This window comes from Heterodontus francisci, unplaced genomic scaffold (assembly GCF_036365525.1).
Source record: "Heterodontus francisci isolate sHetFra1 unplaced genomic scaffold, sHetFra1.hap1 HAP1_SCAFFOLD_716, whole genome shotgun sequence".
Taxonomy (NCBI): domain Eukaryota; kingdom Metazoa; phylum Chordata; class Chondrichthyes; order Heterodontiformes; family Heterodontidae; genus Heterodontus; species Heterodontus francisci.
The window spans coordinates 399476-471564 of record NW_027141790.1 but is presented as its reverse complement, the minus strand read 5'-3'; the positions used below and the strand labels follow the sequence as shown (position 1 = coordinate 471564).

The window sequence follows — 72089 nt, the reverse complement described above, 5'->3', positions numbered from 1 at the left end:
CTCTCTGTCTGTGTGTTTGTATATCTGTCTGGCTCAGAACCTGGGGTCTGGTCGGTGTGTGTGTGTTGCTCCCTTTGTCAGTCTGTGTATGTGGTTATATATCTGCCTCGCTCAGTGCCTGGGGTCTGATCGGTGTGTGTGTGCCTGTGTGTGTGTTTTATCAACCTCTTTGCTGGTAGATTTGCTAGTGCTGTTGGGGTTGGGGGGGGAGTTGCTGTTGGGGGTTAAACTAATTTGGCAGCGCAATGATATAAGGCTGGAGGTACAGTCGGGATGTTGCAGTCAAATAAAGAAGAAAATCTAAGTGAGTTTGGAAGGCAGAGCAAATACAGACCTGTTAAGGCACGAGCGAATAATGCAAGGAAGGATTGCATCTATTTTTTTAATGCGAGGAGTCTTACTAGCAAGGCAAATGATTTGATGGCATTAATTAACACATGGGATTTTGATATTAATGCTATCACAGAAACATATTTGTGGGAATGGCAGGACTGGCAGCTCAGTATTCAAGGGTATGGAATCTTCAGGCGAGACAGACGAGGGGGTAAAAGAGGAGGTGGCATTGCACTGTTGATCAAGGAGTCAATTACTGCAGTAAGGAGGGATGATATCTTAGAGGGATCCTCAAATGAGGGCATATGGGTAGAACTTCAAAACAAAAAAAGGGGCAAACACTTGGCTGGGAGTGTACGACGGGCCTCCAAACAGTCAGGGAGAGGTAGAGGAGCAGATACGTAGGCAAATCTCAGGCAGGTATAACACTGATAGGGCTATAGTAGGGGAGTTCATGTTCCAGCAATATTAACTGGGATATTCTTTGTGGAAATGGCTGAATGGGGGCGGAGTTCTTAAAATTCATAGAGGAGAGTTTTTTGAGCCAGTACGCAGAACGTCCGACAAGACAAAGGGCAGTACTGGACCTAATCCTGGGGAATGAAGCTGGACAAGTAATAGAAGTACCAGTGGGGGAGCATTTCGGGCTTAGTGGTCATAAATCTGTAAGATTCAAGGTAGCTATGGAAAAGGACCAGGAGGGACCGGAAATAAAAGTACTGAATTGGGAGAAGGCCAATATCAATATGAAAAACAGGATCTGGCTAAAGTGGACTGGGAGCACCTAATAGAAGGAATGTCTACATCAGGCCATTGGGAGTCATTTAAGGAGGAAATAGTGAGAGTTCAGAGCCAGCACGTACCCGTAAAGATGAAGGGTAGGTCTAACAAGCCCAGGGAACTCTGCATGTCAAAGGATCTCGAGGCTTGGATCAGCAAAGAAGGGGGCTTGTGGCATATTTCGAGCGCTAAAAACAGTGGAGGCCATAGAGGAGAATAGAAACATAGAAAATAGGAGCAGGAGCAGGCTATTCTGCCCCTCAAGCTCGGTAGAATGTGTAGGGAAATGAAAGGCCCAAGGCGTTTTATAAGTATATTAAGGGCGAGAGGATAACTAGGGAAAGAGTCGGGCCCATTAGGGTCCAAAGTGTCAATCTGTGTGGAGAGCCGGAGGATATAGGTACGGTTTTAAGTGATTAGTTTTCATCTGCTTTGACGATGGAGGAGGAGGATGTAGGCATAGATATCAGGCAGGGGGATTGTGATATACTTGTACAAATTAGCATTGAAACGGAGGAAGTATTAGCTGTTTTAGTGGGATTTAACGTGGATAAATCCCCAGGCCCAGACGAGATGCATCCCAGGCTGTTATATAAGGCAAGAGAGGAGATAGCAGGGGCCCTGACACAAATTTTAAAATCCTCTCTGGAAACAGGAGAGTTTCCAGAGGACTAGAGGCCACTGAATGTGGGAAGGGGAGCAGGGATCTTAAAGATAATTACATCAGTGGTTTGGAAACTATTGGGAAAAACATTCTGAGGGTCAGGATTAATCTTCACTTGGAGAGGCAGTGATTAATCAGCGGTAATCGGCATTGCTTTGTCAGGGGAAGATCCTGTCTAACAAACTTGATTGCAATTTTTCGAGGAGGTGAATAGATGTGTCGATGAGGGTAAAGTGGATTCTGTAGTCTACATGAACTTCAGTAAGGCTTTTGCTAAGGCCACGCATGGGAGATTGGTTAAGAAGGCAAGAGCCCATGGGATCCAGGGTAATTTGGCAAATTGGATCCAAATTTGGCTGAGTGGCAGGAGGTAGAGGCTGATGGCTGAGGGTTGTTTTTGGGAGTGCAGACGTGTGACCAGTGTTGTACCGCAGGGATCGGTGCTGGGACCCTTGCTGTTTGTAGTGTACATTAAAGATTCAGATGTGAATATAGGAAGTATGATTAGTAAGCTTGCAAATGGCACTAAAATTGATGGTATTGTAAATAGAGAAGAAGGAAAGCCTTAGATTACAGGACGATATAGATGTGCTGGTGAGATGGGCGGAGCAGTGGCAAATGGAGTTTAATCCTGAAAAGGTGATGCATAGGAGGGCTAACAAGGCAAGTAAATATAAAATGGATGGTAGGACCCTAGGAAATAAAGGGTCAGAGGGACCTTGGTGTACTTGTCCATAGATCATTGAAGGCAGCAGCAAAGGTAGATAAGGTGGTTAGGAAGGCGCATGGGATACTTGCCTTTTTTAGCCAACGCATAGAATATAAGAGCAGGGAGGTTATGACGGAGCTGTATAAAATATAAGTTAGGCCACAGTTAGGGTGCTGTGTACAGTTCTAGCCTTCACCTTATATGAAGGATGTAATAGTACTGGAGCGATTGCAGAGGGGATTCACCAGGATGTTGCCTGTGCTGGAATATTTCAGATATGAAGAGAGACTGAAAAGGCTCGGGTTGTTTTCCATAGAGCAGAGAAGGCTGAGGGGGGACGTGATTGAGGTATACAATATTCTGCGGGCATTTATAGGTTAGATAGGAAGAAACGTATTCCTTCAGCTGAGGGATCAATAACCAGGGGGCATAGATTTAAAGTAAGGGGCAGGGAGTTTAGAGGGGATTTGAGGAAAAGAATTTTAACCCAGAGGGTCGTTGGTGTCTGGAACGAACTGCCTGAAGATGTGGTAGAGGCAGGAACCCTCACGACATTTAAGAATTATGTAGATGAGCATTTGAAACGCCATAGCATACAATGGTCCGGGCCAAGTACTGGAAAGTGGGATTAGAATAGTTAGGTGCTTGATGGTCAGCACAGACACGTTGGGCCAAAGGGCCTGTTTCTGTGCTGTATTACTCTATGGCTCTCTGATTGACCACCGCACAGTCCCTCTGGAGCCAAGGTCCTGTCTTTACATTGAGGTATACTCACCATTGTAGTGCGTGGCACTGCCACCTTGCTATATGGCAGAGATTGCAAACAGATCTAGCAACTCTAAGCTGGGTATCCACGAGACGCTTTGTGCCATAGGCAACAGAAGCAACAGCAGAATTATATTCAGCCACAATGTGTAACTTCATGGCACGGCATATCCCCCACTCTACCATGACCATCAAGTCGTGGGATCAACCCTGGTACAATAAGAATGTAGGAGGGCTTCCGAGGAGCAGCACTAAGCATACCTAAAAATGAGGTGTCAGCCTGGTGATGCTACAACACAGAACTACTTGCATGCCCAGCAGAGGAAGCAACATGTGATAGACAGAGTTAAACAATTCCACAACACACAGATCAGCTCCCAACCCGATGCCTTCCCCACCCGTATTGCCAACCATCCTGACTCCCAGGCCATCTCCAAAAGGATTGAAAAATCCAGCCTGTTGAATCAGGCAAGGCGTCCAGCCACAGAACACACCAGATAAATTAACTTGTAGAGAAAACAGGTAAGTCCTTTGGTCGATGAACTCCATTTTTCCCACAGTTCATATAAAACTCCTCACCACCCGCCACCCCCACCCACCCCCCCCACCCCGCCCTCCCACAAGCTTTGTGGACGCTCTTCAACCTACAAGCTAACAGTTAAAAAATCATTCTTGATACTGTCCCCACTCACTTGCCTGGAGGAGTGCAGGTCCAATAACACTGAAACAGATCTGCAGTCCTGCCGCATCCAGTCACGAATGGTGGTGGACAGATGATCAACTAACAGGAGGAAGAGGTTCCACAAATATCCACATCCTCACTAATAGTGGAGCCCAGCACTTCAGTGCAAAAGACAAGGCTGCAATATTTACATCCATCTTCAGCCAGAAGTGCAGAGTGGATGATCCATCTCTGCCTCATGCTGAGGTCGCCAGCATCACAGATGTCAGTCTTCAGCCAATCTTATTTACTCCACCTGATATCAAGAAATAGCCGAAGGCACCGGATACTGCAAATGTTCTGGGCCCTGACAATATTCTGGCAATAGTACTGATAACTTGTGTTCCAGAGCTGGCCATACGCCGAACCAGGCTGTTGCATTACGGTTACAACATTGACATCTACCTGGCGATGTGGAAAGTTGCCCTGGTATGTCCTGTCCACAAAAAGCAGGACAAATCCAACCTGGCCAATTGCCGCCTTATCGGTCTACTCTTGATCATCAGCAAAGAGATGGGAGGGGTGATCAATCGTGCTTTCAAGCAGCACTTGCTCAGCAACAATATGCTCACTGACGCTCAGTTTAGTTTCCGCCAGGGCCACTCAGCTCCTAATCTCATTACAGCCTTGGTCCAAACATGGGCAAAAGAGCTGAATGCTAGATGTGAGGGGAGCGTGACTGCTCTTGACATCACGGCAACATTTGACTGAGCATGGCATTAAGAAGCCAAAGCAAAACTGGAACCAAAGGACATCAGAGGGAACGCTCTCCACTGGTTAGAGTAGTATCTAGCACAAAGGAAGTTGGTTGTGGTTGTTGGACGACAATTATCTCAGCACCAGGACATCAGTGCAGGAGTTCCTCAGGGCAGTGTGCTCGGCTCAACCATCTTCAGCTGCTTCATCAATGACCTTCCCTCCATTATAAGGCCAGAAGTGGGGATATTTTCTGATGATTGTCCAATGTTCAACCCCATTTGTGACTCATAATATCCTAAAGCAGCCTGTGTTCATATGCAGCAAGACATGGACAACTTCAAGCCTTGTGCTAATGAGTTGCAAGTGACATTCGCACCAGACAAGTGCTAGTCAGTGACCATCTCAAACAAGAGGTAATCTAACCATTTCCCCTTGATGTTCACTGGTATTAGAATTGTTGAATCCCCCACTATAAATACCCAGTGGATAACCGTTGACCAGAAACTGAACTGGACCAGCCAGGTAAACACTGTGGCTACAGACACAAGTCAGATGTTAGGAATTCTGCCGCAAGTAACTCATGTCCTGTCTCCCCAGTGCCTGTCCACCATCTACAAGGCACATGTCAGGAGTATGATGGAATACTCTACACTTGCCTGAATGGGTGCTGTTCAAACAACACACAAGAATCTCGACACCATCCAGGAAAGCAGTCCGCTTGATTGTCACCCTATTCACAACCTCCAGCATTCATTCCCTCCACCACAGACACACAGTGGAAGCAGCGTGTATCAAGAACAATGTACACTGTGGCAACACACCAAGCACCTACCAAAGCCGCTACCCATATTACCTAGAAGAACAAGGGCAGCAGATGCAGATGAACACCACCACCTTAATATTCCCCTCCAAGCCATTCACCATCCTGACTAAGAACAAGACCGTCGTTCCTTCACTGTCGCTGGATTAAAGTTCTGGCACTCCCTTCCTTACAGCACTGTAGGTGTACCTACACCCCAAGGACTGCAGCAATTAAAGAAGGCAACTCACACCATCGCAAAGACAATCAAGTATGGTCAATAAATGCTGGTCTCGCCAAGGATGCCCACTCCCCATGAATGAATAATAACAACAAGAACAAAAAATCTCTCCTGCTCTCCGTCCGATCACACATCTTAATTTTATTTCTGCTTGCCGCCTCCTTTTCACTTTGGAAAAAAAACTATTACATGTCTAACCTTTTCCAGTTCTGATGAAAGGTCACAGACCTGAAATGCTAACTCTGTCTCCACAGATGCAGTCAGATCTGCTGAGTATTTCCATCACTTTCTAATTTAAGGTCAGTGTTTATTAGGTTGCCTGAGTGTCACATTATTAACAGGGATCCCAGAAAATGACAGTGTTGGCAGAGAGATCCTCAGATCTCTACTTTCATACTGCATTCTCTTAAGTATTTGAAAAAGTCTGAGGAGATCTTGCATGTGGAACATAATTTATCCAGGTTCATTGCTGAGTATCAGTGCTTACTGCAATTTCCTTGGTTAGTGCTACCATTTCTCAGTATGTTCATGTATAAGTGCCACTGTTTTCAGGATCGATTAGCTCCTCACAGATACGAGAGATTGACCCAAATATCTTCAATCACCACCATTCTGTGCGTGTGTTTCAACTTTCTCTGACAACCAGTTGCTGTCAACACCCTTGGCTCATGCTGAAATTGTCAGTCTGTGATATCTGCAAAACACACCTCAGGGGGACAAGTCTATCATATTGGGAAAGGACCGGACATATCCTCAGAAACCAAAGAGTGGGTGGCAGTATTGTGGGGGCTTTACCTTGTTTCAAATCATTTTTGTCTAGATTGACAATGCGGTATGTGGAATTATTTTATTAAATGTCCATTTCTGGGGAGTTTTTGTTTCATTCCATGTGAGATCCGGAGGAATTAATCATTTGAACATTTTCTACCTGTGATAACTTTACAGTGGCTGCTCAGCTGTGTTCATTTATTGATCTGTTTTAGTTCTTCAGACTCTTTTCATTACCCAGATTTACTTTCATTCCCAGAGAAATCAGGCTGACATTAAATGTTATTTATTGAGGTACAGTGGACAATTTATTGAAGCAACTGTCTACCTTCAGATCCCCTCTTTGAATTGAATCACAGCAAGTTAACTACTGACATTGACACAGGCTGCATTTCCAGTGATCGGATCGCAGCGAGTTAACACTTTACATTAACACAGGCTCAATCCTCCTGATTGTATTTGATTGTTAACAGTATTCCTGCTTCATTCACCTATGCAGGAAACAGCCTCAACATCTCATGGGTTCTTCTATTTTAAATTAAACCCACAGCGAGAATTGATGCATTGGTGTATCTGACTTTGCTGATTGATTTGGACTCAGAGTGATTTATCATGGCCCGTTGATTTTGTGTGTTATACATTTGGAAATTGTACACAGATTACAGATATTCTGTGCTGTGATTCAGTTTTTGTGATAAGAGGTACGTTTACTTGCAGACACTAAGCTGTCAAATATTTCCAATGAATTAATGATATTGCCCAGAAATGCTTCCCCCGATACTTTGGCCTTCTGGATTTTAAACAACGTAATTTCAAATTCCGAGTTTTAATATGCTGCTGCAGTTTCTTGACATTGCAGAGCAGCAGGCAAGAAAAACGGAAGCAGAGAAATCACCACAACGCCAGGTGCTTCCTCTCATTTCAACAGAACAGAAAAACACGCAGTGGCTGTTCTGAGGCTCTGCAGACTGTGAGCTGCTTTTCTCATATTTCGGCAAAGGAAAGCCGTTCCTGATTCCAAGTGATCACCTTCCAGAAAACAGATTCCTTTGTTTTAGAGGAAACACATCACATCCCTCCCTGTATAGTTCAACGATGGTGAACATTCACAACTTATGATGACCACTCAGTGTCTCAGTGTGTTCTGCGTCTCTCGACAGTCTCAATTAGAGATCACATTTCCTCAATTATTTGGCAGTTTTCTCAATAAAGCTGCAAAGTCCTTATATGGAGTGCAGCAGTTTTGAGAGGAATGGCTCAGATACACTCTGCTGTTCTACAGTGGGCAAATACAGCAAAACTGAACAGGAAAGCAGTGATTGCTGTATTGCTGGTAATGGTCGTCATGGCAATCGAGGTGACTACCCTGGGCAACAAGTCAACATTTGACCAAGTGTGTGCCGAAGAAGATTACTTTCCTGATCCCATCATATTCCCATGTGCCACTCTCTCCGAAGTTATTTATCTATTGTGTGTATGTATTTATATTCAATTGCAACCTCACCACATTTCTCTATGACATCAACTTCTTTAAAAAGTCAAAATACTGCAGATGCTGGAAATCTAAATCATGAACTGAAAATGTTGGAACTTCTTAGTAGGTGAGGCAGCATTTTGAGAAAGAGAATTTTCTTCACAACAGGAAAGGTTTGTGCTGTAACAGTGTTTCAGTAAGGACAGAGGCTGGGAAAATGGGAACAGAGGAAGGAGATAAAGAGAGAAACTGTGATGGGGTGGAAGGCAGTAGTGATTAAATGAAGAACAGAATCATTACCAGAACCTGCTGACAAAAACAAATGGGGGGCAGTAGTTCCCACGTGTTTATTTTTGAAGTTGATGCTGAGTCAGAAAAGTTGAAACAATGTAGGAGGCTGAATACAGAGAGGTCAGCTGTGAGTGGGACAGCGAATTATAATGGCATGTGAATGGAAGCTAAGGGACTTAAAGGAAGTACTCAGCAAAGTAATTGAGGTATTGCTTCGTCAGTGCAGTGCGGAGGACAATTGTCAATAGTGAATACAATGGATTAGATACAAAAAGTACAAGTAAATCACTGTTTGTGGGCAGACGGTTGGAAGAGAGGAGGTGAAATGGCAGGTAATGCATCTGGAACACTTGAATTGGAAGATGTCACTGGAAGAGAAATGGGCGTTTTGAGTGAAGGGAGAGTCGTTCAATTAGTACCTTCAGAATGCTGAAAATAGAGAGGAGGATGTCTGGTGGTAGCATTGTACTGAAATTGGCAGAAGTGATGGAGGAAAGTTCGTTGAATGGAGAGGCGGGTGGAGTCAAAGTTGAGGGTAAGGGCAACTTCATTATGGTTAAGGAAGGATGGAAAGAATGATCATGGATCTGAAATGGAGAGGTTCAAAGGCCCTTTCAGCCCCAATGGCAATGAGCTAAATACACTTCATTCCAAAACACACTTATAAATGGAGAAGAATAATCCCGTTTGCTTTGCAATGTTTGTTACACTTCAATTAAGATGTCCTTCTGATACAGGCCTGGGCTGATAAGTGGTCATTAACATTCGCACCACACACATGCCAATCAATTACCTTGTCCAACAGGAGAGAGTCCAACCCCCTCTTCTCGAAATCAAACGACAATACCATCGCCGAATACGACAATATTAACATCCTGGGGCTTACCATTGACCAGATACTTTACTGGACCAGGTATTTAAATACTTTGGCTACTGTAGTCGGTCAAATGCTAGGTACACTAAAGCCAACAACTCATCTTCTGGCTCCACAAAGACATTTCACCATCTACTAAGCACAACTCAGGAGCTGGAAGGATATTTCCCACTTGTCTGCAGAGTGCAGCTTCAACTATTTATAACAATTCGTTGCAATTTCCATGGAAAGCATGTGGTGACAGCACTGCTCTCGGTCCACTCAATAATATAAAGCTGCATCTTTCAATCGCAACAGAAACGGATAGAATTCTGCTCATTGAATATCAATCCCAGTATTTATGAGGAATGAAGGACTATTTCATTGTGAAGTGTAACATATAGTTACCACGGTAATATATATTTTAAATAAACTGCTGTTCTAACGTGTGAACTGACAAGTTGCCACTCCAGATCTATCCAAATGTAATAGTCCATCCAGCTGAAGCCCGGCTGGAATAGATCACTAGGGGGATGGTGACGGACTCGCGAATCGACTGTCCGGAGTAGTTAAGCATCTCACATTCGCCTCTCTGACTGGGAGAAGTCAATTTAAAATGTAATCGTCACTCCACGATGAACCATTACTGGGAAAGGCTTTAACGAGGATTAACTGCTGTCAATGGGAATCAGAGGGAAAATTCTCCACTGGTGGAAATCATACCGAGGACAAAGCAAGAGGGTTGTGGGTGTTGGAGGTCAATCATCTCAGTGTCAAGGCATCAGTGCAGGAGTTCCTCAGGGTAGTGTCCTCGGCCCAACCATCTTCAGCTGTTTCATCAATAACCTTCCCTCCATAAGGACAGAAGTGGGTATGTTTGCAACAGAAGAACAATATACTGGGGGATTCAACAAGTGAATCTATTCACTAATCCATTCAGAAAATGAGTGTTAAATAGTTTAGTGTTTATTATGGGCGGCACAGTGGCGCAGTGGTTAGCACTGCAGCCTCACAGCTCCAGGGACCCGGGTTCGATTCTGGGCACTGCCTGTGTGGAGTTTGCAAGTTCTCCCTGTGTCTGCGTGGGTTTTCTCCGGGTGCTCCGGTTTCCTCCCACAAGCCAAAAGACTTGCAGGTTGGTAGGTAAATTGGCCATTATAAATTGTCACTAGTATAGGTAGGTGGTAGGGAAATATAGGGACAGATGGGGATGTTTGGTTGGAATATGGGATTAGTGTAGGATTAGTATAAATGGGTGGTTGATGGTCGGCGCAGACTCGGTGGGCCGAAGGGCCTGTTTCAGTGCTGTATCTCTAATCTAATCTAATTATACACCCCCTGAAAGTGAGCACCAGATTATGGAGATATTCTATCAGAGAACTGCCTAAAAGCATAAAAACGGTTTCACCTTCAATTGCACTAATATAGTCTGGGACAGACAATAGGAAAGGAGAAGGTGGAAAACAAGATCAGCAACTACTTATTTATATAGTGTCCTTACATAGATAAAATATCCAAGTCGTATTATCAAAGACAATTTGACAACGAGCAGCGTTAACAGATATAATGGCAGATGACCAAAGGCTTCGTCAAGGAGGTAAGTTTTAAGCAGCATCTTAAAGGAGGAAAAGATGTAGAGAGGCAGAGGTTTAAGGATGGAATTCCAAAATTTAGGATCTTGGCAGATGAAAACAAGACAACTAGCGGTGGAGCGATTAGATTTGGGAATGATCAATATTCCTGAATTTGAGGAGCACAAATATCTGATAGGGCTGAAAGAGATTACAGAGATAGGGAGGGAAGAGGTCATGGAGGGATTATAAAATAAGCGTGAGAATTTCAATATTGTTAAGGTGCATGACCAGAAGTTAATGCCAGTGCAGCGGTGATGGATGAACAGGACCTGGTGTATGTTGTACATAGGCTGAAAAGGTTTGGATGTCCTCAGGTTAACCGAGGATGCAAAGAAGGAGGCTGGCCAGGACTGCATTGGAATAGTCAAGTCTAGATGTGAAGATGGGGCAGCAAATGCTGCACTTTCTGGATGATAATTGAATTGCCAGTTCAAGGAAAAGAGAAAGAATAGATTAATTACAAATTCCAATTCAAGAATATGATTTAAAACCAAATAGTAAGCAGAGTGTACAGGGAGAAATAGAAAAAGAATAGAAAAAGGGCAAAGAGAGAGCATAGAAAAGATTAGCAGCTAACAGTAAAGGGGATCACAAATCTTGTTAAACTGAGAAAAGTAAAAGGGATAGTTAAAGGATTGGTGGGGCTGATTTTGGAGAAAGAAGTAAATACTCCTATCGAGGCAGAGGGCGTGACTGAGTTACTGAATGAGTTATTTGCAACTGCCTTCACAAAAGAAGAGGCTGAAATTAATCTTGCATTCAAGGAGAGGGAAGCTGAGATCTTGCATACGATAAGATAGAAGGCATGGGGGTGCTAAATATTTTAACATCACTAAATGTCGACAACTCCCCTGGTCCAGATGTGAAGCATCCTAGATTGCGAAAGAAATCTGGGTTGGAGATAACAAGAGCTCTGACCATAATGTTTCAATCCTCCTTTTATATCGTACTGGGGCCAGAGGACTGGAATTGGCAAATGGTAGACTCCTTTTCAAAAAAAGAGAGGGTAAGCCTTGTGACTATAGGCTAATCTATCTAATGTCGGAAAGTTGAGAAGCATGGGGTAAGATGAGAAAACCATATCGGATTTCTTAAAGGTCAATTGTGTGTAACTAACCTGATTGAGTTCTTCAATCAAGTAAGAGACTGAAGTAGGCCTTGTGTATGCGGGCATCCAATGTTGACGAAGTGCCTCATAACAGACTTATTCAGAAACTAGGAATACATATTATTAAAGGGACGATGTCAGCTCGAGTAGTCGATTGGCTAAGAGATAGGAGGCAGGGATAAGTTGTGAATGGATGTTCTTCTGAAAGGAGAGAGTGGGGGTTGCTTGGGAGATGGTTTTAAGACTACTGTTTTTTCCTCCACATACAAATTACATTGACTTGGTTTTAGAATGCATAATTTTGACATTTGTGGATGGTGAAGAACATGGATCTGTAGTAAATTGTGAATATTATAATAGCAGACTTCAGGGTAGACAGTCTGCTGAAATGGCCAGATCCATGGTAGATGCAATTTACTGTGGTCAAGTCAGAAGTGATGCTCATTGGGAAAGTATCACGTCAGTATAATATAAATGCTACCATTTTCATGGGATGCAAGAACAGAGGGATCCGGGGAATGCATGTTCATAAATCTTTGAGGATTGCAGGACAAGTCGGGAAGCTGCTTGAGAAATTGTTTGGGCTACTTGTTTTGAAATTGGGGTTATTGGATACAAATATAAAGGAAATCAAGTTAATCCTTTACAAATCAATTTTTATGACTCAGCTGGTGTCTTGTGTGAAATTCCAGGCACGAATACCTTGGAAGAATGTTCAGGCCCTGGAAAGGGTACAGAAGAGGATCAGCAAGAAGACACCACGGGTGAGGGAATTCATTTACTTGGAGAGAATGCAGGAGCTTGGATTTTTCTCCTTAGAGCAGAGAAGGTTCAGTTGGATAGAAAATAGAAACACAGAAAATAGGAGCAGGAGCAGGGCATTCGGCCCTTCGAGCCTGCTCCGCCATTCATTATGATCATGCGTTGATCAGCCAACTCAGTAACCTGTTCCCACTTTCGTCCATACCCTATGATCCCTTTAGACCCCAGAGTTATATCTAACTCCTTCTTGAAAACGTACAATGTTTTGTCCGCAACTGCTTTCTGTGGTAGCGAATTCCAAGGCCTGACCACTCTCTGGGTGAAGACATTTCTCCTCATCTCAGTCCTGAAAGGTTTACCTGGTATGCTAAGACTATGACCCCTTGGTTCTGGACTGTCCCAGCATCGGGAACATCCTTCCTGCATCTACCATGTCAAGTCCTGTTAGAATTTTATCGGATACTGTGAGATTTTCCCACACTCTTCCGAAGTCCAACGAATCTAATCCTAACTGACTCAGTCTCTCCTCATACGTCAGCCCCGCCATCTCAGATCTGACAAAGCTCAAAATATTGAGGTGTTGTAATAGAGTAAGAATGAGGAAATTATTTCCTCTCATGAATACGTTTGCCATCAGAGATCACAGCCAGGATTTTACTGCCGCCCAGAGGCGTGATTGGAAGCCAGGAGTGGTGGGGAGGGGTGACAGAGAAAAGCAGCGGGTGGCAGGGGATGTGGCAGGATGGAGATCCCATCGCCTTTCCACCGTCCAGTGATCCCTGGGTGGGATAGACCAACAACAGCATTCTCTCCCAGTGGCAGTCTGAGGATCTTAAGTGGCCTATTAAAGGACAATGAGGGGATCATTCTACCGCCGCTGGGATCTTAACAGCTGCGAGGTCCTCCACCACGTGGAGAGGACAACTTGTAGAATGAAGCACTCTCTCTGTGGCCTTGTGGGTGGGGAGGGACGTTGCCTCCTTCGTGGCTAATATGTGAGCTACAGAGCACCCCCACCAGGAACCAGTTCAATCGCCGGGACCTCCCTCCCCCTACACCACAAGAACAGCGCCCAGGCCTTTTCACCGGGGCCTTACGAAGTGACTTTAGTACCCCCGCCTCACTTCCGGCTCTTCGCCTGTGTCCCAGACCTTCTATAGAACCGGCCGAATAACTAGAGGGGGAATGAAGAGACAGTTCTTCACACAGAGGCTTGTTAATATCTGGAAAGCACGACCTGAAAGAATGATGACATCAGATTTCAGAGGAATTTCTATAGACAATTAAAGACAATTAAAGTGCTTGCAGAGGAATGATTTGCAGGATTGTGAGAAAAAGCCACATATTTGACAATAAATTAGACAGCTCTTTAAAAGGGACTACTCTGACTAAAGAAGCTGAACAGCCTTTCCTGTGCATCCATTATTCGATGATCTGGACGCCAGATCAATGATTCATTTACTTTTCACACTGTCACACGTCATTGTCATCGCAAGATAGGCTGGTACTTGGAACCTGGGTTGACTTTATCCATTAATGGTCACATTTCTTCTTATTGGTGTATTTTACCTGACTGTAATTCACAGTTCAAACAAATCAAAATCTATTGGTTATTTGGAAGGAAACATTGGTCTGTGTTGAAACTTGTGTCAAAGAATTAATTTCCACAGCATCCAGAGTTTTGGAAGCTGCTGGAAGGAGGTCTCAGTGTCTGAGGACAGCGTTCAGTTAATGTTCTGTTCACATCGCTGTACCCGGCGCCAGAACGATGCTGCGGTTCTTCCTGACCCTGTCTCTACTGCAGCTTTTGAACTGTGAGTTACAGACTATTGAATGCATTATGTTATTTACTGATACACTGATTATTATTACAAGATGGGTATTATGAATATAATTATCGTCGTTACTAAAGAATACATTCAGGAGATGTCGAAAGTAAATAATGCTTTATACATTTTCGTTTTCTGTGTAGAGTTTAATGAAATATCGAAACTTATTTATTGCCTTCTACCTGCCGCTCGTACAGACAGAGCGGACTGGAGTTGAAAATCTAATGGGTCTATTTAAGCAGGGTCTGTTGGAAAAAGAGCCATTTCGCTGCTAGAATAGAATCGGTCAGTGTCTGGGATCAGTTTACCGAAAACGGATCTATTTTATTTACAGTTGTCATTCATTGGGATGGCATGAAATGGATACTGAAATGGTTTATATGATTTGTCGAGGTTTCATTTGATACAAATTTTGGATTGATTGTTTCCATTTTAAGTTCCTTTAACTACAAATAGGAATAAACCTCCATTTATATATAAATGTCTTGCGTTTACATAGCACATTTCACGACGTCAGGACGTCCCAAAGGGCTTTACTGTCAGTTAGGTACTGTTTTGTGGTGTTGACCATACTGTAATGGAAGAAACGTGGCAGCCAATTTACACACAGCAAGTTCCTGCAAACAGCAATGTGATAATGACCAGAGTACTTCTTTTGTGTGTGTGATATTGATTGAGGGATGAACATTCGCCAGAGCACTAGGGATAATTCCCCTGCCCTTTCTCCAAATAGTTCACCTGAAAAGGCCGACGGGACCTCGGTTTAAATTCTCCTCCGATTGAAAGCACTTTGGACAATGCAGCACACCCTCAATACTGCACTGGAGTGGCAGCCCAGAATGTGTGCTAATGTCTCTGAAATTAGACTTGAACCCACCATCTCTAGACTCAGAGGCCGGAGTGCTAGCAATTGAGCTATTGCTGATAGTAATATTGTTTTGGAGACAGTAAACGAGTTTGGAATATTCTACATCTAATTAACGGGTATTTTAAATTCCCAGTTGAATTTGTGTTGAACACAAAGACCGCGGGAGATTGTTTTATTCCCCGCAACCCCCCCCCCCCCACCCCACCACCCCTACGTTTCTGACACTCACACAGCCAGCTGGATTTGAAATTTAATCTGATTATTTAAAGCGAGTCTGATAGAAGTAGAGCGACGTCTTTGTTTGAATAGAGTGTATCAGAGTCTGGGTGTAAGTTATCTCACTGAGTGCAGAACTCCAGTCAAAAGTACATCTACTGCCGACATGAATCGCCACACACATTTCTGTCACAGATATTTCTCAAACTAAGTGTTGCGTGCTCTCCAAGTGATACAGTTCACGAAAATAAATATTTTAAAGTAATTTGTTCAGTGTTGAAGTGTTATATTCACACTAATAACCACTCAACTGGAGATGGAACCAATATTTTTCAATTCGTTTTCATTATTTGTATAAATATCAAGTGCACTCTGCAAAAAAATGATGTTCCTGAAAGTTCCTAAATCGTTGGGGAATTTGCTCTGTATTATTGATCAGTTAGTGATGATCTTCAAAATACTGCCTGTGTGGAGTTTGCAAGTTCTCCCTGTGTCTGCGTGGCATTCCTCCGGGTGCTCCAGTTTCCTCCCACATGCCAAAGACTTGCAGGTTCATAGGTAAATTGGCCATTATAAATTGCCCCTAGTATAGGTAGGTGGTAGGGAAATATAGGGACAGGTGGGGATGTGGTAAAGATATGGAATTAGTATAGGATTAGTATAAATGGGTGGTTGATGGTCGGCACCGACACTGTGGGCCGAAGGGCCTGTTTCAGTACTGTATCTCTAAACTAAGCTAAAAACTAAACTTAGTATCTTTTATATTAAATTAATTATTCTATTTCCTCCATTTGTATGTACAGTGCCTAAAGATAGCTCAGTTTTCCCAATCACATATTTTAACACAGTGCCATGTAGTGTGTAATGAGATAGGGATATTGTTCTTTATTATTGTTCCAACGGCTCGATGTTTGTTGTTTTATTCCATTGATGATTCCATTGTGTTTCTCACTATTTCGCCTGTGTGTTTGGTTACATTTATAAATCTCAGTCCATTAAAACCTTTATTGGTTTACTGACAGGACAACTTAGTCCCAGTGTTATCCGATTCTTTATGTATTTAGCGAATTATATTTCCGTGAATATCAACTAATTAGACGTTAAAATCCTGTTTTGTGGATTACTTAAAGAACATTTTATTCAAGCCACAGAAAAGATAAACAATGAGGTGCACATGAATCCTTGTATCCGTTTTTCCAATCGCTAGTTGCTGAGAATAATTTTTAAAAAGCAGGAATACATTATGACAAAAAACAATGTTATTGCTATCAAATGAGCGAATATTGAAATAGTTTATCTCATTTGTAGAATTCACATTGAATCTTGGGCTGTTGCTTTGATTTTACATTCCATCAATCTTAAATAGGGAAGAATTATCCATTTTTTCTCCATCAGAAAACATTGTTTTTTATAATATCTTAATTCTGATTAACACGGTCCTCTAAATTCCCAGGTGGGACATGTGTGAAACTTTGATTTAAATGCAACATTGAAAACAAGTACCGTGGCAATTTGTTTTATTTGGTCCTCTGCAGCTCTGGTACTGACACAACTGACTGGAGTTGAAATTCTAAGCAGATTCTTTAAACACAGCAATCTAGCAGTAAAGCGTGATCACAGCGAGAATATAGGTTCTTGGGCAAGAAATGCTGGAATCACTCAGCAGGTTCCAGCATTTCTTGTTTTTGTTTCAGATTTCCAGCATCCGCAGTATTTTGATTTTATATAAGTTCTTGGGGTTTTGGGTCTGGGGTCGATGGTAACACAGGGATTTTAGAACAGCAGTCAAAGCTAAATCTACTGCTGACTGAACCCACACGGGCATTTCACAGTTATTTCACAGTAGAAGTGCTGTCTGACCCTGTGTGATATACTGAATGGAACTGAAATAATTTAAATAGTTTGCTCCACGTTAGAGTGTTGCACATGATCTCTAAATATTGTATAATACATTAACTAGAGGGAGAACCAATAATATTTCAATTCGCATTAATTATTACTGTAATTGCGAAGTGCCTTTCCAAAAGATAACGTTCCTGAATATTCCAAAATTTCCGGAGGATTTTCCAATTATTATTATTTACTTAATGATGACCTTGAAAATTTAGAACTTTGTATTGTAAATTAATCACCTTATTTTGCACATTCATATGTACATCATCAAGTAATAATTAATATGACAAAGTCTACTTCCACATACTCCTTTTATGTAAAGCATCGTGAAGTGTTTAATGAGATATCATGAATAGTCTCCTTCCACCTGCTCGGTATTTTTGCGGAGTTTTTCGGTCGATCATTCCATTCAGTTTCTCACTGTTTCCAGTGCGGGTTTGGTTACATTTGTTAATGTCTATCGACAGCAAATGCTGGTTTGTGTCAGGGAAACACTCCCTAAATGTTATTGCATACTTCCATGATGAATTTTCTTTTCCTTTTGTAAAATGGATTGCATTGTAAAATCCTGATTTTGAAGGTAATTTAAGAATATTTTCTGCAAACCAAAGAACGGAGAGAAAGTATGAAATGTAGCTCATTCCCTGAATCTTGGTGAGATCAATGAAAGCGCCTGGTTTGTGAAGCAGCGCCTGGAGTGGCTATAAAAGCCAATTCTGGAGTGACAGGCCCTTCCACATGTGCTGCAGAGAAATTTGTTTGTCGGGGCTGTTACACAGTTGCCTCTCCCCTTGCGCCTCTGTCTTTTTCTTGCCAACTACTAAGTTTCTTCGACCCCCCACACTTTAGCCCCGTCTTTATGGCTGCCCGCCAGTTCTGGCGAACGCTGGCAACTGACTCCCATGACTTGTGATCAATGTCACAGGATTCCATGTCGCGTTTGCAGACGTCTTTGAAGCGGAGACATGGACGGCTGGTGGGTCTGATACCAGTGGCGAGATCGCTGTACAATGTGTCTTTGGGAATCTTGCCAGCTTCCATGCCATCTCAAGTGCCGCTGACTCAGTAGTTTGTATAAGCTGGGGATGTTGGCCACGTCGAGGAATTCTGTGTTGGAGAAACGGTCCTGCCACCTGATGGCAAGTGTTCTCCAGAGGCATTGAAGATGGAATGAATTGAGACGTCGCTCTTGGCTAGCAAACGTTGTCCAGGCCTCGCTGCCATCGAACAAGGTACTGAGGACACAGGCCTGATACACTCGGACTTTTGTGTTCCGTGTCAGTGCGCCATTTACCCACAGTCTCTTGGCCAGTCTGGACACAGCAGTGGAAGCCTTTCCCATGCGCCTGTTGATTTCTGCATCTAGAGACAGGTTACTGGTGATAGTTGAGCCTAGGTAGGTGAACTCTTGAACCACTTCCAGAGCGTGGTCGCCAATATTGATGGATGGAACATTTCTGATGTACTGCCCATGATGTTCGTTTTCTTGAGGCTGATGGTTATGCCAAATTCATTGCAATCAGCCGCAAACCTGTCTACGAGACTCTGCAGGCACTCTTCAGGGTGAGATGTAAAAGCAGCATCATCAGCAAAGAAGAGTTCCCTGATGAGGACTTTCCGTACTTTGGACTTCGCTGTTCGACGGGCAAGGTTGAACAACCTGCCACCTGATCTTGTGTGCAGGAAAATTCCTTCCTCAGAGGACTTGAACGCATGTGAAAGCAGCAGGGAGGAGAAAATCCCAAAAAATGTGGGTGAAGAACACAGCCCTGTTTCATGCCACTCAGGCTAGGAAAGGGTTCTGATGAGGAGCCACCATGTTGAATTGTTCCTTTCATATTGTCATGGAATGAGGTGATGATACTTAGTAGCTTTGGTGGGCATCCAATATTTTCTAGTAGTCTGAAGAGACCACGTCTGCTGACGAGGTCAAAGGCTTTGGTGAGATCAATGAAAGCAATGTAGAGTGGCATCTGTTGTTCACGTCATTTCTCCTGTGTCTGACGAAGGGAGAACAGCATGTCAACGGTCGATCGCCCTGCACGAAAGCCACACTGTGCCTCAGGGTAGACGCGCTCGGCCAGCTTCTGGAGCCTGTTCAGAGCGACTCGAGCAAAGACTTTCCCCACTATGCTGAGCAGGGAGATTCCATGGTAGTTGTTGCAGTCACGGCGGTCACCTTTGCTTTTATGGAGGGTGATGATATTTGCATCGCGCATGTCCTGGGGTACTGCTCCCTCGCCCCAGCACAGGCGTAGCAGTTCATGTAGTGCTGAGAGTATAGCAGGCTTGGCACTCTTGATTATTTCAGGGGTAATGCTGTCCTTCCCAGGGGATTTTCCACTGGCTAGAGAATCAATGGCATCACTGAGTTCTAATTTGGTTGGCTGTATGTCCAGCTCATCCATAACTGGTAGAGACTGGGCTGCATTGAGGGCTTTCTCAGTGACAACATTCTCCCTTTAGTAACGTCTAGGTAGTGCTCAACCCAGGGGTCCATTTGTTTGCGTTGGTCAGTGATCATCTCCCCTGATTTAGATTTGAGTGGGGCGATCTTCTTGATGTTTGGCCCAAGAGCTCTTTTAATGCCAGCATACATTCCTCTGATTTTTCCGGTGTCTGAGGCCAGCTGAATATGACTGCATAGGTGTTGCCAGTAGTCGTTTGCGCAGCGCCTGGCTGTTCTTTGTGCAGTGCTTCTGGCTGCTTTCAGTGCTGCGGATGTTAAACCGCTGGGGGCTTTCTTGTAGTTCAACAGTGCAATACGCTTAGCGGCTATGACAGGTTCCAGCTCTTCATTATGAGATTGAAACCAGTCTGCATTTCTCTTCGCACTTTTACCGTAGGTGGTCAAAGCTGACTCATAGATGGCGTCTCTGATGTGGGCCCATTTGGTCTCAGAATCCCTTGTTGGAGTGTTTTGAAGGGCTGTTACAAGTGAATTTAGAAATTTTTGTAACAGCTGTGGGTGAGAAATTCTGCTTGTGTTGATGCGCGGGTGGCCCTTCTGCTTGGAATGATGCAACTTCTTTGGTCTGAGTCTAACCTTGCTGCACACCAGGGAGTGCATCAAAACTGAGACTACTGGGAGTAGAAAGTACTCAGTGTTGCAATCAAGTGTATGCGAGTCAGAACTGCAGAATACCGGGATCTGCATCTAGCCAACTCATCCCACATTGAGATTTCTGTCCCCGGAATTTGTCGGTGAAGTGCCGTTTGATACAGAGAATTAGATTAAATAGTTGTTACAGCATTTTAAATGTTCAGAAAGGACAATAAATATTGTATAATGTATTAACTGGGGGTGGAATCAAAATTGCTTGGTTTGTACTGATTCTTAAATAGTTTTCAATTACACCCTCCAGAAATGATGAGACTGATTTTAGGGGATTTGGTGTATGAACAGTTTTATTTAGTCACTCACAATCTTCAAAACTATACCTTTTTACATTAAATCATTCTTTCTATTTCATACATCTATGTGCACGATGTTGTGTAAGAAGCAGTGTTTCTCAGTATCTTTCAACATGATTCATACATTTGATGTAGTATTTAATATCCTGACGTATTTCTGAATCTCTTCCCACATGTCCCATATGTTTTAATATGGTGCGATGCAGTGTTTAATGTAAGATCCGGAGACGTTTCCCAATCTCTGGAGATTGGTGGGAAAGTGGATCTGGGGCAGTAGATCAGCCATGATCTTATTGTACGGCGACGTAAGCTGGGTTAGCAGTATGGCCTAATCCTACTCCTATTAAATTCTTTAATGTCCTTCCACATGTCCCATACTCTGATCGCCAAGTGGAACAAGTCCAGAATTCTTTTCCATATTCAATTTTAACAGACAGTGCCAAGAACAATTTGTCTCAATACTGTAAATGTTCGGTGCGTGTTTGGTTATTTCCAACTGTGGTAACGTTTCTTCAGGCACTAACACATGTGCTGTCGAGATAGATTGTTAAAAGTTACTGAGAATGCCATGGGCGCACAGAATCCGATTGTTTGATCTGAGATGCTTCTGTCAGGCGCTTTGCTTGTGAGTGTAAGCTACAATAACTGTAAGTTCATCAATTAATTTGCTTCTGAAATCTACAAGAACTCACTTAATTGTGGAAGTAGCTCAAATTGGACCAAAAATTGTTTGATATAATCATTTTGATTCTTGACCACCTAGTAATCTGCCGTGATAAACATGTACTCATAAACTCCCTGTATTGACTGTATTTTGTATCCCCTAAACCAGCCATATCCCTGGTTGTGTAACTCATTCAAGAGTTTAAATTCTCTGCCTTGAATATTCCACGTTTGTCCCTTTTCAGTGCACCTCCTTTGAGTTTATTGTCAATTATCATTGATAATTCTATATTCCTGTTTGTAGTAATACGGTACAATAGCAAGTTAACATAAGTATAAAATGTTAAAATAACTTAACAGTTTTGCACCAAAGTCATTAGTCTCAACATCAGGTAGGTAATGGTGCGACCACTGAAATTTGAGGCGTTGGGATCCGGGAGTTATCGTAGGTCAGTGAGAGCACGGAAAATGGGTGAGCGGGACTGTCCGTGCCAGAATAACAGCAGCAGCTGAGTTTTAGATCTGTTGAAGTTTACCTGAGGTAGGAGGTCGACCAGAAGAGTGTGAGAATAGTGGGCATTTTGTCTGTATCGATAGATGATTTGGATAACGGTCCACAAAGAAATGCATTCAAACTGTTTCAAGAGCAGCAATGAGAGCAATTACAAATTGTGAGGAAGGATACGAGAGCAAAATGGTAGAATCAGCAGATATGAGTCTCGATAAATGAGAAAATAGTAATGAGTGAAAAAGGGGAACAACGGAACATTTATCTGAGACGGTAAGAGATAAAGAATGGGAGTCTCGATTACTGGTTGTTTAGATTCATTTTCGGGTTCTGTGCTCGCTGGCTAGACGCAATTTACTGAACAACCCTACTCAGCCAGACGGGGAGTTTTCTTGAACCACTGTCGTCATGTTGGCGATGTTGTCCTCCACCCATGTATTGTCCATCCCTCGTTTCCCTACGAAGGTGTTCTTGTGTTTTCACCTTGAACCACTGGATTATCTGGAAAAGAAATCAGGTAAAACAGGGATGGTTACAGGCTGAAATGATAAATGCATGAAGAGTAGGGGAAATGACTGAGTGGATTGAAGAAGATTCACGGACACTGCAGAAACACTGAGATTGGAACCGTTTTTCAGTCAATACTGAAAGATTATTTCGCCTCCGACTCGGTCACTGGAAAAGGGGAATTTGCGGGAACTGACTAATATCAGGGAAAGTTGTCAGCAATGCGAAGGCTCCAGGACTGGGAAGACGTCACACACTATCTATATTACAGAACTAGGAGCATCAAGGAACCAGTGAGATTATAGTTGGGAAACTGCAACGCATTCAAGATTGCTCGGTAAGCACAGCTGAACACAAGAATTGGTGTCCCGTTGTCTATAATATATCACCAGAGTGCACAAAGAGACAACAATACATGGGCGATATATCATCACCAGGGAGGTGGGAAGCAGGATGACACACCAGCTGTCGTATATAATGTTTATAATAGAAAACACCTGGAGATCTGTGAGACACATTATCATCAGGGGGATTGGGAGCAGGTCAACACACCATCTACAGTATATCATGTTGAGAATAGAAGCACACCTGGAGATCTGTGGGACACATTGTGATCGGGGGATTGGGTACAGGTCAACACACCGTCTGTGGCATATAAAATTGAGAATAGAAAATACATGAATATCGATGAGACACATTGTGATCAGGGAGATTGGGTGCATGTCAACACACCGTCTGTGGTATATAATGTTGTGAATAGAAAAATACCTCGAGATCTATTAAACACATTGTGATCAGGTAGTTTGGGTTCAGGTCAACGGAAAGACTGCATTTCTAAAAAGCAGAAACGCTTAACCAGTAAACGGGAGGACCATTGATGGAACATCATTAACGGGTAAAAGAACAGGGCAACAAAAACAAGAAATGCTGGAATCACTCAGCAGGTCTGGCAGCATCTGTGGAAAGAGAAGCAGAGTTAACGTTTCGGGTCAGTGACCCTTCTTCGGAACAAGGCACGTCGGCGAGGGCAGGTTACAAGAGAATCAGAACAGCAGGAACTTAGTAAGAAACAGTCAGCACGGAGTTAAGAGACTGACAGGCCGTTCATTTTGATTTGTTTGCTTCGAGGAAGCTATATATTTTATTGAACGGCAGAAAGGCCCAATTACAGCTTTAGAAAAGCTTTGAAAGTTACATTTGGAAGACTTTGCAGTAAATTACAAGGCATCGAAATCTACCACAGGATCGGAAAATCTTTAATTGAATTTAAATGTTCCTATTCCTTTTCGAACTTTAGATCAGAATGCTGAATTCACTGAGAGAGCCACCACCAGCGGGTTTAAAAGCAGGTCCATCAGCACCCTCTTCTCAGGGCACCTGCACACGGGTCATCAATGGTCAGAGCACCATCAGCACAAATTTACAGGGCGATGGGGAAAGGGTATGGGACTAATTAGACAGCTCTTACAAAGAGACAGCATAGGCACCATGGGCCAATTGGCGTCCCTCTGTGCTGTTTCATTGTAAGATTCTGTAATGGAGAGGACCATCACCACCGCCTTCTCAGAGCACCTTCACACGGGTAATACATGGAACACACCCACCGTCATCACAAGGAGAGAGTGTATCCGGGTGTCAGTGTGTGTCTATGTGAAAACAATTCTGGATGCATTTTGGCCCATTACCAATATTAATTTGTTGCAGAAATTGTATCATCAGTTTTAAGAAATGAAATCACAGATCTGGGTATAATTTCTTCTGCAAAGCATTGGGAATAATGACCCTGCAGTTAGTTGTATTTGTGTCTTTTCTTTCTGACATTTTCATTCATTTCTTGTCCCAGTGAACTCTAATTGTTAACTTCTCATTTCAGGCAGACCTGGGAACAGTCAGGCTGACCCGTCAGGTAATCGCCCTTTATTTTCACACTATCTGCTATCTCTATGCTCTAATCCATCCCATTAAATATTAAGCATGGAAAACACTCTCAATACTTTTTTTGATCATGGATTAACCCGCTGCCCGGCTGCTAGTCATAAGGGGAGTGTGTCCCTCATAGAGTTACTAGCTGAGAGATGGCTGCTGCCGTCATGTGGAGGGACGATAACTGACATTCTCTGTTGAGCAGAGTGTGAAGGATCAGCTCCACTCACACTGTTACCAAGCTGAGAGATGACTGCTGCCTTCATGTGGAGGGACAATAACTGACGTTCTCTGCAGAGCAGAGTGTGAAGGAACAGCTCCACTCACACTGTTGCCAGTTCAAAGGTCCACCTCACCAAGATGCGCTGATCTCCAGATCACATGACCATCGAGCCCCTACTTTATTGGCTGTTCTGGTTGAGGTGACAATTTCCTCTGCTCTTCCCTGGTTCTGGGATCTCACTGTGTTCACCCAATCAGTACTGAGCACGTAAAAATGTGCTCATTACAGCCACGCCCATCTCCCCACTTCTGCAGGTTAAATATATTCTGAGCCTGTCGCCAAACGGATCCCATCGGAGCCGCTGTGTTGGTGGGAATATCCGGTTCCCTGCTCCTTTGCACCATTCATTAGTATTTCCCTTTCTTTTTTTTCATGTGTTATAGTTACTCCGGGTTTTACTGATGTTCTGAGTGCAGACTGATGTTCTTATCAATTCATGCCTGGTGAATGGGGAGGGTCTGTGCACTGGGAACTTGTGGGTTTAACACACTAGAACTGCTTGATGATATTTCTGATTATTACAGAGACGGCGAAGCTGAGACTGGCGAATGGGGGCAGTCGGTGCGCTGGGAGAGTGGAGATTCACTACAGGGGACAGTGGGGGACTGTGTATGGCAATTTCTGGGACCTGCCGGACGCCGCTGTTGTCTGTCGCGAGCTGGGCTGCGGGACCGCCGTCTCTGCACCGGGTGAAGCTCACTTTGGGGAAGGGTCCGGACCCGTTGTGACGGGTTATGTAGAGTGCAGCGGGACCGAGGCCGCTCTGCGGGACTGCAAATCATATCAATGGGATCACTATTCCTGGTCACACGTCTATGATGCCGGCGTCATCTGCTCAGGTAAAATTCTTTCTCAGTTTCTCATCTCCCGCCGCAGCTGATAGAATCCGGGAAGAAGTGAAAGTAAAATAATCCGGAATGGTCCCTAGCTGGAAAGTCAGATGATAATAATTTCAGTAAACTCCGGTTAGAATGAATGTTAATATTCGGATCACTATTTAAAATAATATCATTAGTCTCATATTTCAGAACCATTCTCCACCGGGAGCAACAAATACCTGATACTCAGCACATTTACAATACAGACAGAGCAGTTTCCATTGAGATTTTCCCTAAAGCCGCAGTGAATGATCTGAACCGTTGGAAATGTCGCAATCTCAATCCAACTCGCAATTCATCAACCCAGCAGCCACTACCCGGCATGCACTGTCAGCCCAGCTGTCCACCTGCAATGATAGCTTGGCCTCAGATCTGATATGTTACACAGATTGTGAAGCTGAGACTGGGGAGCAGGGGAGGGAGGGATGAAAGTTTCTCAGCCTCGGGGAGCCAATCTAATGGGTCTGCAGTTACTGTGGGTATCTCAAGAGGAAACTGCGTTGTAAGATTCCACCGCCGCCTGTGCATTGCCTTTTAAATGTTGGGCAATATTGAGAAAGTAAAATGCACAGTATATTAAACAAAAGAGCTTCGATAAATCAGGAAGCATTTGCAACGATTAAACTCAACACAGTTGAACTATTCGAAGAAAAGCGGCGAGTTTTTCTGAATTCATGGCCAGTAAGGTGGATAGCAGTAGTCTTCAAGAGGATAAAGCGAGGCTGGTGAAATGGGCGGACAGGTGGCAGATGAAATTTCATGCAGAGAAGTGTGAACTGATACATTCTGGTTGGAACACGGAGGAGAGGCAACTTCACAGAATCACTGAACTATTACAGTGCAGAAGGGGGCTATTCGGCCCATCATGTCTGCATGGGCTTTCTGAAAGAGAAATTCACTCAGTTCTATTCCCCTGCCTTCTCTCCATAATTCTGCACGTCCATCCTTTTCATATAACTGTCTAATTCCCTTTTGAATGCTGCAGTTGAACCAGCCTCTGCCACGTTCTCAGACAAACATTCCAGATCTGAAACACTCGCTGCATGAAAAAGAGTTTCCTCATGTCAATTTAGCTTATTTTACGAAATAGTTTCACTCAGTGCCCTCTCATTCTCTACCCTGTCACCGGTGGAAACAGTTTCCTTCCAGCTGCACTGTCCAGAACCCTCATTATTATGAATAAATCTATCAAATTACCTCTCCGCCTTCTCTTCTCCAAGGAAAACAGTCCTAAGTTCTCCAATCTATCTTCATAACTGAAATTCCTCATCCCTGGAATCATTGTCATGAAACGTCTCAGTACTCTCTCCACGCCCTCATATCTTTCCTCAAGTATGGCGCACAGACTGGATGCAATACTCCATCTGAGGCCGAAATAGTGTCTTCGACAAGTGCAACACAACTCCCTCGCTCTTGTACTCTATGCACTTATCAATAAAGCCCAGGACAGAGCACCCTGTATTAAACGCTCTGTCAACCTAGCCTGCCACCGTCAGTGACTTCTGCACGATTAAACCAAGGTCCCTCTGCTCCTGTCACCCCTTTAGAATTGAAACCTTCATTTTATATTTTATCTCCATGTTATTCCGACCAAAATGATCCACTTCGCATTTTTCTGCATTGAACATCATCCACCAACTGTCTGCCCATTCCACCAGTTTGTTATGTCCTTTTGCAGATCTGCACTATCCTCCTCACAATTCAATATGCTTCCAAGTTTTGTGTCATCTGCAAACTGTGAAATTGAGCCCTGTACACCACGGTTTAGTTCATTTATATATTTTGACTGGGACCTGAATATTGAAGCAAACATGGTATTTCGGATGGGCAGGAAGCCAGGAATGGGTGGAGGGGTAGCTCTGATAATTAATTATGGTATTAGCGCAATGGTGAGGGATGATCTAAGTTCAGGAGACCAGGATGTAGAAGCTGTTCGGGTAGAGATGAAAAATCATTAATGCAAGAAGTTGCTTGTCAGAAGTGGTGAAAAGGCCAACTAACAATAACCACGCTGTGGGACGGGGTATAAATGTATAAATAATGGCAGCCTGTCAGAAAGGTACAGTGATAATTAGGGGCGTATTTTCGCCTACATTTAGACTGGAAAAATGAGATGGGCAGAGATAGCCTAGATGAGGACTGCATAGAATATTTTCGGGATAATTTCTTGGAACAATACCTTGTCGAGCCAACCAGAGAGTAGGATATACGAGACCTGGTATTGTGCAATGAGGTAGGAATAATTAATGACCTCACAGTTAAGGCGCCCCTTGGTAGCAGCGATCATGATATGATTGAATTTTACATTCAGTTTGAGGGAGAGTAGAGTGGGTCCAAAACTAGTATTCTAAACTTAAATAAGAGCAATGATGAGGGCATGAACGCAGAGCTAGCGAAAGTGAACTGGCAAATCAGGTGAAGGGATAGGTCAATAGAGTTTCAGTGGCAGACATTTCAGGGAATATTTCAGATTACACAATTTCTCATATTTCAACGAGAAAGAAACATTCCAAGAGTGGGGCCCACCATCCGTGGTGAAGTAAAACAGCCAAAGGTCGTATCAAACTTAAAGAAAAAGCCTGTAATTGCGCAAAGCTGGGAGGCAGGTCAAAAGATTGGACAGAATATTTTTTAAAAAACAAAGGATGACTAAAAGATTGATAAGGCAGGAAACATTAGAGGACGAGAGAAGGCTAGATAGATAGATAAGGACAGGTAGTAAGAGTTTATATATATATATATATATATATATATACAATTTTAAAAATGAAGAGGTAACAAAGTGAGCGTTTAACTTATAAAATGTGAGTCTGGGGAATTAATAATAGAAAATAAGGAGATGACAGATGAATTGAACAGATATTTGGCAGCGATCTTCACTATTGAGTATAAAAGTAACATCCCAGTTTTAGCTGTAAGTCAGGAAATGGAAGGGAGGGAGGAACTCAAGAAAATTGCAAACACCAGGGAAAAGGTAAAGAGCAAATTGTTGGAGCTGCAGGCTGACAAGTCCCCGGGACCTGATGGACTTCATCCTAGGGTGTTAAAAGAAGTGGCAAGTGAGGTAGTTGATGCGTTAATTGTAATTTTCCAACATTCCCTAGATTCGGGGAAGGTTCATTTAGATTGGAAAATAGCGATTGCAACTCCTTCAGTCAGAAAGGGAGGGAAACAGCAAGCAGGAAACTACAGGCCAATTTGTTTAACACATGCCTTAGGGAAAATGTTGCAAGCTTTTATTAAAGATGTTACAGCAGGGCATTTAGAAACATTCCAGGTAATCAGGCATAGTCAACATGGCTTTGTGAAAGAGAAATCATGTTTAACCAATTGATTGGAATTCTTTGAGGGAGTTACATGTGCTGTAAATAAAGGGGAACTGGTATTGTACTTAGATTTCCAGAAGGCATTTGATAAGGTGCCACATCAAAGGCTATTGCAGAAAATAAAAGCTCATGGTGTAGGGGGTAACATATTATCATGGATGGAAGATTGGTTAGCTCACAGGAAACAGAGAGTAGGCATAAATGGGTCATTTGTTTGGTTGACAAGATGTAACGAGTGGTGTGCCATAGGGATCTGTGCTGGGGCCTCAACGTTTCACAATTTATAGAAATGACGTAGATGCAGGGAAAGACGGCATGCTTGCTAAATTTGCTAATGACACAAAGATAGGTAACTTGTGAAGAGGACATAAGGAGTCTGCAAACGGATGCAGATAGGTTAAGTGAGTGGGCAAAGAACTGGCAAATGGAGTATAATGTGGGAAAGTGGGAAATTGTCCACTTTGGGAGCAAGAATATAAGGGAAGCATATTGTCTAAATGGTGAGAGATTGCAGAGCTCTGGGATACAGAGGGATATGGGTGCCCTATTGCATGACACGCAAAATGTTAGTATGCAAGTACGGCATGCACTTAAGAAAGCGAGGAGAATGTTATCATTTACCGTGAGTGCAATTGAATACAGATGTAGGGAATCTATGCTTCAGCGACACGGGGCATTGGTGAGACCACATCTGGAATATTGTGTACAGTACTAGTCTCCTGATTTAAGGAATGATGTAAATGCGTTGGAGGCAGTACAGAGAAGGTTTACTATTCTAATATCTGGAATGGGTGACCTGCTATACGAGGAAAGATTTGACAGGTTAGGCTTGCATCCTCTGGAATTTAGAAGAGTAAGAGGTGATATGATTGAAACAAATAAAATCCTGAGGGGACTTGACAGGGTTGTTGTAGAAAAGATATTTCCCCTTGTGGGAGAATCTCGAACAAGGGGTCACTGTTTAAAAATAAGGGGTCGCCCATTTAAGACAGAGATGATGAGAATTTCTTTCTCTCAGAGGGTCGTGACTCTTTGGAATTCTCTTCCTCAAAAGATAGTGGCAGCAGCGTCTTTGATTTTTTTTAAGGCAGAGGTTGGTAGGTTCTTGATAACCAAGAGGGTGGAAGGTTATCGGGAGTAGGTGGAAATGCGGAGTCATCAGTTCAACCATGAACTTTTTGAATGGTGGAGCAGGCTCGAGAGGTTGAGTGGCCTACTCCTGGTCCTAATTTGTATCTTCACGCGTATGTTCATAAATAACAGGGTATATCTAATACATCCTCTTTATAAATTTTAAACCCCTATAGTATCTGAATGACCTCCTCTTTAACCATTGCCTGCGGTGCATCTTCTTCCTTGGTAAAGACAAATGCAAAGAATTCAGTTAATACCTCAACTATGCCTGCTACCTCTATATATAAATCCCCTTTCTGATCCCTCATCGTCCCCACTCCTCCTTTTACCACCCTTTTACTACTTTTCTGCTTCAGAAAACTTTGGGATTTATTTTAATGCTAGCTGCTGGTCTCTTTTCAAGGGTACAATTCTAAAGTGGCTGCAGTCAAGAGTGACCTGGGAGTATTTCTGATCAAATCGTTGAAGGTAGCAGGGCAGGTTGAGAAAGTGGTTAATAAGTCAATGGGATGTTGGCCTTTTTAAATAGAGGCATCGAGGACAAAAGTTCGGAAGTTATTATGAACTTTTATGAAACACTGGGTTCACCTCAACTGGTGTATTGTGTACAATTCTTTATATGGCACTTCAGAAGAATGTGAATGCTTTAGAATAGGTGTAGAAAGGATTTACAAGGAAGGTTCAAGGGAAAAAGACTTCAGTTATATTGATAGATTGGAGAAGCTGTGGTTGCTCTCCTGTGAACAGAGAAGGCTGCGAGGAAATTTGATAGAGGTGTTCAAAACCTTGAGGGGGCCAGACAGTGTAGATAGAGAGGAAGTGTTATTCTTGGTGGAAAGGTCAATAACCAGAGGACACTGTTATAAGGTGGATGGCAAATGAACCAACCGTGACATGAGGATGGTTAGGATCTGGAATGTTCTGCCTGCGAGTCTGATGGAGACAGATTCAATTGTAGCTTTCAATATGGAAATACTCAAGCACCTGAAGAGAAAAACTTTACATGGCTATGGAGAAAGAGCAGAAGCATAGGACTAGCGAGGTGCTCTTTCAGATAACCAGCATGGACACAACGGGCTGAATGGCCTCCTTCTGTGTTATAAACATTCTATGATTATATGCTGACTGCTGCTGGTCACAATCTGTCTGTCCAGTTTTTAAACTTGAAACTGTGAATGTGGTTTCAAGGTAATGAATTGCATACGAAGTGCTTTGAAGGGTGATCATGACAGACTGTCGAAAACTGGCCACAAAACAGACAACAAAGTGCGGGTTAAAGGTAGTTATTCAGACTGACAAAAGGTGAGAAGTATTGTGTGACAATTCATGTCAATGGATTAGCGCTGTGGAAATGCGTTCTATTGTTTAGTCCATTCCGAAGATTACAGCACACAACATTAAGAAGCGGCTGAGCACACAGCACAAAGCAAAAATTAAGGGCCCGTTAACACTCCAGTTGTCGTGCTGAAGATCAGTGCTCTGGAACTAGCGACAACTCGAGCCAAGCTGATCCAGTAAAGTTACAGCAGTTACAGCACTAGGATTCAACTGATATGGTGCAAAGTTGCTCAGTTATACAGTGCCTATTAAAGTAGGGAAACACTGACTAGTTAGCACCCAATGAACCGACTCCCAATCAACACCAAATCTTTCCTTGTGCTGGGTGTGACTCCCCTTTCAACGTATCTCTCAAAAACAAACCTCAATCTGTTTTATATTTTCTAGAGCTTTGTTAACCTGCATTTCTATTTTATTGATTTTTATGTCTGTACTCCTAAGTCCCATTTCTCCTCGATGCAATTTAGATTATCATTGTCCAAGGAATATGGGTTCTCAGTCTTCCTACCCATTAAAATTCATTTGCAATTTCGTTAACGTAAAGTATTTTTCTCACAATCTGCCTTTGTATTAACTATTGCTCCAAGTAGATGTCATTAGTGAATATTACAATTGTCCGTCCCTTTTCTGACTCGAAATCTTTTATGTTAACTATGAACAACAGTACTCCTAGCACCAGTTCTTGTCACACAATACTTCTTGCCTAGTTCTAACTGCTGAAACAGTGCATGTTTCTCAGTTACAGTGACGGCGACTGGGGAAGTTATAAATAAATAAAGGAACATTTTAAACATGACAGTTCTGTCACATTATAAGCAGTAGTGATGCAGGAAATCCAGCATAATCAGTTTTGAACAGAATCTGAGAACGACTGTTCACAGATGTGTGATTAATAAGATGCGTATTGAAATATAACTATTTGTATTATTGTGATTAATAATGTATTCCGCTAATTATGATATAATACGCTTATTCAGATCACAGATCTCCTAGACTAACATCCGGAGACTCCCCATGCTCAGGCAGACTGGAGATCCAGTACGTTGAAACCTGGGGAACAGTGTGTGACCTTGACTGGGATTTGAAAGACGCCAATGTGGTCTGTAGTCAGCTTCAGTGTGGAGTCGCCGTGTCGGTGCCAAGTTCTGCTCATTTTGGAGAGGGCACTGGGCTCGTACGGACTGATGTCTTTGAATGCACTGGGAACGAGTCCAGTTTATTGGATTGCCGTCTTTTTCAAGGAACTCAGCAGGAGTGCAGCCACAGGAACGATGCCAGTGTGATCTGTTCCGGTGAGTACAGACTTACTGAAAAGCAGACAACTTCCTGCTTAATATTTGGAAAACTGAAGAAGGTGGCATTCCCATGAATCTGTCTGAAAGGTTCATATCTAAACTAGTCATTATAGTTTACTATCACTGCTATAGGTTTGGTGGAACGTGGTACAAAATATCCGCAATTAATCGTAAACAAGATGGTTCCAAATCTTAACATTTATTCTGCAAGAAGCAGAATTTTCACAAGTTTGTTTCCCACTGCACCGAATGTATATTTAGAATTGAATATTGGCTGCAACAGTTGGGAGTTGACTAAATGAATATGCACTGGCCTATTTCGATACTTTAATTTGAACACCACGAATGATCCGACATTACAATCCCTTCTGACCCTCCCTGACCACGTTATTATTCTTATCATACAGCACTGAAACAGGTCCTTCAGCCCACCGAGCCTCTGCCGACCAACAACCACCCATTTATCCTAATCCTACATTACCTACCATTCTCCAAGCACCTACCCACAGTAGGGTTAATTTACAATGGTCAACTTACTTTCGACCTGCAAGTCTTTCACTGTGGGAGGAAACCAGAGCACGTGGCAGAATCCCACGCCGTCACAGGGAGAACGTGCAAACTCCGCACAGACAGCACCCAGATCTGAACCCAGGTCACTGGAGCTGTGATGCTAACCACTGCTCCACTGTTCCCACGTTAACACCTACTGAACGGCAGGGTATAAAATAACGGCTGTACTCGAGCACTGCTCAGTGCAATCAGGCCAGAAGTGAAAGATTACTAAGTTATTTTATAGAATGTGTGTATTTTACCCGCTAAATATGACAGGATCGGACACATATCCACATTATCAGTACACAGCTTTCAGTTGCACTAGCCTGTTCGATCATTCAGTTATATCATAGATGATATTTTCTTCAAGTCTCTTTACCTCGCTTTGAACCGGATTCTTTGATACACCGAGCTAACAAAAATCTATCAATATTAGTCCTGAAAATTTAGATTAAGTGTAACATCCACCGCTCTTTACTTTCGGGAATGTTCCAGATTTCCACGGTTTTTATAGAAAAATGTGTTTTCTAATTGTTCTCTGAGGCCCAAGTAACTTCTGGTGCTTTGTCAGTTACCTTCCCACCATCAAAATGTCCGAAGTTGGGCTTTTAGCTGGTAATTGCATGGACTTTAGTTCCATTCACAATTCCTCGGATTAAGAAACAGTTCATGCCCACTTCCATCAAGATCAGGACATTATTTAGACTTGGGCAGATGGGCAGAAAGTAACATACTCACCACCTCCGTGTCAGTTAATGACTATTTCCAACAAGAGAGACAATAACATCTCCCCTAGCTATTATAATCAGTGAATTCACTACCATCATCAAATCCTCCTGAGTGTTGTCATTGACAAGAAACTGAACTAAACCATTTACCATAATGTAGTGGCGAGTGGAGCAGGTCAGATCATCGGCATTCTGTGGCAAGTAGCTCACCTGCAGAATTCCCAAAGACTTTTCAGCAGCTGGAAGAGATAGGCTGGGAATGTGAAAACAAAAAACAAAGAAGAAAGAAAATTACAGCACAGGAACAGGCCCTTCGGCCCTCCAAGCCTGCGCCGATCCAGATCCTCTATCTAAACATGACGCCTATTTTCTAAGGGTCTGTATCTCTTCACTTCCTGCCCATTCATGTATCTGTCCAGATACATCTTAAAAGACGCTATCGTGCCGCGTCTACCACCTCCGCTGGCAATGCATTCCAGGCACCCACCACCCTCTGTGTAAAGAACATTCCACGCATATCCCCCCTTAACTTTTCCCCTTTCACTTTGAACTCGTGACCCCTTGTAATTGAATCCCCCACTCTGGGAAAAAGCTTCTTGCTATCCAACCTGTCTATGCCTCTCATGATTTTGTACACCTCAATCAGGTCCCCCTCAACCTCCGTCTTTCTAATGAAAATAATCCTAATCTGCTCAATCTCTCTTCATAGCTAGCGCCCTCCATACCAGGCAACATCCTGGTGAATCTCCTCTGCACCCTCTCCAAAGCATCCACATCCTTTTGGTAATGTGGCGACCAGAACTGCACGCAGTATTCCAAATGTGGCCGAACCAAAGTCCGATACAACGGTAACATGACCTGCTAACTCTTGTACTCAATACCCCGTCCGATGAAGGAAAGCATGCCGTATGCCTTCTTGACCACTATGTTGACCTGCGTTGCCGCTTTCAGGGAACAATGGACCTGAACACCCAAATCTCTCTGTACATCAAGACAAGTCTCTTCCAAATTTCAGGGAACCCAGCCACAGTTTGTGTAATCCTACTTCATAGTGAGGTGAGGCAGTGGCGTGGTGTTAATGTCACTGGACTAGCAATCCAGAGCCCCAGGCTAATTCTGGGGACGCTGGTGCAATTCCCACCATCGCAGCCAGTGCAATTTAAAGTCAGTTAATAAATCTGGAATTGAAAACTAGTCTCAGTAATGGTGACCATGAAACCATTGTCGATTGTCATTAAAAAAAAATCTTGTTTAGTCATATCCTTAGGGGATGAAATCTGCCATTGTTACCTGGTCTGGCCTACATGTGACAAGAGACCCACAGCAATGTTGTTGACTCTTAACTGTCCTCTTACATAGCCTAACAAGTCACCCAGTTGTGAAAGGTTTCGAGGCATGAACAACGAATGCTGACCTTGCCTGCGACACCCACATCTTGTGAATGAATAAAAAACAGAAACATTTGAAGCCGATGAATCATTCTAGCATCACTTATGCTGCACAGTCTCCCTGGTCAACATATCCTTCCCAACGCATATTGCCCATAGCTGAACATTACACCAGATGGTGCCTGGCCTGTTTTCTTTTTTTCGCTGTAGCATCATTTCTAGCCCCTTGTATTCCATTCCACTAGATAAAAAGCACAGCATTCCATTGGCTGTTTTGCTTTTCGTTCCTGTACTGACCCATGACCCTGAAGTCTCTTTTCCCTGTGCTGCATCCGGCTTTTCACCATTTATAAAGTACTGTAATCTTTTTAAGTCCAAATTGGACACCTCACACTCACCAATATTGAAATAGTTTTACACAGTCACTGAATCTTTTTTTTTGTAAAGTTATGCTTAAAATATACATGATTACAATATGGCTGATGGTTTCTTTTAATGGCAATATTGAGTATGTCAATTATATGTGGCTTTCTATCCAGTCATCTAAACCATTAATAAATATGGTGAATAGTTGAGGTTCCTGCGGGACGGCGCCATCACATCCTGCCAGTTAGATGATCTGTCCATTATCCCTGCTGTCCATCTCCTGCCACTAAACAAACGTCCGAAGTAGGTCAATAATTTCCCCTAAATTCTATGAGCTTCAACTTTAGCCAACAATCAGTTACGAGGGATTTTGTTGAGTGCTTTCTGGAAGTTCATCTGAGTAACATCCATTGAGGTTCCCCTGTCCTCTACTTCAGTTACCGCCACAAAATATTTGATCAGGTTCATCAGGCATGATCTACCTTTTACAAATCCACGCTGGCTCTCTCTGATTAGCTGTAACTTTTCAAGGTGATCAGACACTCCATCTTTAAATGTATACTCTAGTAATTTCCTGACAACTGCTGTTATGCTAACCAGTCTATAATTCCCTCGGTTCACTCGATAACCTTCTTTAAATAGCAGTGTGACAATTGCAATTTTCGAATTACTGATCCAGCAGTTTGCTCTCTATCATTAACAAAGGGATGGAAGGTGTTGTTTACAGCGTTATCAAGCAGTACTTACCAATAAACTGCTCAGTGATGCTCAGTTTGGGTTTGTTCGGACCACTCAGCTTCAGACCTCATCACACCCTTTATACAAACATGTATGATATAGCTGTATTCCAGATGAGAGTGACTGCCCTCAATGTCAGGGCAGCATTTGGCCGACTGTGGCAACAAAAAACCTTAATAAAAGTTGTGTGCATGTAAATACTGATGCAAAGTAATTCTGCAAAATTCCTGCCATTTCCTTATTTTCATTTATAATATCACAACTGTCATCGTAATGAGACCACATTGCTTTTAATGACAATATATTTCTGAAGTTATTGTAAAAGCTTTGGAGCTCTTGCGAACTGTTTTGTCATCCTTTGCTATTCATTGTATCTCTGCCATTCACGAAGATCTGTGCATTATTTTTTTGCATTTTTGCATGTTTTTGGTCTCTTTTATACTTATGATGTTACCGTGTCTTGCAAGCCAGTCCATAATAGATGAGGTTGAGTTTGGAATTGGTCCATTCAATGCTGTGGTCATTGAGTTGAGCTTCTTTGATGGCAGGCTTGTGCCGTTCACTGCGTCAGGGAAGCTATGGAGATCGATAAACACAAGACCTTCCCCCTAAAAGTGGCCTGTTCCTCAGTGAATATCAGGGTTTCCCTCCTCGAGAAACGCACAAGCACCTGTTGTGCAGCCAACATACCACGACCAGAACAGTAGCATGGATTGACTTGTCACAATGCACAATAACTGACGAATCAGCAGCAAGAATAATGACATCTACTGACCTCTCATGCAATATAATTAACTGACCAATAACAGCCAGAACAGGAACATGTAATAACCTAACAGTAGTAAGATCCTGCCCACATTCCCGTTCTGCACTACATATAAACAGACAGCTTCCACCAATTACAATTATTTCTCCAGACAATGGACAGAGTACACGGCCCAAAACGTTGCGGTCTGTCAGTATTTCTAACAAATTATTTTTCTGATGCGAAAGTGCAAGCGGCTTGTATAATAATCCAGAGATTATAATCCTTGAGAACTTATTTTATATTTCAGATCCTGGTACTCTCTGAAAAGAACCTCTTGCTTACTCTTTGCTATGTTGTTTATCCCTACATGGTCCACAACGACTGGATATTTCCCCTCCATTCTTGCAATCTGATTTGAGATAACCCGCACTTCGCACAAGTTGGGAAAATACTGTGTGGAACTCTTAATGCCCTAATTATTGAATCACTTAAAAGTATCACATTATGCTCCACTCCTCCTCCTTTTGCACAGCTTCCTATTCCAAGGTATCACGGTCAACATTCTGGCTGTCCTTCTGACAGTCTTCATCCTTATCCTCACAAATAGCCAGGACTTTGTTCCTGTTCACTTCTGTATATCCTCGTTCTCCATTACATCTGGATTTCCATTACTGTGCACTATAAGCTGCAACAACCTCATTCTGATCCTGCAGCTCTCTACAAGGTGTGACTGAAATCTGCAGCAAACTGTCAAATACTCTTCTTGCTGCCATATGTGTTGGCGTTTCTCCAATTCCCACAACAGCTCTATGATCCTGAGCCAGAGAGATTCCAGGTTGAGATATCTACCACAGACAAGTTCCCTCGCGGCAGTTCCATTATCTACAAATTCCAATATCCAGAAAAAAAAACTTCACTGCCAGAACTTAGTCTGTCTTTATTTTTGAGGTAAAATTATTTGTAGATGCATTTTAGCTTTAACGCTATTTCACTGGTTAGCTAACGCCGAAACACTAAGGACTCATCAATTAACTTAATACGTATTTACAACTTACCCACGCCCTCTCACACCCTGACCTGACAATTGCTTCACTGAGTGAGTTTTTCCCTCTATTTGCCTGGTGTCTGTCCCTCAGCCCCTTCCAATAGGCTCTGCTGCTGCTGGCTGTGATGCTCTTTTAAACCGGTGGCTCGAGTCACTGACTCCAGTTTAACAGACACAACAGAACACCGCCATCCGAACGCTCACTCTCTGCTACCTAGAAGGACGAGGACAGCAGATGCATGGGAACACCATCTGCATGTTCTCCTCCGAAGCACACACCATCCTAATTTGGAACTATATAACTGGTCCTTCACTGTCGCTGGGTCAAATCCTGGAAGTCCCTTCCTTACAGCAATGTGAGTGCACTGAAAGCGCATGCACTGCAGTGGTGCAAGAAAGCGGCTCACCACCATCTTTGCAAGGGCAGTTCGGGATGGGTACTAAATGCTGTCCTAGCCCGAATGTCCCACCCCCTGTGAAATAATAAAAAATACCTCCTGTTCCCACTCTGAACCGAATTCTTACTCTTAGCAAACTCTAACTTCCCACTATGTTCATAATGTATTCAGTTAACATTGCAATCATTGTTTACACTCTGCCTTACTAGAAGTTGAAAATTGAAACATAGATAATTGGAGTAGGAGTAGGCCAGACAGCCCTTTGGAGCCTGCTCCACCATTCAAAAAAAGTCATGGCCTATCATCTAATTCAGTACTCTGTTCCCGTTTTTCCCCATATCGCTTGATTCCTTTGGCATTAAGAAAGATATCTATCTCCTTCTTGAATATATTTAGAGATCTGGCCTCCACTGCCTTCTGTAGTAGAGAATTCCGCAGGTTCACCACCTTCTAAGTGAAGACATTTCTCCTCATCTCGGTTCTAAATAGCATACTCCGTATCTGGAGACTGTGACCCGTGGTTTTGGACTCTCCAGCCATCGGGAACATCCTCCCTGTATCTAGCCACTCTAGTACTGTTCCAGTCTTATAGGTTTCTCTGAGTACCTCTCTCATTCTTCTAAACTCTAGTGAATATAGTCCGAGTCGATCCGATCTCTCCTCATACGTGAATCCTGCCATCCCAGGAATTAGCCTTGTAAATCTTCTTTGCACTCTCTTCATGACAAGGGAATCATTCCTCAGATAAGGAGACCAAGACTGCACACAATACTCCAGGTGAGGTCTCACCAAAGCCCTGTATAGGTGCAGTAAGACATTGCTCCTTTACTCAAATCCTCTTGCAATGACGTCCAGTATTATATGCCTTTTGAGGCACATTCAAGATGCAACAGTTTAGACAGTTTCCAGCTGACAGTAATTACCCCAGTTCGGACAAGCACAGCTGATTGACTGCTTACTGCTAACCTGACTTGCACTGTTAACTGCTAACAATGAACTGCCTTGCAGTTTGGTTTTTAATTACAAGCGAAACGCTAAATGTTAAGGCTAGATTTCAGTCTTAGCTACTAATTACCAAATTCCAAACTTCCCACTCTGGTTGCAACACATGCACCTAAAGGTACAGTCTATGCTTGCACACTTTGCCTTAACTCTAACTACCTTACTGAATTGCAGAAGAACATTCCCCATGCAGGCAATTGCAGTTCAAGAGGACGGTCCTGACACCGGTTTCAAGGGCAAATAAAGTTGAGCAATAACTGCCACCTCTGCCAGAGATGTCCACATCCCTCATAAAGAAAAGCAGCTCCCAAATGAGCTTGTTCTGTATTTGTTCTTCAGATCTTCTATCGCACATCTATCAAACCATTTTAAACACATCAACTAGATAAGCTGTAATCCTTCTAAACTAAAGCTACTACAAACAATGTTTATGAAACTTGTCTTCATAATGTAACGCTTTAAGCATTGTTGCCATTCTCGTGACTCTGTCCTTAACCACCTCCAAAGGCAATGGTTTTATGAAGTGCAGTGCCCAAAAGTGACAACAGATACAACAGAAACATCAAATCCATCATCTTTATATTCCAAAATCCAAGAGATAAAGACCAACAATCGATTAGCATTTGCAACAAGAGGTGTTAATTTTTGAGTGTTCAGCCAACTTCATAAAGAGGTCCTTTAGTAATTATTATGATGAAAGGACACAGACCTAAAACATAACTCTCTTGATCTCTCCACAGATGCTGCGAGCCCTGCTCAGTATTTCCAGCATTTTCTGTTATATTTCAGATTTCCAACATCCGCAGTATTTTGCTTTTGTGTTGCTGTGGTAATTCTAATTGTTTTTTGATAGATAATTTGTGTAAAGTATGGATAGATAATCGTGTACATAAGATTCAACTGTTATACCCATTTTCTATTTTGCTGTTTCTATGCAGAGGATGATTTATAAATTATTTGGATTTGTATTTGTTTCCAATACAGGGAAACATGGACCTCGATTGGTTGATGGGACGAACAGATGCTCAGGCCGGGTGGAGGTGCTACATGGAGACCAGTGGGGGACGGTGTGTGACGTTTACTTTGATTTGGAAGACGCCAACGTGGTCTGTGAGCACCTTCAGTGTGGGACAGTAACCTCAATACCGGGAGGAGCTCACTTTGGGAAGGGAGCCGGTCCAGTGTGGATGGAAAGTTACAGGTGTCGGGGGAATGAGACGCAATTGTGGGAGTGTCCTGTTTCATCCTGGGATCAGTTTAGCTGCTCACATGAAAATGACGCCAGTGTCATCTGTACGGGTGAGTCATCTCAGTCAATTGAACTGAAATAAACCAACTGTTCTGCTGTCAAGCATCATTAACTATTTCCACAGGTCGCTGATTCACTAGTTTTGCTGATCCCATGCTTCCTGTGACACTAAGATTCCGAGATGTGTTTGTGGGTTTAAGTGTCTAAATTAAATTACAAATGAATCAAAGAGCTTCACTCCAGTAAACATTGAATACATACAATGTTTATTGATTAGTACTAATCGCTCATATAATATCTCTTTTGTGGTAAATCTAGGGCATTATTCAAGGGGCATAGAATCAGCAATTTGCTCCCAGGACCACTGCCATAGCACAGAAATGTTGCTCGAGCATTGAAACTGTGATCAATGTTGGCCGTTCAAATATGAATTATCATGGAAGTCTCTGCAAAGATCAGCTGTACAATAGAAAACACTGTGAACTTGTTTCCAGCTAAATAACATGAGATAAATTTTAATTTCCATTGCAACAAGGGCATTAAAATGACAGCGAGTGAAGTAACTCGTTATTTCACCAATATGCCATGTCTTTGATTATTTCACAAACTTGATGTAAATTACAATTCTCCCAGTTATCCCTCAACCCGCGCCCTGTTATAACAGATTATCTGCTCTGTTATCTGATCGCTGTACGTGAGACATTGCTCAACGCAAATTGCTCCCACGTTTCACAATTTAAAATATAGGTAATAAAAACAGTAAGTGCTGAAAATACTCAGAGGTTCTGGCTGCATCTATGGTGAAACAAACAGAATCAACCTTGCAGTTTGCAGATCTTTCATCATAACTTAGAGATTTAACAGTTTTTAAAGAAACGGGAAAGCAAGGAAAGAGCGAAAGGAACAATCTGTGCTATGGTGGAAGACAGGAGAGATTAAATGGTAAATGGGACAGTGCAAGGCAAAAATAGATAGGAATGGGCCAAGTAAAAAACACATTTCTAGAAGTGTTGCAAATTGGAAGGCAAAATATCGTCCAAAAAAAGAAAAAAAGGGGAGGGAATCTGATCTGAAATTGCTGAATTCAGTGTTCATTCCATAAGCCTGTAAAGAGTCTAGTGGAAAGAGGAAGTGCTGTTTCTCAAACTTACGTTAACCTTCATTGGAACTGTGTAGGAGAAAGAGGAGAGAGAGGTCAGTGTGGGAGCGGAATAAAGAATGAAAAGGACAGGTAACTGGAAGCTAAAGGTAAAGCTTGCAGACTGAACAAAGATGTTGTGCAAAGTAAGCACTCAATTATGTTTGGTGTCCCAATGTAAAGGAGACGGTATCATGATCAGTCAATACAGTGAGTGCAGTATACTAAAGAGAAAGCAGGACAAGTAAATCGCTGTTTCACTTGGAAGCCGTATTTGGGGGCTTGGATGGTGAGAAAGGTGGAGGTAATAGGGCAGTGTTTGTACCTCCTGCCCATTCATGGGAAGGTCCTGTGGGAAGGGGTGTTGACAATGATTGAAGAGGGCATCAGGGTGCCACAGAGTGAAAGGTCCCTTCAGAACGTTAAAATTGGAGGGAAGGGGAAGATGTGCTTTGTCGTGGCATCACATTAAAGGTGGTGGAAATGGTGGACGATGGTCTGTTGAATATGGAAGCTGATGGAGTGGAAGATGAGGAGAATCAGGATCTTATCATGGTTCTGGGAGGGGGGAAAGGGTGAAAGCAGAAGTATGGGGAATGGAATGGTCGTGCTTGAGGGCCCTGTCAACCATGGTGGGTGGATGAGGAGGTGAGGAGAGTCATCGGATGAGGAAAAAGGAAGACATATCTGGAACCACTGGTATGGAAGGTTGTATCACCAGACAGATACATTGCCGTGGTGCAAGTGAAAAAATGTGATAGAGTCATTCGAATAATTGGGGGGTGAGGAAGCATAGACAGGTAACTGTGAGAGTCACTGGGTTTACTCTTTATATTAGTTAATAACCTATCCCCAGAATCAGAGACAGAGATTTTGAAGAAGAGAACAGAAGAGTTGAAGATGGACCATGTGAAGATAAGGAGGATAAATTGGAAGAAAGGTTGATGATATTTTCAAGTACAGGGCGAGAGCTGGAAATATCAGTACATGTGGACAGTAGGACGACCTTCAGTCCCTCGGGTCTCACCCCAAGTTCATTTTACCCTCTGTCCCCATTTCAGCAACCGTAAGCTGCTCGGTACGTCTCTGAAATGTATTTACTGAGAAAAGGTAATGGTGAAGAAAGTCTTTCAACAAGCCTTCTGAACAATGATGACAGAAATAGCAACCATTAAAATTAATGACATTTCTGGTGGCAGTAAATTCTGAGATATTTTGCTTCAGTTTCGACATTCTCAATGTGTTTCATATTGTAGATGAAAATTGGTCACTAAGGCTGACTAACGGGGGAAGCTGGTGTGATGGGCGAGTGGAGATTTACCACAATGGCAGCTGGGGGAGATTGCAAGATAGACACTGGACCGTGAATGATGCCAACGTAGTCTGTACACAGCTGGGTTGCGGTGAAGCGACAGCCGCTTATAACTATTCAAAGGACGGAGAGAGTGAAGGACCCGTCTGGGTGAATGATGTCCAGTGTGAAGGAAACGAATTGCAGCTCCAGAACTGCAGCTTATTCACATTGAATTCGTCTCTCACTGACAGTATGGATGTTGGGGTCCTGTGTTCAGGTAAACATATTCTTCACTGCTTTTACAAAAACAAAGAAGTGAAATGTCTAATCTGCTGAGAAAAGTGATAATCCAGGTTACTTGTTCCTGGGTGTCTCAAGCCAGTCATTTCACTCGAGGAGAGTGGGTGAGGATGGTGGGCGGTCGGGGAGCTGGGGCTGGATGGGGGTGGCGTGCAGAGAGTGAGGGCACGGACACAATTAAACAACAAGAACGTTTTTATTACAGAAATTTCAATTAACACATGCATCACAAGGGGTTTAACAGGAATGTAAAGGGAGAGAAAACTGACACAGAACCAAACAAAGAGATGTTACAGTTGGTGACTAAATTCTTAGTCAGATGGTTGTATTTGAAGAGCCAGAGACACGGAAATATTTCTGGTGGAAATTCAGATCTGGGGGTTAGATGGTTAAAGGCAAAACTGAAAGTTGTAGGCAATTGAAGTGGGTGAAGTACAAGAAGCTGTATTCAGAGAAAAGCAGAGTTCCTGAAATGTTTCAGGCTGGAGACGGTTATACTGATGCAGGGGGAGAGCATGAAGGTGGCTGAACATGAAGATCATAATTGGAAACACGAGGTATTGATGGCGGGGAAACCAATAGATCGTCGAGTGCCATGGCGTTCCTGAGAGGGGCTTCATGTAGGGCAGGCAACAAAACTTTGTATGAGCTGATGTTTCTGGAGGATGCAAGATGGGTGATCGCCCAGGAGAACATTAAAATATTCTGTTCTGCAGGAAACAAAGCATGGGTGAGCATTTCAGCAGCAGATGGGCTGAGGCAGGAAGGGAGGTGAATGATGATAGAGGTGAAAGATAACGGCCTTATGAAAAAGAGAATACGGAATTGGAATCTCAGCTCTGGTATCAAATCCGGCGCCGAGCTTGCAATCAGTTCTACTGTACAGTATATAAGTGGAGGTAGCTGTGTGGGAGTTGTTCTGGTGTAAGTTTCATTATATTGTGGATAAAAGTAGACAGATGTTTTGGACCAGATGCTTTAAAGTTTCATTGTGTAGCATGTTAATGCAGGCATGTGTTCTGGGGATGTTGCGTTATGCAGAGTGTAAGTGTGGGCAGATGTTTTCGGGTTGTTCCAATGAACATTTATTTCCATACGACAGAGTGGAACTTACAACATATGAGATAGTTAATGATTCAGATTTGATACCGATTGGTTACAGTAAATAATTTCTTCGGGAACAGTGGAAATCAATACATTCCAGCGTTTCACGTCAGAAGTTTACAGTGCTGAATGGTTATTACACACTCAGTCCCTGGACAGAGTAGAGTATGTCATCTTGTTCTTCAGTTAGGTAGATGTTAAGCTCCACCCAACATTTATGCCCACCTTCAGAAGCCATGTGTCTTCTCCTTGTCTTCTACTTCTCTATCTGATGGGTCACATTGCTGATGTTTATTTTCCAAAGTGCCTGACGCAATTCGTCCAATCATTTTTGTCCAGTCCAGATTAAATACTGGTTTCTGTTCATCCAGGAGGTCTACACATCTGGAGTTCAATTGCCCATAGGTGCTTCCTGACCCTGTCCAACATTTTGCAGAGAGATCCTGTTTTCTGCCCTCTTTGGTCCGGTCCAACAGTCATATATTGATAGAATTAGTCGTTTAGTTCATTGACTTTTTACAGACAATAACAATTGTTAATTTGCCTCACAAGTTTCGTTTGCTCATTGAACATAATTGCAGCAGTCTGTCTGGACAGAGAGGTCTGCATATTTTCTGTTCAGACATGCGGTTTATGTCTCTAAAATTACTCAAATATGTTCCTTGTCAAAGACAGAGTCCCATCCTTACAAAAGTAATTGATTCTCCTATGCAATTAATATTAAATTGATTTATGATAATGTTATAATCAACACAACCCTAGAACGTAGTTCTACACGAAGATACTGCACATTACAAGGCTGATGTTTAAGGGTACTATTTTTGTAGACGTTACATTCTCCAATATGAAGTGGAAGTAATAAATAGGGTGGATTAAACTGCTGGTCTTGCCAGTGACACCAACATCCCCTGAAATAATTAAAAAACAGAAAGGAATGGTGACATGTGGCGAACTATCTGGTAATATAATTCTGAATGGATCAATCACATAAAGCATCATCGGGTCCTCCTCATCTTCACTAAAACCACCCGTTTGACAAAGATTATCCAGGAAGGCATAGAAAACGCACAGCAAGTATTCTCCATCATAAATCTTCCTCCTGAACCACTTCCCTGCCTCGTCCACCCTGAACTCCAAAAATATGTGAGTGGAGCTCGTAGACATTTTGTCACAAAGTTCAAAAACATCCGTTCAGTCACCTCCACTACTTCCCTTTCTTCCCCAACCCACCAGGCCTAACTTCCGATAAGTTCCCATCCCCATCCCATACGATCACCCTGAATTCACATTTCTTGTTTCTTTCCTAGAATCCTTCACGCTGTCTCGGAACCTGTATTGTTGATGGAATCCACATTTTGCTGTCTACACCTTATTTCTTTTAAACTACTGAACACAAACATTCCCTTCCTGGGTTCCATGTTAGCTGGCATTATTAACCATTATCTTTCTCTCTCTCTCTCTCTACATGTTCAGGCCCCTCTCTTTCAAATCAGCAGTGATCACACCTCTCCTCAGAAAGGAACCATTGACCACCTGTCCATGCAGGTTACTGCCCCAGCTCCAACTGTTCGTACCTCGCCAAAGTCCTTGAATGTGTTGTTTCCTCCCAAATCCATGCTCATCTTATATGAAGCTGCATGTTTCAATTCCGCAAGTCAATTTTCTATCCACACTACAGGACGAAAACAATTGACATCCGAAGTGATTGTGACAAATATAAACGATTCCACCTCCTCTTTCGTGACTTGTCTCAAATTTTGATATGATTGATCATGAAATACTTCTCCAATTCCTCCCCATTAACACCCGGCTGGGTGGGACTGCACTCAGCTTGTTCTAGTATTATCTATACAGTCATGGTCAGAAAGTGGCCTGCAATGGCTTCTCTTCCCGCTCCTGCAAAGTGAGCTATAGTGTCACCAAAGGATCTATCCTTTGACACTTCATTACTCATTTACATGCTGCCTTTCAGTGATATCCGCAAACACAGCCTCAGTTTCCACATGTATCTCACTGTATCCAACTCTACCTCGCATTCAACACTCTTGAGCCCTCCAATGCCTGCACACTGTCAGAATTCCAGGCTGACATTCAGTACTGCATCAGCAGAAAATTCCTCCAACTCAGTATTGAAAAGATAGAAACCATCAGTCCCCATCGCATGTTTCCTTGTCTCCAACTCCATTTCTCGCCATGCCAACTGTCTGTCACTCAGCCAGACAGCCTGTAATCTTGGTGTTATATTTGACCCCAGGGTGATCCTCCTATCAAATCTCCATATCTTCATTAACACTGTCTATTTTCACCTCCATGACATCACCCGCATTTGCCCTTATCTCGTCTTGTCGATAGCATTGTTCCCTCCAGACTCGATGATTCTAATGCACTCCTGGCTGGCTTCACGAGTTTCAACCTCTGCAAGCTCCGCTGTCTCGACCATTTGCCACTCAGGCATCTGCCCTCTGCTCACTGACCTACCTTTCCCAGCAATGAGCGGTTTTAAAATTCTCATCCTTGTTTTCAAATCCCTTCCTTGCCTCACAGCTCCTGTCTTTGCAATCGGCTCCAGATTGACAGCTCCCAGTTCTGGCTTCTTGAGCATTCCTGGTTTCAATTGTGCACCATTGGCGGCCGTGCCTTTATTTGCAAAGGTCACACGCTCTAGAATTACTTCCTTAAATCTCTCTGCCTGTCAACCAGTCTTTCCTGCTTTAAGACGTTCCATAAAAACTAACTCTTTGACTTAGCTTTTGGTCATCTGACCTAATATATTTTTCGGTGCTCTGTGTTAAAATTTCTTTGATATCACTCCTGTATCGCCCCTTGGGATGTTTCATTACGTTAATGGCGCTAGATAAATGCAAGTCACTTGTAATTGAAGATGAGGGAAATAGGAGATGGCAGTAAATGTCTGACCAAGATAACAAATAAGGGTAACATACATGGATAAAGAACAGATACAGTTATATAACATGAGTATAAATTAACTGTTAATCGTGTGAGTGATTGCCTGTTTAACACCGTACACAGCATTCAAAACATAAGAGGGGAACTGGAGACCAGAACTTGTCAAAGCCAGATGTAATAGCATATCTGAAACATTGCTGTTCTTTACATTCTATGTAAGAAGTAAGTGTAAACAGATATTCTGTTGTATAGTTTTATTTACCTGTCCACAGGTGCATTTAACGTTCTTTCTTTGAGCTGGTGATGGTAAAATCAGTTGTATTGAGTGATGATGTGAATGTCTATTGAAAGTATAATCCTCATGTACTGTTATCCAACAGACCACGTGCAGTTAAGGCTCTCTGACGGTGGAAGCCCATGTAATGGCCGAGTGGAGATTTATTACAATGGGACTTGGGGCTCAGTTTGTGATGATTCCTGGGATCTGGCGGACGCTGACGTGGTTTGCAAACAGCTGGGTTGTGGAAAGGCATTGGACCTGGCACTTCCTGCATCTTGTGGGCCAGGTTCAGGGCCAGTTTGGTTGGATGAACTGAAGTGTTCCAGTAACGAATCATTTCTCTGGGAATGTCCCTCAGCATCGTGGGGTAACCACGACTGTTCTCATAAAGAAGATGTGAGGATCATGTGTTCAGGTAAAGGTGCTTCCATGTGCCCATTTTCCGTAGTGTTGTGCACGTGGTTTCACAGGGAAGATATGACTTCGAATTACATACAATGGACAGCACGGAATCTGGCCATTCGGACTAACTGGTCAATGTGGTGTTTACGTTGCCCACGAGTATGGCCCCACCTCACTGCACCTAACCCTCTTTGCATATCCTCCTGCTTCTTTCTGCCTCATGTACCTGTGTAGCTTTACCTTAAAGGCATCAGTGCAAATCACCTCAGCAATTGCATGTGTTCGGAATTCAAAATTCAAACCACTCCCTAGGTAAAAAAAAACAAATTCTCCTGAATTTCTTATTAGATTTATTCGTGATTATTCTATATTTATGATCACTAACTTCGGTCTCTGTCACTTCAGAAGTGATTAGTGCCTCTGTATCCCGAGGTCTCTTTGCTGATCTATATCATTTTCACTCTTATTTTACAAGAGATACGTGGCCTCTTTATTCTTCCTGTCAACACTGAGCACCTTAGACTTATCTCTATTCAACTTATTTGGCAATTGTATGCCCATTCGGCCCGTTTATTAACGTCTTCCCGTATTTTGTCTCTGTCTTTCTTAGTGTTAACTCCATCCCCAAATTGCTGTCATCTTAAATTTTGAAATTAAGTCTCCCTTGTGTAAATCCAAATCGCTCATGCAAATGTTGAGCAGCAGTGATCCCAGCCCTGTGGAACACCACTTCCCAACTTCCACCATTCTGGGTTACCACATTGGACCCGGACGGTGTGCTTTGTAGCTGGTTTCCAATCATTCTTCCACTGATCTCTTGACTTCACAGGCTCTGACCCCAGTCATGATCCTTGTCAGAGGCCTTCTGGAAAAAAAAACATGCATATTACATCGACTGCATTATCCCTGTAATCTTTCTGTAACTTCTTCAAAGAATTCAATAACGTTGTTTGTCTTTCTGTTGTGAAATTCGTGTTGATTATTCTTTATTACTTTATGAGCTGTCGGTGTTTTTCTGTCGCTTTTCTGAAATAATTACTGGAAATCAGTGAACACAACCGGTGCAGCATGTGTTGAGCTGTGCAGTATGAACATACAACGAGTTATCAATCTAACTATCTGGATATTTCTTGTGTCATTGACAGAGCACAAAGAGCTGCGGCTGGTGAATGGGAAGCATCGCTGTGAGGGGAGAGTGGAAGTGTTCTACAATGGCACCTGGGGAACAGTGTGCTCGGATACACTTGATGGACCTGATGCAGAAGTGATCTGCAAACAGTTACAGTGCGGTCCCCTCAGTTCTATCGATTATTATGCTCAGTCATTTGGAGAAGGATCCGGACCCATTTGGCTTGATGGGATGGAATGTATTTCACACGAATCGTTCCTTTGGCAATGTCAAAAAGAACCGTGGGGTAAACACAACTGTGAACACAGGGAGGATGCTGGTGTTGTTTGTTCAGGTAACACAACAAACCTCTAAATGTGCGAGTGTCATTTCAAACATTGGTGTCTGATACAGTCAGCATGTTTCTCTTCTGAACAGAAGCAAAAGTAACTAAGGAGCAGCACCACAGATCAAAGGACTGCATTCGAGAATATGATTGTAAACGTGGGCTTTCACCAGGTGCTACTTCCTCTTTATTATACCAACTATCTGACATGTACTCCTTTCTTATACTACATCAATAATAACCATTGATTCTCTTTGCCAGATTCTGGACATTGGTTGCGCCTGTTTGGAGGTAACACCAACTGCTCCGGGAGAGTTGAGATATTGTGCAATAACAGCTGGGGCACGGTGTGTGATGACTCCTGGGATATGGCCGATGCCAATGTTGTCTGCAGACAGCTGGATTGTGGTCACGCTCTTTTGGCCCCAGGTGGAGCTACTTTTTCCCAGGGTGACGGTGTTATCTGGCTGGATGAGGTGAAATGCACTGGAAGCGAATCTTCTCTGGCCGACTGTCCTTCTTCATCGCCGGCTCAGTCTGACTGTGAGCACAAGGAAGATGCCAGTGTGATTTGTTCCGGTGAGGGTGACAGGGTTTGGAGAGTGGGGTTAGGGTTCATTGTTTTGTTAAATTGACTCACTAGTTCCAGAAATTAAGCACAGTATTTATCGTTTAAATGGAAAGTGCTGAAATTTCATCCTCCTGAACCTTTTGTACAATATACTCCACAGGGCTCGATGTCCCTCCAATTGCTGTCCCGTCCACATCTGCAGGTACTTACCATTATTAGTATCCTCGCCAGCGTTAGGGTTTGAATTAGTTGAATTGGTATTGTAGTCATTTTCTCAAGATGCTATGAGCACTTTCTCACTGACTGGAATATCTTTTCCTCACCGCATATTTCAAATGGTCTGGTTGAAATTCAGCTAATTCCAGATTCTGGCTGGACCTGAACTGTCGTGTTCTCATCAGAAACATGGGGGCACTGTCTCTGTAATTTAGACTGGCTCACACTTCCCTCTGGTGCAATGTGCACCACACATATTGTGGAATGTTCAGCCTGACTCATTGCCCGGAAGCAGTGGATATAATTATTAACTCCCTTTTGTAAATATGTTATTGTGCAAGACGGACTGTGTATGTGTTAAACCTTTCTGTATTATTGTCATTAAGAACAGGGATATAAAACTACTTCCATCCTAGTTGCGGTCTGCTTCGGAGTTCTGCTAATCTGTGTGTTGATCTCACTGATGGTGGTTATACAGAAAAAGTCAATCAGAAGAGGTGAGGTTCATATCTTACCGCGGATCCAACGAAAGATCCCAGATATTGTGTCATATGCATGCAAAACTCTCGTTCCTTGCAGATTTCTATGGACTGTCAAGTGGCCTTGTTAGAAACACATTATTTTTATTTTTGCTGATTTTCTCCATTCAATGTGCTCAGGATTTAGTAAAATGTGACATTTAAAATGGAGAGTGATTTGAAGTGTCCACATTCACTGTGAGAGTTCAGCACATCATACATGAAATTCTGGAAGAATTTACTTATTGTAACAAAGGATCCGGAAGTTTACTTCAACTTTGTAAGCTGTGCATTCAACTATTTACTTGTCTGTTAATCTTCCTTCATCCATTGGTTATCAGTTCCAGCCTTTCAGATTCCGGCTCTGGGCATCCAATATCGAGCTGTCTAACCGTGTCTTACTGTTATTTTGACAGGTGATACTTGTATAGGACCTTCTGCATTCACCAGCGGTGCTTCAACATTCCAAAACGACGCTTCCACTCATATTTCACCCATCCAAATCACTCCTGATTTATTATAAGAAATGGGACGCTTAATAAATGACACTTTTCATAATAATATAAAGTTCCTATAGAAATAGACCTCTCTCTCTAAAGAAAGATTCTGTATCTGGGACAGCATAGGCGCCTAGCACTGCCAAGGACCCGACCAGAACAGGCTCTGTAACAAGACAGTCCTAAAGCTGATAAGATCGAGCCTTGTAACCTCACTAGACAGGCAGTCGTTTACAAACGATCACAAGCAGGAGATCAGGTCATAGAGTCATAGATTAATAGAGTTATTCAGCACTGAAACAGTCCCTTCGGCTCAGCGTATCTCTGCCGGCCATCAGGCACCTATCTATTCTAATCCCATTTTCCAGCACTTGGCCCATGGTGTTGTATGCAATGGCATTTCAATTGTTCATCTAAATACTTCTGAAATGTTGTGAGGGTTCCTGCCTCTACCACCTCTTCAGGCAATGTGTTCTAGACTCCAACCATCCTCTGGGTGATACTTTTCCCCTCAAATCACCTCGATATATCCTTCCCCTTACCTTAAAACGATGCCCCCTGGTTGCCGACCCCTGCACTAAGGGAAAAGTTTTCTTCCTATCTATCCTATCAATACCCTTCATAATTTTGTATACCTCAATCATATTCCCTCCTCAGCCTTATCTGTTCTAAAGAAAGCAACCCCAGCCTTTCCAGTCTCGCTTCATAACTGAAATGCTCCTACCCAGGCAACATCCTGGTGAACCTCCTCTGCACCCTCTCCAGTGCAATCGCATCCTTCCGACTGTGCAGTTCCCAGAACTGTGCACAGTACTCCAGCTGTGGCCTAACTAGCGTTTTATGCTGCTCCATCATAACCTTTCTGCTCTTATATTATGTGCCTTGGCTAATAAAAGCAAGAATCCCATATTCTTTCCGAACCACCTTATCTTTCTATGCTGCTGCCTTCAGTGATCTATGGACAAGTACACCAAGGTCCCTCTGACTCTCTGTACTTCCTATGGTACTACCATCCATTGTATATTCCCTTGCCTTGTTACTCCACCTAAAATGCATCACCTCACCCTTCACAGGATTAAATTCAATTTGCTGCTCCCTTGCCCATCTTTCCAGCCCATCTATATCATCCTGCAATTTAAGGCTTTCTTCCTCACTATTTACAACACCACAAGTTTTTGCATCATCTGCAAACTTACTCCTCATACCTCCTATATTCAGGTTTAGATGATTAATGTTCACGACAAACAGCAAGGGTCCCAGCACCGATCCCCGTGGTACATCACTGGTCACAGGCTTGCTCTCAATAAAACAACCCTCGACCATTACTCTTTGCTTCCTACCACGCAGCCAATTTTGGATCCAATTTGTCAAATTGCCCTGGATCCCATGGGCTCTTACCTTCAAAAGGGAAATATTGAGAGTTCAGGGCTAACATGTTCCCATAGAGTTGAAGGGTTGGACGAACAATTCCAGATTTATTGTGGGTGTCAAGGGATATGGAGGATTGGATAAGGATCAAAAAGGAGGCTACTGGCAGATTCAGAGCGCTGAAAAACAGCGGACTCCCGAGAGGAGTACAGAAAGTATAGGGGGTACTTAAAAATTGAATTTGGAGAGCGAAGAGGGGGCATGCAATAACACTGGTGAGGAAGATCAAGGGAACGCCCAATGCATTTTTTAGAAGTATATCAAGGGCAAGAAGATAACCAGGGAAAGAATGGGACTGATTAGGGATCAAAATGGCCGTCTGCAATGTGCAGGCAGAGGACGTAAATGCGGCTTTAATGGATTACTTTTCATCTGTGTTCACCATGGAGATGGACGATGTCGGTGTAGAGATCAGGGAGCGGGGTTGTGAAGTACTTAAACAAATTAGCATTGAAAGGCAGCAAGTGTTTGTTGTTTTAGCAGGCTTAAAATGGAAAAATCCCGAGGCCCTGATGAGATGTGACCTAGGCTGTTAAGTGAGGTAAGGGAAGATCCAGCAGGGGCTTTGACACACATTTTCAAATCCTCGCTGGCCACAGGAGATGTACCAGAGGGTTGAAGGACAGTGAATGTGGTATCATTATTCAAGAAGGGTAGCAGGGTTAAACCAGGTAATTACAGGCAGGTGAATCTAACGTCAGTGCAAGGGAAAATATTGAAAACATTTTGAGGAACACGATTAATCTCCACTTGGAGAGGCAGGCATTAATCAGGGACAGTCAGCATGGCTTTGTTAGGGAGAGATCGTTTCTAACAAACTTGATTGAATTTTTTCCTCAGTTAGCACATTTGTCCTCAGTCTGCTGCAGGTGAACATAGGGATATGCAGTAAAATTGACACAGACATGTACGAAAATACACACAACAAAACTACTCCGCATTCAGTGTATCCGACTTTGTCCCTTTACTCTCTCTGTCTCTGTGATTTGGATGTGTTCGCAGATAATTTACTGTTAAACGCTCATGGGTTGCAAATAAACTTTAATCTTCCCACCCTCCATCTGACAGGTTCTGTCACTAGTGGCAAGGGTTCACCGGCTGGTTTATACCAAGCAATTTATGAAGAGATTGGGAATATTCCACCTGGCAAGGATTCCTATCAGATCCGGCATTCAGGTCTGTGTTTTATATTTCATGCCGAATGTTCACAAGACAAATGTCACTTCCACTTAAATACCCCATTTTAATGGTCAGTTTACTGACTGAACACTGTCAGAAATCCGCTCGCTATCCCCGGTGAAGGAGTCATATCACAGTGCGAGTGTGTCTATATCTGTGCGTATAGCAAGATTAGCAATGGGTTTGTGAAGATTCCCGCCCGTTGCTACTGCTTAAAGAACGTGATTTCTGTTTGTTTGTAACTATCATGTCATTTTATTCCATTTAAGCTAGACCATAAATCGTCACTGCTCTCAGGAGGAGACAGTTACATTGACTCAGAGTTTATTTCTCTAAGTGACTGGATTTCTGGATCAGAAACACGCTTCCATCAGGAACTCCGAAACTGAAGTCGGTGGTTCCTGCAAAAAACATATCCCAACACTTTGTATTCTGAAGTTTAACATTAATCTACAAATTCTGTTTCACAATACTGGGGCAACAACACTGGCAAATCGATAAAAGTTTTGTCTTGCGATATATTTGGAGGGCAATTTAACCATTGAGATTAATTTCTCAGGTTGCAAAAAAAAACAGTAAAGAACAAATCCGTTATTCGTCTCCTTGCACTCTTTACACTTTTCTGCCCCATTATCCGGGGTGGGGTTCGGTTTTAAAGCCACCACCATCCGTTTGAGACTCTGAAATTGAAAGAAACGCGGACAGGATGGAGGGATTCTGGATTATGAAACTGTGCGAACTGATTATGTTTTACACTATTGTCTCTGCTCTGATGTCTGAAATCTGACCCACCAGCTGTACTGTGTATTGTTTTAACTGCTCGCTGGATGAGCCAACATATTTGGTCCATCCCGAGTTGCTCTTGAACTACTGCAGTCCCTGTGATAAATGTTTCACAATCGTGTCAGATACAAAGTCCCAGGACATTGTCACCAGATGATGACGGCATTATGTTATTTGCTGGAACGTCCCAATCGATCTCTCCAATAACCATCCATGTTTGTGTTTAACAGTTGCTGATTCCATTGAGTCCCTAAATCGGATTGAATATTACACCAGTCACAGTTTGGGTCATACGGATCCTGGATCAGAAAATCCTGAAGGGAACTCCTCCAGTATTCAGGGTGGGTACATTTTTATTTGTTACCATCACGTTTTTTAAATCCATCACGCAGTCTGTTATCTAAAATCAACAACTAAATATATCAGAACTTAATCGCTGTAAAATGATGCTGCTGAATGCATGGGGATTTGCTGAGGGATTTTAGTTTTGAAGAAAGGAGAAATAATTTGGATGTCTGCAAAATAATACCGATTGCAACCAATACTTTAATGGAATGAAACATTCAATTATTGTGATTTCTGACACTGTTGTGTGGGCGGTGAAATGTGACATTTGTGTGTATGTTGAATGGGTGATTCAATGGGACAGATGTGACTTTAAAACGGAGGGCAGGATTTTGTCACACAGTGGCGACAGACTGGGAGGGAAATTGCCGCTGGATGGCAGTGCAAAGGAAGCCCGACGTATTTACTCTGTTAAGTGATATTCCTGGAAGCGGCCGAGCTGGTGGGTGGAGGCTGCACTTTAAGGCACTAGGCAGGCAATTGAGTCAATAAACAGGAAATTCATGGCAATTTTCCAAAGCATTCACAATTTAATGAAAGGTGACAACAGTTTTCAGAGACTCGCCATCTATAAGGAGGAGGAAGGTCAGAGGAAGGTCAGTTTTGGCTGTGAAAAGCATTGTGGCACTGGAGGGAGGGGGAGAGATACTGTATCGCGGTATTGGCAATCTGGAGGCTGACCTATCTTGGCGATCATAACAGAGGTATTTAGGATGAGCATCCTCTCAGACTTGAAACTTACTTACACCAAGTAAAAAGAATGGAGACCTTGAGAAGTGAGTGCAGTAATTTACAATAGGTCTACGCCACGCCGGTTTTGAGGCCTCCCATTGTGGAGGAGAATGAGAGATGGAAGCAGCTGCAGTCCCCAGGAGTTGGGCTGCAGCACCCAGATAGGGACAATAATCATGAGGCTGGAAAAGAGTGTGGATGAACAGGGCACACAGCCGCACGCAACCAGCTTCTTGAGTGCAGAAGATGCTACCCACCAGAGAGGGCTTACCATCAGAGGCTCTGCTTCCTGCAAATGTCGGAACAGCAGTGTCACTGAAGATTGTGCTTCTCCAAGAAGGTGGGCACTGAGCTGTGCTCCATGGTGTAGGAACATCTGAACAAATGAGTGAGGCACCCCTTCTCTAATTTAATTTTTATCATTTGTGACATTTAAGGCTGTCAAATTAATGTTAGGGACTGCACTCACCTTGTCATGCTATATCAGGGCATTGATCCCGTTCCTGCACTGAAACCTCTTACATGGGACTACCTCACGGCTGCTCACTCCCTGCTCAATCTCCTGCCATGCCCTCCCCACCTGCCTCACTGGCCTCCTCCTCCGGTCCCGATGGAAAAGTGCTTCCCTCCTTGCCCTTGCTGACTGGAGGAGCACTTCCATGGAGGCATGCGAAAACCTGGGCGCCAACCTTGCTCTGGTTGCTGCCATCTGCCAAACATGCAGGTTGTCAGTCTCCCAACCAATATCCTACACTGCCCCTTCCTTTCAATCGATTACAGGCTGCATTTTAAACATCGCATGAGCGATGACTCGCCTATCGTGACAGGACACGGTCCCATCATTCGCCAGCCTCTAATCTCACTGCGGCTGAAGATCACAGTTTACCCTGGCTGGCCCGTGTCGACTGACGTCTAATAATATAATTCTAAGTATTCAGTGATACCATTTAATTTCAGTGAAAATCATTATTTCCGCTCAGGTCTGGTTCCGGGTGATTATGATGATGTTGAGACTGGAGCCATTGACACTCAGGATGGTCACTTGTTGCTGGACAGTAGTCCTGATGATCTCTTCACAAGTGCTGGCGGTGATCTCTCCACTCTCGGTGAGTTAAACTCCCACAGTCACCAGCTCTCTGTCACTAATTTGAATTTCGTTCCACTCGGTGATGTCACAGACTGCTGGTTGATTTAAATACATGTTGTGATTAAAGGAAATTAGACAAAACAATGCTTGAAATATTTTAGAAAAGACACCCTTATGTTATTCGGTGTGTGATATCTCTCTTGCTAACACTTTGACTGGAAATCTTCCAGGTGCTCAATCTGAACACCCTGATTCAGTCTTAGCTGATCCATTTCATCTGCTTTCACCCAGCGGTAAAAAAAAAACAACACGGTGAATGGAGATGGAAAACATTCCGAGGCCAACAAATTCCAGTCCCCTTTACGTTATACGTATATAGATGACCCGCATTGGACCAGCTTTCAGTCCAATCATTAAATCATAAACTTTCTCTCCACAGTATACAGCTCTCAGACCCGCACTGAGCCTACTTTCAGTCCAGTCATTCATCCATAAGCTTTCTCTCCACAGTATACAGCTCTTAAACCCGCACTGATCCCGCTTTCAGTCCAATCATTCATCCATAATCTTTCTCTCCACAGTATACAGTTCTCAGACACGCACTGATCCCGCTTTCAGTCCAATCATTAAGCCATAATCTTTCTCTCCACAGTATACAGTTCTCAGACACGCACTGATCCCGCTTTCAGTCCAATCATTAATCCATGATCTTTCTCTCCACAGTACCCCGCACTGATCCCGCTTTGATGCCTCCCTCCATTCCTGAAAACAATGAGGATGTTCACTGTGACACGTTCACAATAGCAGACATTACACCAAAGATGGGCACTGACTGTGTGGTTCAACATCTTACATCTCCATCAGTCTGGTAAGACCAATGTTTTATAATTTGTTCCGTGTATTGTGCTGACAGTGTGCAGTCCCAGCTGTTTCCGATATTAAGAATATCGATATTGATTCCAAAGTATCAGAAAGATGATGGGTGGCACAGTGGTTAGCACCGCAGCCTCACAGCTCCAGCGATCCGGGTTCAATTCTGGGTACTGCCTGTGTGGAGTTTGCAAGTTCTCCCTGTGTCTGGGTTTTCGCTGGGTTTCCTCCCATCACCAAAAGATTTGCAGTTGATTGGTAAATTGGTCATTATAAATTGCCCCTAGTAGACGTTGGTGGTAGGGAAATGTAGGAACAGGTGGGGATCTTGTACGAATATGGGATTAGTGTAGGACTAGTAAAAATGGGTGGTTGATGGTCGGCAGAGACTCGGTGGGCCGAAGGGCCTGTTTCAGTGCTGTATCTCATAAAAAAAAGAGAACATTTTCTGTACTTACTAAAGAAATAGGAGGCTTATTGAAGCAGAAATATTCTGAGGAGATCATATACTGTATTTGATGTATTTGTTTGGTGGTTAACATTGCTGTAAACCTCTCAAGTCGTTTTTGTTGCGGTTTCAGGTAAAAGTCAGCCTCAAATCCAGTGTATGATGTCTGGAGGTGGATCACAGACTGATGTGTTATTCTGTGTTAAATCTGAAGGAACGGCATGAACTTTCCCAACAGTGTGAACGTGATAATTGTGCTTTGTTTTACGATATAAACATCACTTTATTTTTATCAACCATCATTTTACATTGTGTTGAAATAACTAGATTTGGCTTTTCTCTATATTTTGTCTGAAGGTGCGTGTTTTCTGTTTAATTAAAATACCAAACAGAATTGATTTCGGATCATTTCTCTGTCTGTACAAATACTGAGATATATTACTCCGCATGTAATTACCAACACTGTTACAGAGATGAAAACCATTGCTTATTAATGAAGAGTTTATGTAAAGTTCGTTTTGTAACCGATTCACTTTTCCATATCCTGTTTAAAAAGGTTTAGAACACGTCAGGTGACAAATAAATGGTCTGTCTCTTTAATCTGCATTTATTGTAACTTCTTCCTCCACCACCACATACTCGATATGGACAAATTACTGCAGTTTCTAATGTAAGTGTTGATGTACAATGGGAATAACCTTCAAAAATAATTAAAATGATTTATTCAATGTTGCATTTGGAATTTGTGCCTTTGTCAATATTAACGACTGTATTGTGGTTCAAGGACTAAATATACACCAATTTCGAGATACAATATAATGTTTTCCTGCGCTACACTATCCCGGAGTATGGTGGGAGAGCAGGAGAAACTGGTCAGTAATTCATGCGTTTTTGCCGTCAATTTTAAACATTTCAGTTAGTCAACAGCAGAGCGCAATTGTTACTCTGTCGGGAGAGCAGCTACACCATGCATTACTCTCCAGAAAATTGTGATTTTTGTGATTCGTCGGCTTTCTGAAATACCCGTATCCACCAGCAGACGGCGAACATCATTTGAATTGAAAACGAATTATGTTGGAAACACATAACAGCTGAGATATCATCTGTGGCGAGAGACACAGGACCAGCTTTGAACGTTATTGCGATTTCGTCAGAAATATATATTAGTCGAGATTAATTACTTTTAGCAAATACAGAATCAGGGAAAAAGGATGGACTGGAGAGAGTAAAAGAGTGAAGGTTTGTGTTAAGATGGAGGCAAGTGTTATGAAATGAATTCCGCCCCCTTTACTCTCTCTTATCTATCTCCCTGTGATGTGCAGCACTTTATTCTCTCAACCCTCACATTGTCATTAAACCTGCTGACAATGGAATCGCTGTTGTTGTTTGTTGTAAAGACCTCTACCTTGGGGAGCCTAAACACAAAACTCTCTGACACATCGTTCCACTTCCCCCAGACCATGAGTCCATCACTGAACATCATGTCATCCTTTCCCATATTATCTTTGAACTCATTTCCTCTTGAGATCTTCACCCCGTGCCTGTGACCGCGCACAGCCCCTTCGAAATCCTCCAAACATCCACAAACAAGGCTACATCGTAAGACTCAACATTTCAATCTGTTCCTTTCCGATGGATCTTAACTCTTTCTATTGCACTTTCTCCCCTTGTCTTCTTCTGTCGCCATCCACGATTTTAGCTACTCTGGTTTCCGGGCCATAAATGTTTCCTTTTCACCATGGACATCCAGTCCAACACTGTAAACAAGATATGTAGGTTCCTTCAACTACATCCCTCCCCAGGCCGTCCAACCACTCTGCATTTACATCTCTCACCAAGATGTTCATTCCCTTTAAACTTCTCTTTCCCTCTCCAGAGCATGTAATTCTCTTAAAACTTTATCTCTCACTAGGGTGATCAATCCCTTTAAAACTCATTAAATCCATTCAGGAAATTCGGATCCCTACAAGTCCATCCCTCATCAGGACGGCCATACCCTCAATACTTCCATCTCTTACCAGGATGTTCAAACCATCTGCAACTTAGCCCATTCAAAATATTCAGGTCTGTACTTTTCCATCCCACACCGGGATGTCCAGTCGCTTTGCAGTCCATCTTTCACCAGGATGTATCTTCCACCTACACCTGTATCTCTGAATAGGACATGCAGCCTTTCTGCATCGCAATACCTCGCCTCGCCATCCAGTTGTTTGACACCTTTACGTCCCACCAGCACACGACATCTTGTTTGGGTACATTGATGACTATTTCATTGTGGTTTCCTGACCTCATTCTCAGCTGAAAGGAATTAACTTTGCTTCCAGCTGCCAGCCCTACTTTACATTTACACGACCCATCCCCAATTCGATTCCTCGAAATCTTATTTCTAAAACTGAGGATCGGCAGGTAGCTCACAATGTCTATCTGTAGCCACCAACCCAGAGACCTAGCTCGATTATGCACCCCACCTCCCCCATCCTGCTTCGTGTCAGGTCTCTATTGCCTTCTCCAGGTATCTACATCTCTGTTACAGCAGTTCCAATGATGCCACCTTCCACATCATCATTTCCGAATTGGCTTCTGTCTTTGATCGGCTGAAGAGTTCCCTTCTTCAGGCACGTAACCTGCAATTCCGCCCTCATCCCTTCTCGTCACCACCAGAGCCATGATCCAGTTAGCCTTGTCCTCACTTGCCACAGCAACACCTACATATTCAACAGTTTTCTGCAATTTCAGCCGCCAGCGCCATGTGACGACTAAAGGCATCATTCCCTCCCTTCCCCATTCAACAATCCAAAGGCACTATTCCCTCTGTCAAGCTCTTGGTTAGTTCTCTGTCAATCCCAGAATCACTCCTCTTGCAACAAAAAACATCTCATGCAATGGTTGAATGATGCAACACCTGTTCTTTCCCCTCTTCCCTTTTCACAGAGAGCATCCCAAACATTCTTTCTGGATGAAACAAGCATCTAATTGTACCTACTTCGAACTGAATACATGGTATTTGTTACTCACAATGTAGTCTATTCTGTTGAGAACAAACGGCGATTTGATGAGGCTTCAATGAACACGTCAACTTTATATTAGCACTTTTCAGCCCTAAAAGTGTTCCTGTATTTTTTAATAGCGGGTATTTGTAATGGACGAGCAAGTTGAATTGGAGGAAGTATGGGTTCGTGCTCGGTGTCCGGATCCCCTATTGACTCATGACAGTAGCAGTTACCCTGGACTCAACCTTCCTCTTTCCTATCATATTGGCAGATATGTGGTCCTCTTTGACAATTATTTCATATTTCCCTCCCACTGCCATGTATCAGCAGCCAGACCTGGAGCCCACACTGAGAGATGGCTCTGCCGTGCCAGTCACTGCACTGTCATTGTGCAGCAGAATTGGAGACCACACTGAAAGCTGACCACGTGGTGCCTGGCATTGCACGGTGAAGCAGCGAGTAACATGTGAAGTCTGAGAACAAGTGATTAAATATTGGTTGCATTGAAATGCTACTCAAACCCCTTCCTCCCACCCCTGCACCAAGTGATTCACGAAGATGATTCTTCCCCTACATTTAGGTCAAATCTCCACTGCACCTGGACAGTGAAAATCGTTGCATGAGGCATTCCCACGCCCACACACTGTGAGGGCCCTAAGTTATTACTAAAACATTTTGCACAAATTGACATGGATAAATGTTTGACTAATATTACGTTAATAAATTGCACTCAAATTAATATTCATTCATGTGCCACCTAATAGTGTTCCCTTGAAGGCTGGTATTTTCTAATTATAGAGCTGCCCCTTTTAATTCAGCATGGTGGACGCTTGCAGCTGTCGTAAAAATGGTACTGCAGATATTTACAACCAGCATTTTCGGCGGTGCGACCGAGAATGGGACTGGCTTCAGGTTGGTGCATCTGGACAACATTGCTGGTGCGTGCATGGGCATGGGACGAGGGTCTGTCAAGGGCACAGATGTACTTCCCTCTTGAAAGAGGACACTACCTGCAGCTGCCGTAGCGCCAGTCTGATCCCATGGGGCTGTGCATTATCTCTCACTGATCTGCATGAGAGAAAACTAAAGGACACCACTGATCCGACCCAAGCTCCTCTCCATTCGAACCACTAAATCTGTCAACGCTGCTTCACTACTTTTCGAGGCTGGACGTCACTGTAGAAACCAAAGCCCCAATAGCAGCAGGTTGGGTTTCAATCAAAGCTGGCCTTGGTGGTTACCAGGGCTCTTGCATAGTAAGCTTCCGTAGAGGACAACACATTCTTCATAAGAGAACACAGGCAACTCGTTCCATGAACAGGAACGTCCGGGTGCCATTCAGAGACTATTGGCTCCTCCATAGTCTCATCCATGATGTTGAAAGTCTTTGACAGGTTACCCACGCAACCGTTCTCTACTGGTACTATTCCAATTTCCTTTGCGTGAACAGCCAGGCATTGAATTGGTATTCCCCACACTCTTCAGCAATGTTTGGGTCAGGGCGCATTTGCCTGCCTCCTCTGTCCTCCACTGTGCCTTTCACCACTACCCGTGCTACTCACTTGCAATGTGAACTTCACCCTGTACAGACTGTGCTATCTCACCATCATTCCCATGCATTGTGCTAAATGCTGAACTGGTGCGTGTTGAAGTCAGAGGGGTGACTGTTCAGATTGGTATTGCTGGCTTGGTTCTCCTGCTTCTGAAGGGCCGAGTCGTGCAGAAGAATCTGTCAGCAGAGACAGTAAAAGCGAAATATGAGTACTGGGCAGGCTAAGCAACCTCATATCTGTGAGAGTGGAGAGGCACCTACAATTTGCCGCAGCTCCCTTAAAGAGATGCACATCCAGGACAAGAAGAAAAGAAGAGAACCTTTCGCAAAACAAATCAATGTCGATGGTTATGTATTTTGCTGCGATGTGTCCGCTTTAGAGACCTGTTAAGTTAGTGAGTCACGCAGCATTTTCTGAATCGTTCAGATGTGTGGTCGGGGTCAGTTTATTTGAACTTGTTCAGTTTGTCCGTAGGAGGTCAGTTTATGAAACTACTGTCCGTTTATGGTTAGTGGCCAGTTGATGTTCAATGTGCCATTCAATGGATGCCGTGCACATTTATTTTCATGACCATGAAACAGTTATGAAATACTGGATAAACACATATTGCATCAGTTGGAGCCATTGGTGCAGTTTATGGAAGTGGATCTACCAGTGGCGGTAAGCATTATGATATTAAACATAATGTCAAGAAAACCTGCTATAAAAAGGGGATTTTTTTAAATTCATGGATTGGCAACCGACTTTAAACGTTTAATTATTAAGTATAATAAACTCACCTCTTCCTTGTTTAAACTCAAGAAAACTTGTCCAATTGGTTCTTTTACGATCACAACAAAGGATAAAGGTAAAACACTCACTGGAGTGTTAAGTACATCCAGTGTTTAGAAAGGAAGAAACCCTGCTGCGGTCAAATGAGAAGAAGGACAATTGGGGTATAGTGTGACCCTCGTCACCTGATCGTAACAATAAGCAATGCACTATTCTGTATTCCAAAGAGACGAGGATACCACTGTGAAAATGTAGCCAGTGCACTGTTTAGTCTTCCCCACCAGAGGTGTAAGCTGGTATTCACCAAATGAGGTAGACATTACTACATCATTGTAGTCTTTGCACTCATCATTGCTATATAAATATAATACTGCACTGTCACACCTACAAAAGAATGGAGGTATTACTGTATCAATGCAACAATTGTATTGTGCAGTATTCACCAGCAGAGGGAGGCAGTACTGTTTAAATGCAAGCATGACACTGTTCAGAATCCACAGGCAGATATGGACAGTATTATACCAATGTAACTATTGCGCTGTGAAGTTTTCACCAGTGGAACAGTCAATCAAATTATATTCTGGGCTTTGGGAAGTTTCAATTCATGTCTGTGCAATATCTGGGCAAGTACACCGTTTGACATATAAACGTGTTCAGAAGAAAGCATGTTACTGACCTTGTTTGTTTTGTGACTGTGATTCATGGCACTTTCCAAGGGACCTATTTGTGTCACTGCGAGGTTTTTCTTTGATATCAATAAGATTCTCCTTGCAATGTTACTCTACTATTGCGTCAATGACTGACAGGCACCTGTAGCTTTACAAAGAGGGAGAGAATGGATCAACATCTGAGAACAATAGGCTGGAAGAGTATGCTCTGGGAGTTTCAATGTGTATATTCAAATTGCCATATAGTATATATAGAAATTATGATACATATGGCGGTTCAGAGTGTCCACAGGTTGTGCTATCTCTGATCGTTAGTTCCTGGTGAGCCTCCATCTCCAACTATTAATTCAGTAAACTACTGTCTTTTTGTTTCATTAACCACCTCATTACTGCTGCCTGTTCCTTGTAAGGATCAATGACTCTGATGGTCTCTGAACTGGCCTGTGGTTTAGCAGAGTTTAATAAGACATATGAGGAAAAGACTGAGGACCGAGTCAGCAAACTCTTGAACATAATGGAGTCTTCTTTACTCTGTTTTCTTTCACTTTCTCTTTCAGTGCCATCTGCTGGCTTGTGTGTGCATGGTAGCCTCAAATGAACAATATGTCCAATACAATTGTCAAAACACTACGATATCTAGTTACTAACTGTATGAAGCATGCTTTACTGTATTTTTTTATCATTTAATAACTTATATTCGCGGCTCTTGGCGGTAAGTGCATCTCGCCATTTGAGCAATTACATGACGTCCCTGATTGGGAGTTGTGTGTCCAGGGGATCCCTCGGGTGCGAGACTTTATTTGCAAGGGGATACTGGGACTGAGACTATGTTCCAGTTTTCACAGAATCGTAGGGCATTCTCAGCATTTGCAAATGGACCTCTGGATTATGTCATCGACAGACGGTTCTGGGATTGCTTATCAATGAATGCAATTTGTCCATTGAAGTGGCAACATTTGAAAAGAATCTCTGGGAGTTTGGTAATATCTTCTGGGTCCATAAGATTTTCGTTTCAGGAGACCTTGCAACTGTCAGTATTTCTTGCGTCCCGTTAATGTTATCTATTGACAGAGATACTCTGAAATTACCGTGTTGACAAGGGGATCCTCGAATTTCAACGTTTATATAGGATCCTGCATGTGTGGCAAAAGTTACATCCGAATATAAGTGCTTACTGGATGTTCCTTCGTTACTTGCACCATTTTCAGAATGTCAATGGCTAATCAGGGTGGCACAGTGGTGCAGTGAATTGCTCCGCAGCCTCACAGCTCCAGTGACCCGGGATTAGGTCTGGGTACTGCCGGTGCGGAGTTTGTAATTTCTCCCTGTGACCGTGTGGGTTTCTGCCGGATGTTCCGGTTTCCTCCCACAGCGAATGACCTGCCGGTTGATAGGTAAATTGACCATTATAAATTGCCCCGAGTTTAGGTAGGGAATATGGGATTAATTTAGGATTAGCATAAATGGTTGGTTGTTGATCGGCACAGAGTGGGTGGGCCGAAGGGCCTGTTTCAGTGCTGTATCTCTAAATGAATAAAGTACCAGTATTTATGATTTACAGGATTGGCCGGCTTCTCACAGATACAAGAGACCCATACCAAACTTCTTAAACCTCCATCATTCTGTCCGAGTAATTCAAGTTGCTGTGGCAACCAGTTGCTGTCAACACCCATAACTCATACTTACTAAATTGTCAGTCTGTTTGATACCTGCAAAACATAACTCAGGGGAACAAACCTATCAGATTGTGACGCGACCCGAAATCCCTGCAGAAACCAGTGAGTGGATGGCAAAGTTATGAGGGTCATTAGCCTGGTTCCAATACAGTTTGTGAATTCTTTGGTTAAATGTCCATTTCAGGAGAGTTGTTGTTTCACATCCGGGGAAAGAATTAATTTCAAGGTTTTCTACTTATGGTAACTTTATAGAGACACGTCAGCTGTGCTAATTTGTTGATCAGCATTAGATCTTCAGGCTCTTTTCATTTTCCAGATCTACTTTCACTCCCGGATATATCAAACTGACATTAATTATTATTTATTGAGTTACAGTGGACAGTTTATTGAAACAACATCTACCTTCAGCTCCCATCTTTGCATTGAATCATAGGGAGTTAACAAGTGACATTGATAGAGGCTGCATTCCTGGTGATTGGATCACAACGAGTTAACCGCTTACAGTAACACAGCCTCACCCGCCTGACTAGATTATTAACAGTGTTACTGTTTCATTAACCTATATATGCAGGTGGAGAAAACAGCTTGAACATTTCACAAGTTCATCTATTTTACTTTAAAACCACATGGAGAATTGATGCTCCTGCTGTACCTAACTTTGCTGATTGATTTGAACTTAGTCATTTATCGTGAACTGTTGATATTTGTGTTTTACATTTTGGAAAGTGTACACAGATTACCATATCTTTGTACTGTGAGTCAGTCTTTGAAATAAGAGATCAGTTTATTTGCAGTCACTAAGCTCTTACATTTTTCCAATGATCAATGATATTGCACAAACATTCGTCCCCCGATACTTTGTCCTTATGGATTTTATGTAGCTAAGTTCAAAGTCCGAGGTGAAATGTCCTGCAGCAGTATGTTGATATCACAGAAATCATCACAATGTCAGGCGCTTCCTCTCAGTTCAACAGAACAACAAAACACACAGTGACTGTTCTGAGGTCCTGCAGACTGTGAGCTGCTTTTCATATATTTCGGTAATGTAAATTCTTTGTTGATTCGAAGTGATCACCTTTGATAAAGCACATTCCGTAACGCTTACAAGGAACACATCACATCCCTCCCTGCACATTTCAACGTTGGTGAATGTTTGTAACTTCTGATTACCAGTCAGTGTGTCTTTGTGTTCTGATTCTCTGGACAGTCTCACTGAGCGATCACATTTCCTCAAAGATTTGGCAAGTTACCCTATAAAGCTACACAGTCCTTATATGCAGTATAATTGTGTGGCATTTCTGAGAGGAACGATTCAGAAACACATTGCCGCTCCACAGTGGGCTTATACAGCAAAATTGGGCAAGAAAAACAGTGATGGCTCTATTGCAGGTAATGGCAGTAATGGTAATCAAGGTGGCTGCCTTCGACATCAAGGCAGCAAGTTACAAAATGCATTTCTAAAGAGATCACTTTCCTCATCCCCTCATAGCCCCTTTTTGCCAGCCTCTCCAAAGTCATGTTTCTATCGCATGTATTTCTTTCTCTTTACATTCAATTGCAACCTCACTTCTTCATTTATCCATGACATTTTCTTCCGTAAAAAGGCAAAATCTTGCGGAGGCTGGGAAGCTGAGAAATTAACAGCAAGTGCTGGAACTACCTTGTAGGGAAGGTAGCATTTTTAGAAAGAGGAACAGCGTTAAAATTCCCGGCTGGCGAATTTTTTTCAGTACTACAAAGTGTTATGTTGCAGCAGTATTTAAGTAAGAACAGAGGCTGGGAAAAGGGGAACAGGGCAATGGAATGAAAGAACTAAAGAGAATAACTGTGAGAGGGTGGAAGTCAGTAATGATTAAATGGAGAGCGGAATCGTTCCCAACGCCCGCTGTCAAAAACAAATGGAGGAGGAGTTATCACGTTTTTGAAGTTGACACTTATTCCGCAAGATTCAAACAGTGTTGCAGGCCGTGGACAGAGAGGTCAGCATGGGAATGGGGCAGGGAATTCTAATGGCAAGTGACCGGAAGCTAAGCATCACGTTTGCAGACTTATTGGAGGTGCTCAACAAAACAGGAACAGAACATGTGCTTGGTTTCCTCAGTGCAAAGGACAATGATTGTTGATACAATTGTTATTTATTTAGAGATACAGCACTGAAAGAAGCCCTTCGGCTCACCGAGTCTGTGCCAACCAACAACCACACATTTATACTAATCCTACATTAACCCCATATTCCGAACATTCTCTGACGACCTACCTACACGAGGGGACATTTACAATGGCCAATTTACCTATCAACCTGCAAGTCTTTGGCTGTGGGAGGAAAGTGGAGTGTCCGGAGGAAACCCACGCAGTCACAGGGAGAACTTGCATACTACACACAGGCAGTACCCAGAACTAACCTCCGGTCGCTGGAGCTGTGAGGCTGCGGTGACAACCACTGCACCACTGTACAAGTACAAGTAAATCAGTGTTTCAGCTGGAAAGAGTGCTTGCACCCCTGACTGTTGAAAGAGTGGACGTGAAAGGGCAGGTAATGCATCTCCAGTATTTGCGTGGGAAGGTGCCATTAGAAGGGGAGTGGGTGTTTTTACTGATGGAAGAGTGAGTCAATTCCGCCCAGCAAATTATTCCCCCGTCACAATTTTCCCCTTGCAAATTTATTCCACCACCCGCAAATTTATTCCACCCCCCCCCCCAAATTATTTCTCCCCCCGAAAATTTCCTCCTCGACCTGCTTAAAGTTTAACCACGGCAACATTTCCCCCCTGGAAAATTCCCGCACTGCAGACCCCCCCTCACCCCGTGAATAGACACCTCCATCTAGTTGCCCTCGTCGACAGACCCCGATCTGATATCTCTCCTGTGAACAGACTCCCATCTAAATTCCCCCAGAAACAGACTCACATCTAAATACCCGTCCTGTGAACAGATCCTCCATCTACATACCCTCAGGAACATACTTCTATTTAAATACCCCCAGGAACAGACTCACATCTAAATACCCCTCCTGTGAACAGACTCCCATTTAAACACTCCCAGGAACAGGCTCCCATTTAAATACCCCCAGGAGCAAACTCCCAACTTAAACCCCCTGTGAACAGACCCCCATCTAATGCCCCTCCTGTGAACAGCTCCCCCCATGTAATTAATCCCATCAAAATCCCATCCAAATTCCCACATCTAAACACCCCATGAGCAGACTGGAGAATCTGCACTCCCCCTCCCATTTTGAACCAGAAAAATCCTCACCCTCGAATTTTAAACTTGGGAAATCCTCCCCTCCCATTTTAAGCATAACTAATTCCCTGTGTGAATATTGCCTTCTATTTCTCCCCTCTGCCCCCACTGTAAACACCCCCTTTCTAAATACCCTCCCTGTCCTGTAAAAACAACATTCGACTAATTCCCATCCTGTACCATCTCCCACCCCCCGTGTAACTTCCATCCCAGTTAACAGTCCGCACCCCCCACCCCGTGAAATTCCAACCTCCATCACTTTCCTGGGTGTGGCTCCGTTTCCCGACGATGTTTAATTCACTTTAATTCCAGGTCTGGGTAAGCCACTGGAATTCCATCAACTTTCTCCCAGACCCCCGGCACCTTTAACTCATGTACGGCCAACGGCAGGGCAGGGCACAGAGCAATGACCAACACCCCAGAGGCTAACGGAATTCTGAGCGTTTAACGCACAGGAAGATCCCAGCCCAGACACATCCCTCTCTGCAGTAAGGCGTTTCACCTGTTGTCCCCATCAGCTTCAGGGAATGAAACAGGGGAAGACACACAGAGACACACACACTGACTGACACAAAGACAGGAGGAGGCCATTCTGCCCTTTGAGCCTGTCCCACCCATGTTAGATCATGCCTGATCTGTCCCTTCCTTCATTGAGCCACAAGAAGACAGGCAATGACAGTCGGGGAGCAGGTACACAGAGAGACAAAGAAACTCTGGGCTGGACTCGGACTTGATGCGAATGTTTCAAACCAGGGTGGAGGGGAGGAGGGTAGTTGTGAATCGGCTGCCCGTTCAGCATCTCTCCCTGTTTTCACATCAATGGGAGCAAAACTGGGGAGAGAGGAAAAGCAGGATCCCTGTTCACAAACACCCTGTACAGCACCAAGGCACAGAGTTCAAATCCACCCCCAGACAGAGAGATGGTGACAAAGAAAACAGAATCCAGAGTTAGGACAGAACAAAGAGAGAGAGAAATAAATGGAAAGGGAGATGGATAATGAAATGCAGGGATTCAGAAACCAGTGAGACAGAAACTGAGAACAGAGGGTCAGAATGACTGAGAAGGGCAGAGAGAGAGAGAGAGAGAAAAAAAATGGAGACATACAGAGAGAGAGAGAGACAAAGAGAAAGCTGGAGGTGTTGAGAGTGAATACAGCAGCAATGTAGATATTGAGCAACGCAGAGATGGAAAGTTGATGGAAAGGTAGAAATACAAAGTAAGATGTGTTTACAGAATAGCGAGGTATGTCCCGGGGCAGCGGGGGGAAATGTAGAGATAACCTTGCAGGAAAGGAGGAGCAGAGATGGAAAGATTCAGGTATTTGGAAGTGATTGAGTGAAGCAATGGACTGAGAGAGAGAGACAGATAAAGATGCAGAGAGTCGCAGAAAGAGAATGAAAATGAAAACTTAGAGACTCTAGAGAGGGACAGAGATAGAAGGGATGTTGAGAGATACAGAGATAGGGATTTAAAGATGTGAAGGAACAGAGCTAGGAACAAGGAGGAAGGTGCTGGGAACAAGTTGCAGCAAAGATGAAGAGAGGGAAATCTACGGGATTACATTGACTGTTCTGGAGCAGTACGTCCCAAACTATTTCCTTTGGGAGCACCCTCCCGCCCCCTCCCTGGTGGTAAAACAATCCACAGATCCCCGGAAACACAAAATCAAAATACTGCGATCTAGAAATGGATTTGACAATGCCAGATATATATTTATTATTACTTACCTTTCTGGTTAAAGCTCTTGTCTGACGATTCCACGTGGCCAGAAGATTTCCCCTCCACCTCATCAAAACTGCAGCTTCCAAAAAGATTCTCCATGGGAATAAGAGAAATAAAATTGACTCAAACAAAGCAAAGCATTTTTGAACAAAAATAAAACACAAGAAGAGCACAAGACTCTTTCTCTCACACACCAACACAGAACAATCTCTCAGTGACTCGCCATCTTACAAACACATCCCCCGACACAGAACCAGAGACTGGGAAGTGTGGATGTGTTTACCCTGTCATTTCCTGTTGTCTCGATCTCTCGCTCTCCCTCTATTTCGCTGTATGTCTCTCCAAATCTGTTTCTGCCTCTCCACTACCGCTCCTCTGCCCCTTTGATTTTCTCCATTGTTCCCTCACTCCCCTGTATCTCTCTCCCTCTTGTTACTCTTATTCAGAGAGATAGATGGAGAGACAGAGAAAGAGACAGAGAAATCCACTCTCAGAACCTCACTCTCAATTCAAATAACTACTGCACATTTCATTGAGCACTCAAATTCATGGCACTGCCCAAAGCACCAGCATTACTTGGGAATTATACCGGCTTCACGCTCAGGACTTTACTTCCAGGCCTTTTGGAGAACTTTACACACAATGAATTCAGTTCTAAAATTCAGTCACTGTTAAAATGCAGGGATTTCTGCAGGCAAGCTGTGCACAGCAAGATCCCAGCAATGGTGACGCAGCAGTGTTCAGTTTTGCAAGTTTTTGACAGTGGATTCCTTTATCTCTCCCTCTCTCTCTCTCTCTCCATCTTTCTCTGTCTTCCCACCCTCACCCACACCCCAGATGCCTCTCTCTCTCTCTGTCTCTCCATATTTCTCTGCCTTCCCTCCCTCAGTCACACTTCCCCTGTCTCTCTGCATTTAACCTGTCACCAATAGCTGTTTCTCACTCTCCCTCTTTTCTCTCCATCTGTTGTATTGCAGGAATTGATGAAGGGAATGTATGCACAGCAGGACACCACAATGTGATTG

The 72089-nt window shown here is 43.1% G+C and overlaps 1 protein-coding gene across 1 annotated transcript; it reads left to right on the top strand.

Moving 5' to 3' along the window:
* The first annotated feature begins 25186 nt into the window (after positions 1 to 25186).
* LOC137364716 (deleted in malignant brain tumors 1 protein-like) lies at positions 25187 to 46068 on the top strand. The gene is made up of 4 exons (XM_068027751.1): positions 25187 to 25544; positions 32359 to 32673; positions 40626 to 40940; positions 46034 to 46068. Exons 1-4 carry the CDS (start codon positions 25208 to 25210, stop codon positions 46066 to 46068), a joined length of 1002 nt encoding a protein of 333 aa, XP_067883852.1. The 5' UTR covers positions 25187 to 25207.
* Positions 46069 to 72089: the final 26021 nt, after the last annotated feature.

Bases quoted from the DNA above. Each gene is read 5' to 3' on its own strand.
- LOC137364716 (XM_068027751.1), top strand. From the start codon at position 25,208: ATGATATTTCTGATTATTACAGAGACGGCGAAGCTGAGACTGGCGAAT. The intron at 32,674-40,625 runs GTGAGTACAGAC...TTTCCAATACAG, and splicing joins TGCCAGTGTGATCTGTTCCG to GGAAACATGGACCTCGATTG. The intron at 40,941-46,033 runs GTGAGTCATCTC...TTTCTTTCCTAG, and splicing joins CGCCAGTGTCATCTGTACGG to AATCCTTCACGCTGTCTCGG.